The 72,089-nt window shown below is 38.0% G+C and overlaps 2 protein-coding genes and 1 pseudogene across 2 annotated transcripts; all 3 read left to right on the top strand.

The window, feature by feature from the left end:
• The first annotated feature begins 7,637 nt into the window (after positions 1 to 7,637).
• LOC104121089 (bifunctional aspartokinase/homoserine dehydrogenase, chloroplastic-like) lies at positions 7,638 to 20,071 on the top strand. Its single transcript, XM_009632984.4, has 18 exons — positions 7,638 to 7,880; positions 10,286 to 10,359; positions 10,447 to 10,821; positions 11,127 to 11,215; positions 11,322 to 11,625; positions 11,754 to 11,806; positions 11,896 to 12,110; positions 12,187 to 12,274; positions 12,352 to 12,465; positions 13,338 to 13,436; positions 13,800 to 13,994; positions 14,954 to 15,036; positions 17,059 to 17,284; positions 17,534 to 17,679; positions 17,854 to 17,989; positions 18,467 to 18,550; positions 18,662 to 18,754; positions 19,493 to 20,071. The coding sequence occupies exons 1-18, from the start codon at positions 7,732 to 7,734 to the stop codon at positions 19,736 to 19,738; spliced, it is 2,769 nt and encodes a 922-aa protein (XP_009631279.1). The 5' UTR covers positions 7,638 to 7,731; the 3' UTR covers positions 19,739 to 20,071.
• A 6,734-nt stretch (positions 20,072 to 26,805) lies between these two features.
• On the top strand, positions 26,806 to 28,454 carry LOC117273606 (uncharacterized). The gene is made up of 4 exons (XM_070198393.1): positions 26,806 to 27,402; positions 27,475 to 27,772; positions 27,881 to 28,086; positions 28,182 to 28,454. Exons 1-4 carry the CDS (start codon positions 26,806 to 26,808, stop codon positions 28,452 to 28,454), a joined length of 1,374 nt encoding a protein of 457 aa, XP_070054494.1.
• Positions 28,455 to 39,884: 11,430 nt separating this feature from the next.
• Positions 39,885 to 64,657, top strand: LOC104121090 (TMV resistance protein N-like; annotated as a pseudogene).
• The last annotated feature ends 7,432 nt before the right edge of the window (positions 64,658 to 72,089 follow it).

Raw genomic sequence — 72,089 nt, 5'->3', positions numbered from 1 at the left:
GCATTGCCTAAGCTGGAGTGGAAGGGTTCGCCTGTTAGTTCATTTAATCGAGTTATTTCTTTTATAAAGGCTCAACATATGGTTGAGAAGGGTTGTTTGGCTTATCTAGCCTATGTTCGGGATACTACTGTAGAGACTCCAGCTATTGATTCAGTGCATGTAGTTCTGGAGTTCCCCGATGTATTTCCGTCAGATCTTCCAGGTATGCCACCTGATCGTGATATTGATTTCTCTATTGACTTGGCTTCAGATACCCAACCTATATCTATCCCACCGTATCGCATGGCTCCGAAAGAATTGAAAGAATTGAAAGAACATCTTAAAGAGTTACTAGCCAAAGGATTTGTCAGACCGAGTGTATCGCCTTGGGGTGCACCAGTATTATTTGTGAAAAAGAAGGATGGAACAATGCGGATGTGTATTGATTATCGCCAATTGAACAAAGTCACTATTAAGAACAAGTACCCGTTGCCGCGTATTGATGATCTATTTGACCAGTTGCAGGATGCTAGAGTATTCTATAAGATCGACTTGAGGTCGGGGAACCATCAGTTGAAGATTCGGGATTCGGATGTTCCGAAGACTGCTTTCCGTACTAGATATGGTCATTATGAGTTTCTGGTAATGTCTTTTAGTTTAACTAATGCCCCGACAGCGTTTATGGATCTGATGAACAGGGTATTCAGGCCATATATTGACTCATTTGTCATTGTCTTCATTGATGACATTTTGATCTACTCAGGTAGTAAGGAGGAGCATGCGCAGCATATGAGAGTAGTGCTTCAGACATTGTGGGAACAAAAGCTATATGCTAAGTTCTCTAAATGTGAGTTTTGGCTAGAGTCTGTAGCATTTTTGGGACATATCGTATCGGGCGAAGGTATTAAAGTTGATCCCAAAAAGATTGAGGCAGTTCAGAATTGGCATCGTCCCACTTCAGCGACGGAGATCAGGAATTTTCTGGGTTTGGCAGGTTATTATCGTCAGTTCGTGGAAGGTTTTTCATCTATTGCAGCACCTTTGACCAATCCGATGATTGTGAGGTAAGCTTTCAGAACCTCAAGACATCATTGACTACATCACCAGTGTTAGTGTTGCCTTCCGGTTCGGGGATGTATATAGTGTATTGCGATGCTTCGCGCGTTGGCTTGGGTTGTGTATTGATGCAGGAAGGGCAAGTTATTATATATGCTTCACGTCAGCCGAAGCCCCACGAAAAGAATTATCCGGTACATGATTTGGAGTTAGCTGCGATTGTTCACGCTCTTAAGATTTGGAGGCATTATCTTTATGGGGTGTCTTGTGAAGTTTACACTGATCATCCCAGTTTGCAGCATTTGTTCAAGCAGAGGGATCTAAATTTGAGGCAGCGCAGATGGCTGGAGTTACTAAAAGATTATGATATTACTATCCTGTATCATCCGAGCAAAGCAAATGTGGTTGCAGATGCCTTGAGCAGAAAGGCAGAGAGTATGGATAGTTTGGCTTTCATTTCAGCAGAGGAAATGCCATTAGCCTCAGATATTCAATCCTTGGCTAACAGACTTGTGAGGCTGGATATTTCAGAGCCCAGCCGAGTTCTTGCATGTGTTGTGGCCCAATCTTCACTATTTGAGCAGATCAAGGCTCTCCAGTATGATGACCCACACCTGATGTTTCTTCGTGAAACGGTACTACGAGGTGGTGCCAAGGAAGTCACTATTGGTACAGATGGTGTTCTGCGACTCCAGGATCGTCTGTGCGTTCCTAATGTGGATGAACTGAGGAAAAAGATCTTGGAAGAGGCACACAGTTCTCGATATTCTATTCATCCAGGTGCTACGAAGATGTATCGTGACTTGAGGCAGCATTATTGGTGGCGACGAATGAAAAAGGACATAGTTGAGTATGTAGCTCGGTGTCTAAATTACCAGCAAGTTAAATATGAGCACTAGAGGCCAGGTGGACTACTTCAGCAGATGACCATACCAGAGTGGAAATGGGAACGAATTACTATGGATTTTATAGTTGGGTTACCGCGGACCTTGAGGAAGTTTGATGCAGTTTGGGTGATTGTTGACAGGTTGACTAAGTCGGCACATTTTATTCCTGTTGTGACTACGTATACTTCAGAGAGGTTGGCCCAGATTTATATTCAGGAGATAGTTCGGTTGCACGGTGTGCCAATTTCCATCATATCAGATAGAGGCCCTCAATTTACTTCACACTTCTGGAGAGCAGTACAGAGTGAGTTGGGGACCCGTGTAGAGCTCAGCACAGCCTTTCATCCACAGACCGATGGACAGTCAGAAAGGACAATTCAGATTTTGGAGGATATGCTCAGGGCATGTGTGATTGACTTTGGAGGTCAGTGGGATCGTTTCCTGCCTTTGGCCGAGTTTGCTTATAATAACAGTTACCAATCCAGCATCGAGATGGCTCCATTTGAGGCTTTATATGGTCGGCGATGTCGTTCACCTATCGGATAGTTTGAGCCAGGTGAGGCTAAGTTATATGGTACTGATTTGGTAAGTGATGCCTTGGAAAAGGTAAAGTTGATTCAGGAGCGATTTCGTACAGCACAGTCCAGACAAAAGAGTTACGCGGATTAGAAAGCGCGTGATATATCATTTATGGTAGGTGAAAAAGTTCTCTTGAAGGTTTCGCCGATGAAGGGAATTATGAGATTCGGGAAGAAGGGCAAGTTGAGCCCAAGGTTTATAGGCCCATTCGAGGTGTTGAAACGAGTTGGGGAGGTTGCTTATGAGCTTGCATTGCCTCCCAGCCTATCGGGAGTTCATCCGATTTTCCATGTATCTATGCTCCGGAAGTATCATGCCGACCTATCACATGTGTTAGACTTCAGCAAAGTTCAACTAGATAATAGCTTGGGTTATGAAGAGGAGCCAATTGCCATTGTTGATAAACAGGTTCGCCAGTTGAGGTCCAAGAGGATTTCTGCAGTAAAAGTCCAGTGGAGGGGCCAACCAGTCGAGGAAGCGACTTGGGAGGCCGAGGAAGACATGCGGAGCAGATATCCACACTTATTCAGCACTCCAGGTACAATTCTAAACCCGTTCGAGGACGAACGCTTGTTTAAGAGGTAGAGAATGTAATGACCCAACCGGTCATTTTAATTTTTAGAATCCCGTTCCCTAAAATAAAACTTCCTGTAGGTGCTTGTAATGATTTATGACTTGCGGGGATGGTTGGTTCGGGATTTGGAAGTGTTTGGGTGAAACCAGAACACTTGGTTCCTTAAGTTGGCCTTAAAGTGCTAAGTTTGACTTCGATCAACATTTTGTGAAAACGACCCCGGAATAGAATTTTGATGATTCCAACAGCTCCGTATGGTGATTTTGGACTTAGGAGTGTGTTCGGAATTTTATTTGGAAGTGCGTAGTTAAATTAGGCTTGAAATTACTAAAAATAAGAATTTAAGTTTGAAAGTTTGACCGATGAGTTGACTTTTTGATACCGGAGTCGGAATCCAGTTCCGAAAATTTTCATAGCTTCGTTATGTAATTTATGACTTGTGTGTAAAATTTGAGGTCAATCGGAGTTGATTCGGTAGGTTCCGATATTGAATGTAGAAGTTGAAAACTCTTAGTTTCATTAAGCTTGAATTGGGGTATGATTCATGGTTTTAGCATTGTTTGATGTGATTTAGAGGTTCGACTAAGTTCGTATGATATTTTAGGACTTGTTGGTATATTTGGTTGAGGTCCCGAGGGCCTCGGGTGAGTTTCAGATGGTTAACGGATCAAAAATTTGAGTTAAAAAGCTACTGCAATTTTTCCTCTTCTGCTGGACATTCTGGGCTGTGATCGAACCCAGATATCGAGCCAGATATCGAGCCCAGGTATCGAGCCCAGGGTTGACGAGGTACAGGCTCGAGCTAGTGTATCGAAGCCATGATCAAAGGTCCAACTCGAGGGCCATGATCGAAGGTCCAGCTCGAGGGCCATGATCGAAGGCAAGGCTCGAGGGCCAGGATCGAGACCCAAGATCGAGGGTCACAATCGAAGGCTCAAGCTCGATGCCATGATTGAGGCTATGATCGAAGGCCCAACCTTGATGCCCTGATCGAGGCCATGACCGAGGTCCAGGCTCGAGCCTGTGATCGAAGCCGCGATCGAGGCCCAGTTCGAGGACCAGTTCCGAAGGCTGCTGGGCAGTTTTATAAAAAGAGGGCATTCGTCCCATTTGCCATTTTTGACGAACTTGAGCTTGAGCAGAGACGACTTTTGACAGTTTTTCAAGGGAAAAATATTGGGGGTAAGTGATTCTAACTCGGATTTGGTCTACATATACAAGTATATCATTGTTTTCACAATTTAATTAATGTTTTGAGATTGAAATTTGGAAAAGTTTAGAAATCTCATAGAAATGAAATTTTGAGATTTCGGTATCGATTCGGAGTCGGATTTGAGTGAAACTGGTATGGTTAGACTCGTAATTGAATGGTTTATTAGATTTTCATAACTTTCGCCGGATTCCGATATGTGGGCCCCGCGGACAAATTTTTAATTAATTTCGGGATCTTTTCTTAAAAATATAGTATTTTCTTATAGAATTAATTTCTACAATATTTAGTGATTTTTATCAAATTATTTTGGCTAGATTCGAGCCAGACAGAGTTGGATAATCATGAAAAAGACCATATAGTGGATTAAATTAGAGCAAGACGAGGTAAGTTTCTTGTCTAATCTTGTGAGGGGGAAATTACCTCATAGGTGATTAAAATTAAATAATTGTTGCTAATTGTGGGGTAATTGCGGGGGCTACGTACGCACGAGGTGACGAGAGTCCGTGCGTAGCTACTGTTAATGCTAAAGTCCGGGTAGTTTAGGACTCAAAGCATGTCTTACTTGTGTAAATTGTATTCTTTGATTTATTTATATTAATTGATATCTATATGAATATATTGTGAATTGTTAGATAAAGATATTAAAGGATGAAAATCGCATAGGCTTGATTGTCTGTTTAAATCAATTAATTGTTAAAAGAAATTGTTCTCCTCCCGAATTTACCTTATAACAAATATACTCTCCTTCCGGAGGCACATAAGAAAATGTTCTCCTTTCTTGTGGAGCGGGCCGAACGCCTCGACAGGATAGATGCATCTATGGATCGCGCCGCACGTCCCTCGGCAGTGTACACGACACTCTGGATCGGATCGTACGTCCTCGGCAGAAATCATGCTTAATAATAATAATTACACGATACTTTAATAATTTATTTCAGCTTGTGAAGCTAATTAATAAATTGAAAAATCCTTGGGATTTAATGAATTATTATTCTTTCTTGTTAAAGAATTAATTGTGACTCCTGTAAATGAGGTTTAATTGATAAATTGAAAACTATTTGAATTGAAGGAATTTAATTAATATATTGAGAATTATTACATTTGAAGGAATTTGATTATTTTTTCTGATTAAATAAATTATTGTGAATTCTGTAAATCATGCTGATTTAAATATCCTAGTTTTATTTCAGTTATTATTGACCCATAGTGAATGTCAAAGTCGGCCATCTCGTCTCTACCACTTCGAGATTAGGCTTGATACTTGCTAGGTACACGTTGTTTACGTACTCATACTAACACTTGCTGCACTTTTTGTGCAGGACCTGAGACAGGTACTAGTGGAGGACCTATCATCATATACCCACGTCATCCCGAGGCATAGTGGTGAGCTGCCTTTCTGAGCCGTTCTGCAGCTACCAGTGTCTCTTCTTATATTTATATTCTGTCTATTTCATTTCAGACAGTATTTGGAGTTTTGTATAATCTACTAGATGCTCATGCACTTGTGACACCGGGTCTTGGCACACACATTGGTAGAAGTTAGTATTTTATTATTTTCTTGAAATAAAAGTTTAACCAATGTACGATTGACTTATTAGTTGGCTTGCCTAGCTGTAGTGTTGGGCGCCATCACGACTTATAGGTAAAATTGGATCGTGACAAGCTCGCAAATGTGACTGTCGCAAATGCGAGCATGAAGCTCGCAAATGTGACTGTCGCAAATGCGACCAATGTCTCGCAAATGCGAGACCTGAGCACCAGCAAAAATCTGATCTCTCCTGAACTCTCCGAAACACGTCCGAAACTCACCCGAGCCTTCACGGCTCCAAACCAAACATGCACAAAAGTGTAAAAACATCATACGAACTCGCTTGCACGGTCAAAATACCAAAATAACACCTAGAACTACGAATTGGACACCAAAACAAATGAAAATTTCAAAGAAACTTAAGAACTTTCAATTTTCAACCGGACGTTTGAATCACGTCAAATCAACTCCGTTTTACACTAAATTTTGCAGACGAGTCATAAATGCTATAATGAACTTATACCAAGTTCCGGAACCGAAATTCGAACCCGGTAACATCAAAGGCAAACTACTGTCAAACTCATGAATTCTTTAAACCTTTAAATTTTTAGTTTTCAACAAATTGCGTTAATTCAAGCTAGGGACTTTCGAATTCGATTATGGGCATACGACCGAGTCCCAAATCATGATACGGACCCACCGGGACCGTCAAAAAATGACCCAGGTCAGTTTGCTTAAAATGTTGACCGAAGTCAACTCAAAAAAAATTTTAAGGGACGATTTCACATTTTCATCAATTTTCTCATAAAAACTTTCCGAAAATAGAACGCGGACTGCGTACGCAATCGAGGAAGGCGAAACAGAACTATACGAGGTCTCGAAATACAGAAATAAAGGGTAAACCTATAAATGACCTATCGGGTCAGCACAATAGACAAAAATAAAATAAAAAAGACAATAGTCGATAGACGGAAAAGAAAAGACGGTAGTGTTTACTTAATTAGTAGAATGAACAACTTGAAAAACACAAGACAATAACTCTTTATAGCAAATTAAATTGCATCAGCAAATACCAAAATTAGTAACATAGAAGAAGAACGACTACAGTCTATAGACAAAAATAAAATAGAAAAGACAATAGTCGATAGACGGAAAAGAAAATAATGTAGTCTTTACTTATATAAAAGAAAAAGAAAAGAATAAGAGAGAGACTATGAGCCCGTTTGGATTAGCTGATTATAAATAACTTATAAGTTTGAGGTGCTGAAAAGTATTTTTAAGTTTTTAAACTGATTTTTTAAATAAGCATTTACGTGTTTGGATAGACGTGCTGAAACTAATGATAAGTAGTTGATGTGTTTAGTAGAAAAGTGCTAATAAGTTGTTCTTTTATTAAAATGACTATATTATCCTTAAAAACTTTACAAAAGATAATAAATTAAAAAGTTTTTTTATAAAGATAAAGATGAACAACGAATATGGAATGAAAAGAAAGTTAAGAAAATTTATTTTGGAAAAATATTTTGTGAATTAGAAAATATTATTAATACTAAACTAGTAAAAGCCTAGGTCAAACTATAAATGCTTATAAGGTAAAAAGTCATAAGTTGGGATGACCAACTTATTATTTATGAATATTTATCAAATATATAGATAAACAAAAAAATATTTATAAGTTAAATTAACCAACTTATAAGTTTAGCCAAAATAATTGTGTATTCAAGAGAGTATTAGCCCCCGCGATAGACATGTGATTGTGGAATCGATGGGATAACCATATCTGCCCAAAATAAGAATATAAAATAGCGTAATATAATTTGATGTAACACAGTGGTTAAACCTACTTCCCACCTTAAGCCCTTTTCTCTTCTGCTGCTACTGATACTGGGGGATACTCTTCTCAATCAACTCATCAATGGCAGTCTCATCTCCTATTTATCCATCTTATTCTTCATGCCATCATCTCTCCTCAAAAGACTCAAATTTCAACGCCAAGGGGAAGAAGCTTCCCACCATTCACAAGATCTACCCCTTTTCTCTCCTCCAACGCTCTCCTTTTCTCAAGTAAACATTCTTCGTTCCTTATAACCCATTTGAGTGTTCATTTCTCTCTATGTTTGTTCTATGCATGTTATCTTTATGGTAATTGAATCTTCAAGAATCTTGAATTTTTGTAATTCTTGGTGCTAACTTTTTGGTTTCCTTTGTGGGGTAAAGTTTGCACCTTTGAGATGAGTTACTCATATTAGCTTTTACCCAGAGCATAAAAAGTTGTTATTTTTAAAGGGTTTATGCACAGTTGCATGGGATTGAAATACAACATGCCTTTAAACTATTGGAATTATCTTATCATTTCATGCAAGTCATTCTGCTAGCTTTTGAGCACTGCTTCCTTTTGTGGTAGAAGGTCTTTTACTGAGTAGTGAAGAGGAATAGGAACTTTCTTAGACATAGTTTTAATGTGCATTGTTTGGTAGGTCCAATTAAGCTTTAAAATGAATGTCCTTTTGCGAATTATCAAAGATATTTATTTGCTATAATATTGGAAGGGGGGGGGGTTGTTGTAAAATCACTGGAAATTGAACATTTTCTATTATTGGTCCACATCTTAGATGAGTATTTTGCATTCATCTATATTGAGGCTTGTTATCAATTTAAAGAGAAAAAATTTAGCGTGTATGTGTTGGTACTTATAGGCAAACAGGGAGAAAAGGAAGAGAGAAATTTTTTAGCAGAAAACTATGGAGGAATGAAGAAATGCAGGCGTTTTGACCTAGCCACTTGAATTCCTTCTACTAGTTGATCCCTGCAATTAACCACTGAATCAGCAAATAGTTGTTGAAACGGACAAGTACGAAATGAATTCAACTGGTATAGGTCCCATATCTATGTCCATTTAAGTTTTATCCATTCAGATACAACAGTTTGATTGTAGATAATTTGCCACGGTGCGGGGTTTCTTGGACAATGTCATCACCTTAAAGACATAACATAAACAGAAAGGAGCTGACTGATGTCCGCACGATACTGTTTAGCATAGAGATGAGCATATTTGGCAACAATCAAGAGAGTAGTATTAGTCCATTCGAGGCAGTGTGTCCTAGCATATGTAAGCATGGGGTTTGACCCCGTAAGAGATGGACACTTCTTAAATAAGCCTGATGTTTGATCCCCAAAGAGATGTTTCTCCGACATCTGATGACTTCTTTGTGGAATTTAACGCTAAAAACTTTTGAAAGAGACCAAAAAGAAAGAGAAATTTATCCAATCGATGGTGATAAGGTGGACTAAACATCTACTAATGAACATGTACTTTATACACTTGAAGATGATGTATGGAGCAAATTAACAAAGACCAATTTATAATGCACCTTGTGCCCATTCATCAACACATATACTTATAAATAATGCAGTTTCACTATTAAGTTCTTTTCTTTTAGTCTCCCAAAAAGGCAAGGTACCATTGGGATCCGAAACTCGTAGAACATTATAACAAAGAGCTACTGCCATGCGTTAGTAAAGCTATACATAGACATACAGAAACCTGCATCTCTACCTGTATAAATACTTTTAATTAGATTGATTAGGTCATTTATATATCATAAGATATGAAAAAGAAAATACAGAAAATTGTGTCTAGTACTCTAGTTGCATCTTTATCATGTTCAATTTTATCTTTTATTGATTTTCCATTCCCCCTTTTTCTTCTGTAAAAAATGCCATATCTGCATGTATTACTAGCCGCCTTGATGTTACAAACAGAGCAGTAAGTAACGTCTGTAGTTGGTTGAGGCAGTCCAATTCCTGTTATCTTCCTTTGCTAATTTAAGAAGAGGTCTCTGATCCATTAGAATTGAATTTGCATCATTCGACTTCTTCCCTTCTGCCGACAGTTGTTGGACTCTTCAAAATTTAATGTCTTGCTAATGCATGACATAATGTTGTAGTGGTCCTCATGTGTAAGTAACTTTGGGCTAATGACTGTACTGGCATAAGAAAGAAATTAGTTTTTGCCATGTCTAAACTTCCAGTTCAATTTTAAAATACCAATAAAAGAAAGAAAAAAAGAAAAAGAAAAAGAAAAGAACAGAAGGAATATAAGGACCCTCCACCTCGAAACATAAGGTTGGCATTTCAAGTCATCAAAGGAACAAATTTGGCGAGGCTACTGTTGGGATCTTAGCTAGGGGGGTTTGGAGGCGTGGGGTTTCTAATATCCCCCCTTCCCCCTCTCTCCCCCCATCGAAGAGGGAAAAGAAAAGAAACAAAAAAATAATTTTGTCGCCATCGGTGACATATACTTTAAGCTAAAAGATCCTTATGACTTTGTTATTACAGGAACAAAACTTCTAATGGGCTACCTGGACACTTACTATGTTTGCCCCTTTCCTTTGAGAATTTTCTTTTCACCTCATTGTTTCCATTCTGGTAAAGTCTCACCTTGCTTTTCTTTTATAATTTCATTTCAGAGTGGATTTTAGTTCACAATGGGGAAGAAGAGAATCATCAAAGTTCAGCATAAGTGCTGCTGTGACGAGCAAAGGTCTATTTTACACTTAAATTTCTCATCATCCATGTGTGATTTTCACTAGTTTCTGATTTCCTCTTCCTTCGTCCAATATTGTGACAGAATACTCGTTGGATGGAGCACTAGAAAATACTCAGCTCCCAAAGGGCGATTGCTGGTCTGTTCATAAATTTGGTGGTACCTGTGTGGGAACATCTGAAAGAATTGGTAATGTAGCTGAGATAATAATTGCAGATCAATCAGCGAGAAAGTTGGTAGTGGTATCTGCAATGTCAAAAGTCACAGATATGATGTATGATCTGATTTACAAAGCGCAGTCTCGGGATGACTCGTACCTGACAGCACTTGATGCTGTTCTAGAGAAACATAAATTAGCAGCTGTTGATCTACTTGATGGAGATGAACTAGCTAGTTTTTCATCAAAACTGCACCATGACATCAACAACCTTAAAGCCATGCTCCGTGCAATATATATTGGTATGCTTGCGTTTCCCATTTTATTTTCCTAATGTCGGGAGGAAAAAGCCACCTGATGCTTTTTTCTCAAACTAAAAGAAAGATATTTTCAGAATACTTCAAATCCGTTCCCTCGCACCTTTGCACATTGTTAAGTGGGAGCATATCTTGGTGCATTAGTATTATGGTTTTACTTCAGTCTGGTTAGCATATTGGTTGTCGCTTCAGTGTTTTGGTTTGCTAGAACTAAATTGGTTTCTTATTGGAGTTCCTTTGATTGTGACTCCCTTCTTTGGCATTAACTAAACTGCTTACTTGTTTTGCAGCTGGTCACGCAACAGAATCTTTTTCCGATTTTGTTGTAGGGCATGGGGAGTTGTGGTCTGCTCAGCTATTGGCATCCGCTGTCAGAAAGGTCGTTCTCTCGTAGATCTCATCCAATCCTTCAAAGCTATTATGCCTTGTAGTTATGAAATTGGAATTGTCCACATTTGCTCTACTTTTTAAATTTTTATGTGCAGAATGGTGTAGAGTGTAGCTGGATGGACACAAGGGAAGTGCTTGTTGTGAACCCAACAGGTTCTAACCAAGTTGATCCAGATTATTTGAAGTCAGAGGAGAGACTTGAGAAATGGTATTCTAACAATCCATCTAAAACAATCATTGCAACTGGCTTTATAGCTAGCACGCCTCAGAATATTCCTACGACTTTGAAGAGAGATGGTAGTGACTTCTCCGCTGCTATTATGGGGGCTCTTCTAAAAGCACGTCAAGTTACAATTTGGACAGATGTTGATGGCGTGTATAGTGCAGATCCTAGAAAAGGTTTGTCCTTGCTCATTGCATGCCGTTTCCAACCTGATGCCTTTCAGGACTTTCATGAGCCAAATTTTTGTCAGGTATTTATCATTGAGCTAGGATGTTTTCCAACTAAAAAGATACTTCATTTGCAGTTAGTGAAGCAGTAATACTGAAGACGCTGTCTTATCAAGAGGCATGGGAAATGGTAAAGTCATGACATTCTGTACAGTTGCTAATTTAGTATGTCCTCTTATCTGGCACTTTCTAACAGCAAAATATCTCATCTTTCTGCAGTCCTATTTTGGTGCCAATGTCTTACATCCTCGAACAATTGTTCCAGTGATGCAATATGACATTCCAATTGTAATAAAAAATATCTTCAACCTTTCTGCACCTGGAACAATGATCTGCCGATCCTCTGGCGATGAATATGAAGATGGACAAAAAGTGGAGTCCCTTGTCAAAGGATTTGCAACAATTGACAATGTAGCCATTGTGAATGTTGAGGGGTAAGGCTGCACTTGATTCAAGAGCAGTGACGTTTACAAATTATGTATTTTACATGATGTTTATTGTTCCTTTCAGAACTGGAATGGCTGGTGTTCCTGGTACGGCTAGTGCCATTTTTAGTGCAGTAAAGGATGTCGGTGCTAATGTAATTATGATATCCCAGGTACATATATCCTCTGATTCCTGTTATACGTGTTATTGGTATGACTATATGAAATTTAATTGGCTACTATAGTACAGGCTAGTAGTGAGCATTCAGTGTGCTTTGCTGTGCCTGAGAAAGAAGTAAAAGCTGTTGCAGATGTTTTGGAGTCTAGGTTTGGTCAGGCTTTGAGTGCAGGGCGACTTTCTCAGGTATTCTGCTCTTCCTGATTGCATTTAAGATATTAAACAGTGTCGTTAATCCAACAGTAACAGAAAGCAAAAAATGGGAGGAATGTTGTGTCCAGTTCTTGGCAGTATTTTTAGCAAATGCCTTTTGCATCTATTGCACTTTGCACCTTCCATTTCCTGGTTAAAGTTTTAATTTGAGCCCTGTTACGTGATAAAGGTCCGCTAGTCCTTTTTTCTTTTAACTTGTTCATTTAGATGTTGTACGAGACCAGTTAAATGGAAAAACAGAAAGCTCACAGTGAAGATGTGGTGTGACAAAGCTTCAACAGGTCTTCTCTTGGAGTATAATGCAATTCCTTTCGCATGGGGATGGTTTTTAGATATGCATTATGTAACACTGAGAGCTCCAAGGATCAAGAGTTCTTGCTCAGGAAAAAAGGCCAAGAGAAGTTCTGATGTTGCTGTTTGCTGATTTGATCAGAAAAAGGAAGAGTATAGTCATTGTCGGATTGAACATTGTCCTGCAATATTGGGCAAGTTATGATGATAGGCAGATCAGAAATTTGTGGCATTTGATTCTGGTTTCTTCTAACTTGAAAATTTAAACATTAGCTCAATAAAGTCTAAGAATTGGTAAAGCTGTCAAATTCTAGCAGTAGCAGATGCAAATAGGAAAGAGGAAAGACTGAAACAACATTTGTGGTGCCTAATCAGCAGTGATATAAGCGCTAAATGGATTGGGGTTCTTGGGGATTGTTTTTTTGTCTTCAGATTTTATGAAGTTATCTTTTCCACTTCATTTCGTCGTTTCACTGGTTGCAATTTGATAATCAAGCTACCTGATTAAAGGCACTTCTTTTGAACAACCTGATAATACCTTTAGTTCTTCTCAGATTGCAGTAATTCCCAATTGTAGCATTTTGGCAGCTGTTGGTCAGAGAATGGCAAGCACTCCCGGAGTTAGTGCTACACTTTTCACTGCACTTGCAAAGGTTTGGCAATTTTCTACCTTTACATTTTTTAAATATCTCGTGTATTCTGTAATCCATCAACAGTAGCACAAAATAAATGTCAAGCGATAGTTGTATAATGATGACCACTATCGCTTTTTGGTGCACACATATAGCCCCTACTTGTGTAGAAGATTGGGCGTCTTTTGTAGAGAATCATGTTTTGATGTAAATTCTCTACTTTTGTGTATACTTCTTGTATGCGGGAGTTTTTTCTCCCTTTTGATTAATACAATTTACCTTATCAAAAAAATGATGACCACTATAATATGTATGATATAATTTTTTTTGATCCTGGTAATTTTCTGAATGTCATAGTCTTCAACATTTAGCATTTGAATGCAGGCTAATATCAACATCCGTGCTATAGCTCAAGGCTGCACGGAGTACAACATTACAGTAGTTGTTAAGCGAGAAGATTGTGTAAGGGCTTTACGTGCCGTGCACTCAAAATTCTATTTGTCAAGAACAATAATTGCTGTGGGCATTGTTGGACCTGGATTAATTGGAGCTACATTGCTTGACCAGTTAAAAGATCAGGTTTGTCAATTCAACTTCTCCTATTGAAGTTAAGTAGTTACTTTTTACTCTTTGGCTATCAATTCTTTTATAATATTATAATCCGTGACTGTTTCTAGAACATATTTTGATGTTCCCTTTCTTTTTTTGCTCTACACAACATCAGCTAACAAGCCAAGACTTTAATGTTTAACTTTATGTCTATATTAACTCCTGTCTGATAAGATCTTTTGTATTATAAGGATGTTTCAAATGTTATAGTTCTGTTTCAGAAACAATATTTTATGGCACTTTGGCCCTCATTTTTTTAATTGATATAATCTATTTCGGAAACCATCTTGCCAGACATAAGCCGTGGTCAACAAATTGACATTGATTGTTTTTGCTTTTATCCCCTTTTCCATTCACTTCTGGAAAAGAAAAAAGTAGGAAACAAGTGAAGAAACACGTCTCAGGATATGAAGGCCCATGGTTCCCTTTTTATTTTTAAAGGATATGAAGGCCTATGGTTTCCATGCCTATTAAACGTGTTTACTGATTGCTTACTTTCTTTCATTTGTGAAAGGTCTCTATGCAATGCTACAGTTACAATACGGAGTATTCTGGTCCATTAGTTTTGGTTGTTAGTTCATCTGGAAGTGTATCTGAACCAAAGTAATTATGTTGTTGATATCACTTGCACCTTTTGTTTGCAAAGCACAGTTGATCAGCTTTCATTGGTATACTTTTTATGACAATGTTGTTTTTCGACATTTATGGAGGACACTTCCAAAATTTGTGACTTCTCTGCTTCCTATTTTTAAGGAAACAGTTTGAGTTCCAAAATATATGATTATGAATTTCGATTCACTACTGCTGTGAATGCAGTGACTCAGATTCTTGAGGAATAATTCATTGCTTAACTTTGTGTAATTTGTGGCAATTCATTCTTCAAGGAAATTTTGGTAAATGACATTTCAACAATTCCCCTTCTTTGACAGACAGCTGTCTTAAAGGAGAAATTCAACATTGATTTACGTGTGATGGGAATAACTGGATCAAGGACAATGCTACTGAGCGTGTCGTAAGTCTTGAAAGTTGTATCTTCTTTTAGATGTTCACTGTTGTATGTTATACTTCTAAATATGGCTTTTGGCCCCTTAGAATCCCTTGTTAAAATCAGTTTTTCTCAGCTTCGATGATTGGAAACAACATTATGAATAAAAGATAAAAGCACAACACATTCAAGCTTGCTGCAAATAGCAACCTGATTGCTGAACTAATGGGACTAAGTCTATTCTTTTTTAATCAGTAAACAAGAGACATTATTAATCGGAAAAACTAAAACACCTAAATGGTGATTGGTATGTGCAAAGCGGGCAGTCCCCTACTCCCCCAAAAAATAAAAAAAGAAAGAAAAGGAAAAAAAGGAAAAAAAAAAAGAACGGGATAGCCTCTACACATAGATCCTATTCCTGTTGCGAGCTAATGAATATACATCCTGTGATGTACAACAGAAGGCTAGCATACAAATGTATCTGAATTTCATCTCTTGTACAGTAGCTGCTTTGCCCTCAGAAGGACTTGTTTCTTCATTTGAGACCACAACCAAGCAGTAATTCTTCATAGAATTTGGCATAACCCATTTTAGTTAAAAAATACTAAGGAATAGATCTTCGTTGTCCATTTTATTTTTCAAGTCGAGGGTCAAAAGTGCAGATGTTTCACCTCCTTCAAATTCTGCTTGCAAAAATTTGCTCAAAAAAGGTTTTCATGGGATTAAAGAGCTCTCTTCCACCTTCAGACCTCTAAACCTTCTTGTTTGATAGCTATATCAGTTTCTGGCCAAATCTTGAGAGTAACCACTTCGGCAAATGCCTTCTTGTTGGTAGTAGGACTAGTCCTAGCCACTTGTTTGTGCTCTTTCTCCACAAAAAATGGACCCTGCGAGCTTTGTTTGATCATCCATAGTTTTCCTTAACTCTAGGATGATAATTTGCCTTGTTCAGTAACAAAACATAAGGTATCTCCCCTATGTGTTTAAATTCTGGTAGATGGAATACTCGTAAGTCTGCTCCTTCCTCCACCATTTTCTGCAAATTCCACCTTCTATATCTGATGCTAATCTCATAGCCTGATGACTCCATAGGAGAATACTCGCTGATGTGAATGCTTGTCATTAAGTTCCTTTTCTCTTGATTCACCTGTACCATGTTTGGAACGGTCTTCCTTGATGTTAAAGGACTTAGTACCAGTAATGGACAAGAAACTTCTGCCCATGAGAAATAAAGAACTTAGATCTGCAGCTTAAAGAAACAACCTCTCAGCCCGTCCAGGGTAGGGGTAAGGCTGCGTACATCTCACCCTCCCCGGACCCCACTTGTGGGAATACACTGGGTCGTCGTTGTTGTGGTTGTAGATCTGCAGCTTAATAATTAAAGGAGCACTTTTGAGTTGTCAGAGAAAAGAGAACTAAGGTTGTCGGGATTTTAGGGAGAAGGGAGACATTCTATGTCTAACCTACTCTTTAGTTACATATGGAACTAAGTCTATTCTGTTGTAGGTTGTTGGGCTTTTAGGGAGATGGGAGACATTCTAAGTCTAACGTACTCTTGAGTTACATATGGAACTAAGTCTATTCTGTTTTTTGAATTTGATGATGTAATGGTCAATTTAAAATATGAATCCGGTTGTATGCAGTTAATCCTCCAACGGAATCTTTATTATGATTTGGCTTTGCATGACAATTTTTCAATCTTGTTTGCTGAGGTTGAAGAAATGATGGTGAAATCTTGAAACTGGTATTGTTTCAGGATTTTTTGTTTTTGAGATTTGTAGTCAATTCTGGGGGAGAAATATAGTCTTCTGATTCTCCTTCCATCTATGCTTTGACTAGAAAAAGAAAACATATACTTTTAACATAATAAATGATCTGGTGCTAAATTGGAGGGAGTTTGTTGAAGAATTAAAAAGAAAATATAAACTTAGTTTCTATCAGATGGCTGGCACTTCAAGTGCTTTTTTTTGGTTATAATGCTATACATATCGATATTTTTAAACGCTCTTCAGTAGCGTGATCCTAAGACGTTCTTGTCAATGTTGATAGGGGTATTGACTTGTCTAAATGGAGGGAGCTGCTAAGTCTAAAAGGAGAAATGGCCGACTTGAGTAAGTTTGTTCACCATGTACGTGGAAATCATTTCATCCCAAACACTGTATTGGTGGACTGCACTGCAGACGCTCGTATCGCAAGCCACTACTATGACTGGTTGCATAAAGGAATACATGTTGTCACCCCAAATAAAAAGGCTAATTCAGGACCACTAGACCAGGTAATACTTTCATATTTGATTTTCTGAATTTGCCCACTTCTGGAAATACTTAAATAGTAGTCACATCAACATGTTCTGATCATTTTTTGCTTTCATGTTCTTTCCACTCCATTCTAGTGAGGAAAAGGTGACGATATTTTGATTTTTGAAAGTGTTGTTTTTTCTCTCTTTCACTAAAATTTTTGAAATAGCTGAAAGGGAGCTTCTAATACCTGTTGTTGCATTTTTCTTTTCGTAAATTGCCTCCAGTACTTGAAGCTGAGAGCTCTACAGCGACAATCATATACACATTACTTCTATGAAGCTACTGTTGGAGCTGGTCTACCAATTATAAGCACCTTACGTGGACTTCTTGAAACTGGGGACAAGATATTGCGGATTGAGGGCATTTTTAGGTTGGTAATGTTAATATATGCGATTGTGATTTGCACTTGTTACAAACTCATTCCTAGATATTGAATAGTTACTGATGAGGTGACTCATGCCTTCGCTACCTCATGCACTATGGGAAATAAAATTTGTTAGTTTGGTTTCTTCATATTCAGTTTCATCTTCTTTCGTTTTTGCAGTGGAACTTTGAGTTACATATTTAATAACTTTGCGGGCTCAAGAGCGTTCAGCCAAGTGGTGAAGGAGGCAAAAGAGGCGGGTTATACTGAACCAGATCCAAGGGATGACCTATCTGGAACAGATGTTGCCAGAAAGGTATTGGGTGATGGTTTCACGTATCTGATTTCTTGTCATTCAAGTGTTAGCTAAAATAAGCTGATTCCTCTATTTCCATTTTTCCACAAAGTTGGTGATTGTTCAGCGGAGTTTATCATCTTGGGATTACTAGATGGCCAGAGTAAACTACTCTGATTTTAATTTTAAGAAAAATGGCCCGTGTAAAATACTCTGATTTTGCTTTTGAAAAATGGCTACAGTATAAACTTGGGTGCTACTCTCTTGCATGACGGGCTAGAATTTTATTATACAATGGCTTCCATGTTCCTTCCCCGGATCATGGAAGCCATTGTGGTGAAGGAGGTCACGGGTTCAAGCCGTGGAAACAACCTCTTGTAGAAATGCAGTGTAAGGCTACGTACAATAGACCCTTGTGGTCCGGCCCTTCCCCGGACCCCGCGCATAGCGGGAGCTTAGTGCACCGGGCTGCCTCTTTTAATGGCTTCCATGTTCCAGGTGATAATTCTTGCTAGGGAAAGTGGGCTACATCTAGAGCTTTCAGATATCCCTGTTCAGAGCCTTGTGCCTGAACCATTACGGGTGAGTGCTTAGTTTAATTATGTGCAGCATTAGTTCTTTTGATAAGTTTTGTTCGTCATTAGTTAAATAGCTGTTTTTCTCCATGAAGTAATTTTTAGTGGTCTTTTTCAGGATTGTGCATCTGCTGAGGAGTTTATGCAGCAGTTGCCACAATTTGATCAACAATTGGCTAAGCAGAGGCAAGAGGCTGAAGATGCTGGGGAAGTGAGTACTCTGGACTTAAATCTATAGAAATGAGCTCGACTGTTACGGATACTTACTGCTGTGATGGTCATCTTGTCCGAAAGAACCTACTCTCGTACTCCTTCCATCAGAATTGCAAAATTGTTTTCATATTCCTAAAGCGGGAAGCTTTCTCACACATTACATAACATCAAAAAGTATTACATGGGACTCATTTAACACCTTGCATCCAAACGTTTTTTCAATACTCTTGAAAATGCTGAAAGGTGACAATCATGTTCTAACTTTAACAAATGCACTTTTTTCCGAGGACATTTTAATATGTGTACTATGTTAAACATGGATGGTCAATTTAGGATAGAGGAGGAAACAACTTGGTATGAGAGATGCAACTCTAGGAAAGAGAAGCGTGAAATCTCATTAAAAAAAAAGGAAAATTGATGAATCATTTAGCATTTCAATCACAGAAGTAACAGATTATTCATAGCATATAGAGCTGTTCTTCATCATTGACGACTTATTTGATTCAATCTTTGGGGCAGAAACCGAGTGAAAGAGAAGTTTGTATTTTAGAAATTGTTTATTTATATGTAACATTTGATTAGGCCACACGCATCATCTCTGTGTGATTCAATCTAGTTCAGCAGCATAACAAATATTTTCTTGTCAGAAAACTGTTGGAGTAGGTCACAAGCATGCATTATATGTCTTTTCCCTCGTATTTGTGCTATTTTTATATGACAAAATTGATGTATGAAGGTTTTGAGATATGTTGGAGTCGTCGATGTTGTCAACGGAAAAGGGACTGTCGAGCTGCAAAGATACGGTAAGGAGCACCCATTTGCACAACTCTCTGGATCAGATAACATAATTGCATTCACAACTGAAAGATATGCGACGCAACCTCTAATAGTGCGTGGTCCGGGTGCCGGGGCTGAAGTGACAGCCGGTGGAGTATTCTGTGACATCCTACGACTTGCATCATATCTTGGTGCTCCATCATAATTTATTTACTCCAAGCCTTTTCTCTGAGTACCAAGTTTCAGATTTTCGATACAGTCAGCAGCCTCTACCGATATATGCGACACTGCAGCCTCCCTCTATGCTTTGCATGAATGGTGTTGCAGTTTGAGCAATAGCATGGCTCACTCTGTGACTGGGTTCTTCTCTTCTATAGGAATCATTGTAACTTGCTCATTCATGAATGCAACTCTGAGATTTGATTAAGCTGTGTTTTGGTTTGAGATGCATATATCTTGTAGTGTACTCCCTTGTTAGTGAAGTGGATTGGTGAGTGTATGTCGATGCGATTAAGCGTTCAAGCATTGTTTCTCTTGACCGTTTAGTGTTAATTACTCCATATCCGTGCTTCATTTGCTCAAATTTGTTGTGTGAACTCATTTTACGCTCGATGGACACTAAATGGTGCTTTTAGGGTTGAAAAGTGATATTGTCTCTTTTAATTAGCTTGTATATGGCCTTCCAAAGTGAATGGAGGACTGGAGTTACTCCAAATGATGTTGGGGTATTGACTCCTCTCCCCAACTTGTGAATCACCAGATACCCATTTTTTTCTATGTTCCAGTCAATATCAAATGAAAAAAAAAAAAAAAAAACACTGTAATTTACTACACACAAGAAATTTTAGCGAGTAATGGAAGAAATGTCACTAGGATAAGGCAACAAGGTATATCAATGATCACTGTTAAAAAGCAAATGGATAGAACACTGAACAGCAATCACCAGATAATCATGGCAGCATAACAAGATAGAATATAGTGAACCTCTTTATTAGGTTACTCCATATTACCTTTGTTTGAAGCAAAAGGTAATGTACTAATGTCTTTTCTTGTTAGTGTCTTGTCCATAATACTAGCTTGTTTGGCCAAGTTTCTCTCGAGACCAAAATTACTTTTTTTTTTTTCTCAACTCGAGGTATTTGACTAAGCTTTTTTGAGGGAAAAAATAATTTTGGGAGAAGCAGAAGCAGTTTTTGAGAAGCAGAAAAAAATAGCTTCCCCCTAGAAGCAGAAACAGTTTTGAATTTTCTTTCTACCAAAGATACCTTTAAAAAATATTGTATATACCAAAATAACCTTAGTTTAAACTATTAAGTAATATGTAATGACTTTTGGGGTGAATTTTCATATTTGTTAAATGATTTTTTGATATATTTAAATCATCTTGAAAGAATAAAGTGTATTTCAATTTTATTTCTACATTTTACTTAAATAAAATAAAAAATTTAATTATTGTCTATAATAAAAAATATTTTTGATTACTTATATACTTATATAATATTAATTATTTAGTAAATCTCTTTATGTCCTTATTCGTAATTTGATACTTAAATGTATTTTTTGAAAAGTTTGGCCAAACATAAATTATTGCTGAAAAGTGCTTTTTAAATTAATTAGTTAAATACAAACTCTCTCCAAAAGTAATTTTTTTCGAAAAATACTTTTGAAAAAATCACTTTTCCAAATAAGCTTATTTTTCCAGCTTAGCCAAACATGCTTATACTTCTCATATTTTGTATATGAGAATCTAACTAAGAAATGTTTCATTAAAATTATTATGTATTTCATCGTGTCCTACCATATTTGTCATGTTTCACATATGAGAATAACCTTATGTCCCTATCCGCTATTCGTGAAATTCACAGTTGCAACTTCATTGAGGAGAGCTATCAAAGTTTTGTGCATTTCTCGTAACGTATAGAAAACTTTGGTAATTTCTTTATTTTGCATCACTTTAAATTGGAAGGATGTTATGCATGAAAATGTAATAAAGGTCATAAATATGACACATTTGAAACAACAAATATCGAAAACTCTACAGTAGAATCTTATAAATTCAAAATAGAAAAGATCTAATTCTTACAAATAAAATTCTAAATTGAGAAAAGTCACATTCTGGACCCGCTTTTATCTTCACTTTCCATTTACACAAAGATAATAGATGTAAACTAGACCCCGATATTTTTGATTGGTTGCTATGTTTTAGTCACAATGAAGTCAAGTTGTTGTGCAACTGTTGTCCATGACAAAGAAACAGTTGGGATGTGCCACGGGTCTGATTTTTGTCCGCCAAAACGAGCCTGTGCGGCAGTCAGGCCACACGCCCAACTTCTGCCTTCCCACAATACTTAGTCAAAATTTTAACAACTTTGAACTTAGAATATTTTTAGGTAGTTTTCAACGTAGAAAGTCATATGAACAATTTAGGCCACAAAATTAAGTAAAGGCAACAATAAATAAACGAGAACACAAGGCACAATATACAGGAAACTCTTTTCCCAACTTTGTATTTAACTCGAGCATACAAAGAAGTTCAAACTCAAAGTATAATGCCGTGTATAAAAGACCACTCTTGATCTTCAAATTTTCTCGCAAAGAGTACTCTTAGCCTTAGGTGTTTTCACTGTTTTTACTAAGGAACTCTTTTTTAACTCTAACATGTACTCCCATACTTTTTTTTACAAGCATAAGGATGCTGCACATTTATAGATCATATGATAACTCTTTGCCTTTATACTTGTCGAGGCTTAGACATTTGTCCCACACAACCCACTATTTTAGCCTAATGTAGTTGACATCCCCCAACTACAAGGATCATGCTAAGATAATGAAAATAAGGCACCAAAAATATTTTGGTAACCACCTGCCAGATTTGAAAAAAAGCTAACTGCTGCCCATGTGCACGACATGTACCTTGTAACCGCCATTGACTTGGTCAACTGAAGCTTGCTGCCCATGTGCGTGTCTTGGCTTCAATCAGGCGCCAATGCCTTGGTCTCAAGTGCATTGCAGCCACATTAAGCCTTTGCCAATGCCCGCACACACTATCCTTTGCCACACCCCAATGTCATAATAAGTCTATCTTACGTTCATGCCTTCGTTGCATTTAGCCTACCCTTGCCCACTTCATTTTTGCCTTGCCTTAGCATCATTGCCTCATGCCTTGATTCCTTTGCCATTCCATAGTGTCACCCTCATCCCGTATCTCGATTGTCAAGCCTTACTAAGCTGCCTTGCCTCTCTCAAAGCCTTGGCCATCACTTGCCCATTTTTCCTTATGCCTGGGTGTTAGCTCGCACACCTTATCTTTGAAAAACTCTTGTTGCCTCATGACAACACTCTTTTTCTCAAGCCAAGCTCAAAGAGGTGGACCCCTAACAAACTACCCGCGCCGTTTGAAACTCGACATCCTCATCAAGGCCAACTCAATTTATGAGTCTTAAAAGGTTGACAAGCAATACCCCTTGGCCTATCTCCGATTCTGCCACAATTGCATTGACCCCAGCCACTTGGTTTTCACTAGTCATTGCCTCCAATGCAACCCTCTTATCTGCAGCAGTCATTGCATTTAACATTGCCTTCTTTGGACAGTCACTTGCTCGATACGGCCCATCACAAATGAAACAACCACTGAATTTGGTGCCCTTCTCCTTGCCTTTTGAAATTCTAGCCTCTTACTTACCCTTCCCCGTGTCTTCATTAGCATGGTTATTCTCATATTTCTTCCAATCATCTGCCTTGTCCTTCTTTCTGTTGTTGGACTTTGAAGCAAAATATTCTTCACCTAAGTGAAAATCACCCAATGCATCTGACGCTGTCACAATCTTGCAAGGTTTTGAATATTCTGCCCACACAATTCCTACCGTGCCCATTGTTGCAGCCCGCTCATGAAGTTATGCAATTTTTCTTCCTCTGACATATTGCTTTTGCTCAGTATCAAAGAACTAAATTTTTTGACGTATGCTCTCACTAATCCGGTATGCCTCAACCTTTTTAATTTATCTCTAGAAATCCAAGATGTATTGCTAGGAAGGAACTTATCCTTCAACTCTTTTTAAAGCAGCTCCCACAACTCAATCTTTAGTCTGCCCATACTTCATCTTCAGCCACACAAGTGCGCCGCCACAACTTAGTGTCTTCACTCAAATACATGCTAGTCAAGGTTACTTTCTCCTTTTCATCTTGCATATGAATAACGTGAAAGTACTGCTCCATATCCCAAAGAAAATTCTCCAATTCACGTGCACTCCTTGTACTACCAACTGCCTTAGGTTCAGAAATATTTACCTCGAGACAATCAACACCACGTTGAGGAGAATCTTCGCCCATAGTATGTCGCAACACCACCGTCCCGCTTTTCAGATCTGCATTCTCTTGACTTAGCCTTGCTAATTTTGCCTCAAGTAGGCAGGCCTTGTCACGAGGGTCTGAATTTTGCCACCTTCAGTGACATTTCCAATTAATGTCTCCAATTTCGTTAGCCTTTCCCGCAATTCATTGTTACAATCAGCCATGTTCCCAAACAAGACCATAAAATCTGCCACTGATCGCCATGCCTCTGTCACGAACCTGCTCTACTCTGATACCAGTTGTCACGAGTCTGATGTTTTCCACCAAAACCAGCATGTGCAATAGTCAAGCCTTACCACAAAACTTAGCCAAAATTTCAGCAACTTTGGACTTAGAATATTTTTAGGCAGCTTTCAACGTAGAGTCTTATGAACAATTTAGGGCATGAAATTAAGTAAAGACAACAATAAATAAACAAGAACACAAGGCACAATATACATGAAACTGTTTTCTCAACTTTGTATTTAATTCGAGCATACAAATGATGGTAGGCTATAACTATGTATTTTGGCCACTATTTGTATTCTAATTTGCTGCACTTTACTGATGTTTGAGTGCTAAATGGTAGTAAATTGCTCTGAATATTTGATTTATATTCTTGCAAGAGAAATTTCGGGCTACAATGGTTTTCGAAATCGTTTTGAGCTGATATGGAATGTTGGGGCCAAGTAAAAGATTATGGAGTACATTGGAAGCTCATTCAAGGATCAACGGAGGTTCGCGTATTTAAAAAGAAGAAATAAAACGAGAGCAGAAAATGGCCCAGGTGCGCGGCCGCGCACTGGGCCGCACAAGTCAGGCAGAAACTTTCAAATGTGTGCGGCCAGATGTGTGGTTACCTGCCCAGGTGAGCGGCCGCGCATGTCCCTCTGAGGAAACATTCTGCAGGGCTAAATTCATAATTTCAGGGGCGACTTTCTTTGACCTATATGAAGCCCAGCTCGTCTAAAAAGAGGGTATCTTGATGGGGGGAAGGAATTTGCAAGGGAGGAGAATACGGAAGCAACAGGAAATCGATATACTTGATCAAATTCACTTAATACGAAAGTTTGGGCAGAATTTGGGAATTGTAATGTCTTCCTGTTCTTTTAGTACCCTCGTTTTTTATACTTTCTTCGTTATGGAGTAAATCTCCTTAGGGTTGTTTACGGATATTGTGAATTAATCCTTGTTTTGGGTTTTACGCTATGTTAATTGCCCGACTTTAATGAAGGAGTTCTTAATTAAATTGCAAGGCTTATTGTAGTCTTACCTTAATCGAAAGAGAAGTTTACTGCTATTGGCTTTGTGTTATCTTGATGGGGTTGATTTTACATCTCTTCTAAGTAATCTAAAGAGCTTAAGGAGTTATTGATTTACCCAGTCCATGAGAATAATCGAGAGGTGTTTTCCGAAAGATCGTTCATTCACTAATTTTGTGCATACATTCATAGGGCCTATTATAGGGTTACCTAAGGGAATCAAATTCATTCGAAAGAAGAAGCTAAATCTTTGAAGTAGCCTAATCATCTGTTGAAATCGAAAGAATCAATAGAAGTTAAGAGTAAATCTAGCATAGAGTTACCCAGAACAATAGTTGATCACATATCTTGTCATCACCCTTCCTTCTCTCATTGATATTCCTTCATTTTTACTAATCATTTGGGTATCATCAGTTTCTTACAGCTGATAATCGTAGTTTATTTGTAGTCAATAATAACATAAATCAAAAGGTTGATTATCCTGGATAGTGTTAAGCTGAAGAATTAATAGAACATTATTGACACCAATCCATATGGAGATGATTCGATACTATACTATCTTTGACTAGCGAGCCCAAGTTTATACGCCGGTTTTGCGCTCGTCAAATTTTGGTGTCGTTGCCGGGGATTAGCGACTAATAGTGTTTAAATTAGTTTTCAATACTAATTCAGGAACTACAATATTTTATTTTATTTTCTTTTTTTATGCTCTTTTTATCTATGTGCAGGCAACATGGTAAGTTCAGTGGTGTATGACTCGATCCTCTTCAAAGGACCTGGTGCCATACGACCCAGAGTTGGACAAACACCTGAGGCAGCTGAAAAGAGAGAAATGAGCGAGTGGATTGTTGTTGGGTCAGCTTTTAACTCAGGATAAAATGGTAAACAATTAAGAGATAGTAGACCTAGCTACCAGAAAGGCAACTCAGCAATAAGAAGCTCGGTTAGCAGCTGAAGCGACCCGCAGAATTTCTGATGAAACGGTTGATGGAGAGCGAAGACTCAACCCCAACCGAATTATTGAGGATGCCTTTGAAAATACAGGACCTAGGCCTAGGATATCACTGGGCGATTATGCTAGACCGGTGTACAACCAATAACAATCTAGTGTGAGGCCTCCACCCATCAATGCGAACAATTTTGAACTCAAACAAGGAATCATCCAAACTATTCAGAATAACTGCATCTTCAGAGGTAAATCCAATGAAGATCCCAACAACCATCTGATGGACTTTGATGAAATAATGAACACATTTTGCTACAATGGAGCATCACATGATGCTATATACCTCAGAGCATTGCTGTTCTCGCTGAAGGATGATGCAAAGCAATGGCTGAGAAGTTTGCCTATAGGGTCAATCCATATGTGGGAGGAGATGACTGCCAAGTTTTTGGAAAAATATTTCTCGGCTGCAAAGACGGGAAGGATAAGAAAGGAGATTCATAATTTTAGCCAAGGCGAAGGGGAGACAGTGTTCGAAGCATGGGAAAGATTTAAGGAGCTGCTGCGGAGATTCCCTCATAACGGAATGGAGCAATAGATGAAACTTCAGGACTTTTGGGACGGTTTAAACCCGTCATTAAGGAGATTTCTAAATAATAAAGTTGAAGGCCCTCTGATGAAGAAATCTCCAAAAGAGATTGTTACTCTCTTGAATGAACTATCTGAAGATGCAGATCGATGGTCCACAGACCAAGGGGATCAAAAACATATGCAGGGGTGCACCAATTAGAATCGACTGTAGCAATGCAGGCCCAAATTATAGCAATGGCTAAGGACATCAAGCAATTGACTTTGGCTCAGGTGCAAACTCAACTACATGTGGGTTGTGATATCTGTGGGATGGGACACCCTACACACGAGTGTCAAGCTACAGCTGAGGAGGTCAACGCAGTGGGAAATTTTAATAGAGGGAACTACCAAGGTGGGAACAATTTTAATGCTATGGGTCAAAGACATCCGGGTTTTTCGTGGAGTTCACCAAATGGGAGCTTGAATTCATGGCAGCAAAGTAATCTCAGACCACAAGGTCAGGGACTACTAGGTTTTCAGAACCAGCAGAGGCAGCAATACCAGTCACCGCAGCAAAATCAGTCAAATATGGAAGATCTCATGAAGGCATTTATCAACAAAACAGGTGAAATATTCGAGACTCAGGGTATAGCTATCCGGAACTTAGAAAGGCAGATGGGACAGATTGCAAATTTGTTGTGTGAGAGGGCTCCTGGGACTCTTCCATCCGACACTGAAAAGAACCCGAAGAAAACAATCAAAGCAGTATCTTTGAGAAGCGGAAGAGAATTGACTAATCCAATAGTAAAGGCTAAATCGTAAGTTGTCGATAAGCAGACTGAGACACTATCAGAGGAAAAGAATGAAGAGCAAAAGAGTCAGAATAGCGGGGTGCAACAAGAAATTGAAGAAAGTAGACACATGCCAGCTCTACCTTTCCCTCAAAAAATGAAGCGGGAGAAACTTGACAAGTGTTTTGGGCGATTCTTGGAGATGCTTAAACAACTTTATATGAACATACCGTTCACAGAAGTACTCACTCAGATGCCCGCTTATGCAAAGTTCTTGAAGGAGATCCCGTCTAGCAAGAGAAAATTGGAAGAGACAACAATGGTTAAGCTGAATGCCCACTGCAGTGCTATATTGCAAAGCAAAATTCCTTAGAAGTGTGGGGACCCAGGAAGCTTCACCATACTATGCTCGTTGGGGAGTGAAAAGTTTGACAAAGCTCTCTGTGTTTCAGGTGCGTCTATTAATCTAATGCCTCTGTCTGTATTCAAGAAACTGGAAGGTGAACTTGGAGTGATCAAGTCAATACCAGTGTCCCTACAACTGGCCGACCATACCACCATTCTACCTGAGGGAATCATCAAAGATATTCTAGTGCGGGTGGACAAGTTTGTGTTCCCTGTCGATTTTATTGTGGTGGATATGGAGGTGAACAAAGAGGTATCTCTATGGAGGTGAACAAAGAGGTATCTTTAATTCTAGGGAGACTATTTATGTGTACAGGTATAGCCATCCTGGATATTTATGAGGGGCAGCTTATGCTTAGAGTGGGAACTGAGAAGTTAGTGTTACAGATAAAGAGAATGATGAAATACCCCTGTGATGAGGTATCTGCCTACTCGTGTTTCAAGCTAGATATCATTGGGAAGCTGGCTGAGAAGTACAAGTCTGATAAGCTTGTGGGGGATACTCTAGAGAGGTGTATTACCCAGTCTGTCATAGTGGATGATGAAGATCCTGAAGTAAAGAAAGAGGCTGAAGCTCTTGAAACGGAGGAGAAAATGGTTGATGAGGAGAAAATAAAATAGGAGGCTTCTAAGCCCAATGTGGAATTGAAAGTCCTCCCCATTCACTTGAAATATGCTTTTCTTGAAACTAACAACTTTCCTGTGATTATTTCGGCTGATTTGACAGGTACATAGGAGCAAAAACTGGTGGAGCTGTTGTCAAAGTACAAGAAGGCCATTGGTTGGAGCATAACTGATATTCAAGGAATCAGTCAAGCCATATGCATGCACAAAATCCTGCTGGAAGAAAATAGCAAGTCAGTGGTGCAACATCAATGCAAACTTAACAAAATTTTGGAGGAGGTAGTGCACAAGGAGATCATCAAATTGCTAGATGCAGGAGTATTGTTTCCCCATCTCTGACAGCCAGTGGACCAGTCCAGTGCAGGTTGTACCCAAAAAGGGGGGCATGACAGTGGTAAAAAATGAAGATAATGAATTAATCCCCACGATAACAGTCACAGGGTGGAGAATATGCATTGATTATAGAAGGCTGAATGAGGCAACAAGGAAAAACCACTTTCCACTCCCCTTTATTGATCAAATGCTCGAGAAGGTGGCTGGACACGGATGTTACTGCTTTGTGGATGGGTATTCAGGCTACAATCAGATACCAATTGCCCCAGAAGATGTTGAGAAAACCACTTTCACTTGCCCGTCAGGTATTTTTGCTTATAGGAGGATGCCGTTTGGGCTATGTAATGCACCTACCACTTTTCAGAGGTGCATGACATCTATATTCTCCGACTTAAATGGGAAATGTCTTGAGGTATTCATGGATGATTTCACCCTTTTCGGTGATGACTTTGAGGATTGTTTGATAAATTTAAAGCTCGTGCTTGAACGTTGTGAAGCTACTCACTTGGTTCTTAACTGGGAGAAGTGTCACTTCATGGTAAAGGAGGGAATTGTCCTGGGCCACAAGGTAACTGCGCATGGAATTGAGGTTGACAAAGCTAAAGTGGGTGTTATTGCTAGTCTCCCTCCCCCGACTTCGGTGAAGAGCATAAGAAGCTTCTTGGGACACGCTGGGTTTTATAGGAGGTTTATAAAAAACGTTTCCAGCATTACCAAGCCATTGACACAATTGCTAGCAAATGATGCCAAGTTTATTTTCAATGTGGAGTGCTTAAGAGCATTTGAGTTGATAAAAGAAAAGGCTTGTGAGTGCTCCTATTATGGTGACACCTGATTGGAGTCAGCCTTTTGAGATAATGTGTGATGCGAGTAATGTAGCTGTGGGAGCATTTCTGGGGCAACGAAGAGATAAAATGTTCAGACCCATCTATTATGCAAGCAGGAAATTGAATGATGCTCAAGTAAATTATGCCACTACTGAAAATGAGTTTTTTGCTGTGGTCTTTGCTTTTGACAAGTTTAGATCATACCTGGTGGGAAGCAAGGTAATTGTACACACTGATCACTCAGCATTGAAATACCTGTTGAGTAAAAAATAATCCAAGCCACGTCTGATGCGGTGGGTGTTGTTGCTCCAAGAGTTTGATTTTGAAATAAAAGACAAGAAGGGCATAGAAAATGAAGTCGCAGATCATCTATCTCGGCTTGAGAAGCCTCTAGTTAAAACAGTCGAAATGAGGGAAGAGTTCTCTAATGAGCATAGTTTTTCCATAGTAGTGGTTTCTGAAAGGCTGCCATGGTATGCAGATATAGCCAACTTTTTGGCTAGTGGATGGTTACCCCATGACCTCACTTGTGATCAAAGAAGAAAGCTTCAGGGTGAGGTAAAAATTTATTTTTGGGATGACCCATTCTTGTTTAAACTGTGTGCAGATGGGGTGATTAGACAATGTGTACCTGAAGGAGAAATGGCAAGCATTCTATCTCATTACCATGATGGAGCAGTTGAAGGTCACTATGGTGGAAATCACACTGCAGCAAAGGTCATGGAAGTCGGGTTCTTTTGGCCTGCTCTGTACAAAGATGCACGACCGTATGTAGATTCATGTGATAAGTGTCAGAGAGTAGGTAATATTAGCAAGAAGGATGAAATACCGCTCAACTCCATTCTGGTATGTGAAATTTTGACGTTTGGGGCATCGACTTCATGGGTCCGTTCCCAACGTCGCATTCTTATGAGTATATCCTAGTAGCCGTTGACTACGTCTCTAAATGGGTTGAAGCAATCCCTACTAGGACCAATGATGCTCGGGTGGTGTGTGAATTTCTTAGAAAAAACATTTTTACCCGCTTTGGGACACCTCGAGTGATCATCAGTGACAATGGGCCACACTTTGTGAATAAGCAGTTTGCTGCACTACTGTCTAAGTATGGGGTCACACACAAAACAGGAACACTATACCATGCCTAAACTAGTGGGCAAGTTGAAGTGGCTAATCGGGAACTAAAGCGAATTCTTGAAAAGACGGTTAGTGCTTCTCGAAAAGACTGGTCTGTCAAATTGGATGAAGTACTATAAGTGTATAGAACTACGTTCAAAACAACCATAGGGACTTCACCATTCAAATTAGTGTATGGCAAGTCGTGTCACTTACTTGTTGAGATAGAACATAAGGCTTATTGGGCAATTAAGATACTTAATCTTGATCTTAGTTTTGCAGGTGATCACAGGTTAGAGCAGATGAATGAATTGGAAGAGTTCAGACTGGATGTGTATGAAAGTGCACGGATCTTCAAGGAAATGACTAAAAAGTGGCATGATCGTCTGATTAAGCCAAAGGAGTTTCATGAAGGGGACAAAGTCTTACTATACAACAGTAGACTCAGACTATTTCCCGAAAAATTTAAGTCTAGATGGACAGGACCGTATGTGGTGAAGCATGTATCACCATATAAAGCGATTGAGATCCAGAACCAAGAGGAACGGAAAGCTTCAAAGTAAATGGGCACAGACTGAACCGTATCTTGCTGGAGGATTTGCACAGCAATCCTCGAGCATCAAAATCAACTGAGGATGTCCGGTTGAGTCAAGCTGATGACTATAACTCAGAACTACCTCGGACCTTTCTGCTAGCTAGATTTTTCTTTTCTTTTTACTGCACATTTGTGCACAACATCAAATAGATAGCAGTTAGTGTGTATTATGACGTAGTAGTTATTAATCGAAAAAAGGGCAAACGTGCGAGGCCGCGCACTGACCGCACATATGGCCGCCTACTTTAAGGACCCCACTGCCAACCGTACATGGCCACGCATCGACCGTGCACAGGGCCACACAATTTTGACCCCCCACTGCCTCACGTGCGCGGCCGCGCACCGACCGCGCACAGGTAAGTAATTTTTTTTTTCTATTCTTCTTTTTGCCTCCCCCCTTTTCTTTCTTTCCACAAACATATCTCCTATTCTACAAACCCCCATTCCGACCCCCATTCTACAAACCCCCCAATCTCAAATTTCCCCCAACCTAACCCTCCCCCCTTCTCTCTTCTCTTCTCTACATAACCCATACTTAATTGAAGTGTATTCTTCCTTCCTCTTCCCAACCCAAATTTCCTCCAGTTCCCTTCAGGTAAGTGCCATGCTTTTCCCTCTTAATTTCTTTTATTTTCTTTTTTTCTCCTTGACTTGTAGAGATTCTGTTGAGTTATACCTGTTTTGTGTTGAGGTACTAGTTAAATTTTACCATGATGGGTTGGGTATGACATTGGTGTAGTTTTGTCCAAATTGGGGGCTAAATATTTGTTGTTTGGGAGTTTGGGTGAACTAGGCACATCGGGTGTTTGTTTAAATGCTCCTATGAATTTGAGAATCTAATTTAGTGACCAAGTATGCTGGTGAAGTTTGAGTAGCCACTATTGGGTAACATATCGTGCTTTTAGCTGATGTTGGTGTTTGTTTTAGGTATGACACCATCCAAGAAACGAAGAGCCACATGTGACTCCTCCAGTGGTCAAGCTGGCTCATCCCGACTGCGAGTTTTTGCAAATGCGCGACCATTTGATAATACCAAGTTTGTATCCAGTGCCGCCCAGGATCACTTCTGTAAAAAGTCACCGAAGAAACCCATTCCGGAAAGGGGAATTGATATGGGGTCCCTCCAAAATGACTGCCCAAACATGTATCATGAATTAGTCCGGTGAGGGTTGGGGATATTTTTTGAAGAACCACACGAAGCAAATTTGATAGTTGTTCGGGAGTTTTCAAACTGCCCGAAACATGTTAACCATATCTGCACGGTTCAAAAGAAGAGTGTGGACGCATCTGTAAAGGCCATTCGGAGGGCCTACCATTTGCCACTGTTTGGGAAAAATCCTGATGCAGAAGACTATTATGACACATATAGCAGGGAACCACCTACATGGCAATTGTTCTTCAGAATAATTTGTGTGCCCAACAGGGAGGTAGTGTGGCTTACGCCGGGGCGAAAGTTTCATTCGGCATCGCTGACCTTTGAAGGGAAGTGTTGGCTCCACATCATAAATAGTCGCCTGCTGTCGTCCTCCAATACCACTGAGGTGAATGGTCCCCGGGTTGCTCTAATCTGGTATTTTCTCAATGGCCACGATTTTGATATGGCTAAGGTTATTCATGGTGAAATGTTCATTCGTTGTCATGTGCAAAGGTATGGGTTCTTCTTCCCATCCTTAATCACAAAGTTGTGCCATCGGGCACGTGTACCTGAAGACAGAGACTTGGATGGGAAAGTGAAAAGAGAACAAAAGTTCTGGACTGATAAAGTAATAATTGGGAAGGACCCTGTTGGGCCTGTTGAGGCGAACAATGATGAGTCTGATACATCAGAAGAGGGTAATGAAGTGCAAGATGATGATATGGCTGCTTCACCACCGCATGAGCAGGTTGTTGAGGGAACCTCAGTCGTCCAATTGGACACAAGAATGAGGGCATTAAAGCTGGAAATAGCGGGGATGCGTACTTCTGTCACAGACTTGGGAGGTCGAGTCGATGTCATGTCTACCCAAAATGCCAAATCTGAGCGAAATATCATGGCATGGTTGGGTGCGCTTGGCCAAGCTTGCCATCTGGACCACGACACTGTCTCCTACACGGACTGACTCTATCAGGGAGGTTTCTTCGCCATACATTTTTCTTTGTGTGACATGAGGACATGCTACAATTTAGAGTGTGGGGTGGGGATATATTGTATATATCTTGTATGTATGTATGTATGTATGTATGTATGTATGTATGTATGTATGTATGTATGTAGTAATGTATATTAATTTTAATTTCTTTGGTGAGTTGAGTACTGTTAGTTAAAAAAAAACAATTTCGACTTTTCCCGACGATGGATATCATTCGACGGGTTTCTTGTGGGATTAAAGTCGGAAGAAAAAAATAAAAATAAAAATAAATGCAAAAAGATTTTCTTGTGTAGTTAGTGTAGTAATTCCCCCTTGGTTTTTCTTTGTGCCGCGGTTATTTTTCAAGGGTTTCATTTGAACCGGGTGTAGTTAGATTAGTTTATTTTAGCAATGAAAACCCTTGTGCTATGAGTTGGAATGAAAACAAGGTCTCTTCGTTACGCCTTGAGAATAGTGAGTGCTTTAGTGTGACGCTTAGGCTCAGGTTTTTGACTCTTGTATAAGTGCCTTAAATTGTTTGTTGCTTAACTTTGCTTAACTGCTTCGACTAGAGTGTCTTGACAGTATGATCCTGAGTGAGTATGTGCCATATGTGTGTGAGTTTTTTTTTATGATTCTGTGCACTGCATTTGATGTCTAGAACTTGCCCAGTGTGTCTACAAAGCGAAATAGTAGTCTTGTTCAGTCTTGAAAGTGATATAGGTGTTTCTTTGTTGAGCCAGGGATACACTTTTACCACCTAATTATTATGTATCTTAGTTAACCCCTTTGAGCCTGTAATCCTATTTTATTGGAAACCATATTATAGGCCTTACCCTTTTGTTTGAATTGATCATCTATTTGAACCTTTCACCTCCCTTGAGCACGTAAAATTGTGACGAACTGTGTAGAAGTTAAAGTGTGGTGTGGTTGGGTTGACTTTTGAGTGAAACTATTGAAATAAGGAGAAAGGTGCAATGTTTTGAAAAAGGAAGAGTCACCTGAACTGAAAAAAAAATAAAGAGTTGTATAGTTGAGAAATAGTGGTGACTTTTGATGTAAATGTGCTTAAACAGGGGGAGTTAATGCATGTTGATATACATGTGGAGTAGGATGTGACATAAGTGTGGGGTTCAACTGGTAAAGTGTTGGTATTAAAGTGCTTAGGGAGGTGTATTCACTCTTATATCTAAATGTATCCTACCCGTCCCGTAGCCTACATTACAACCAGTAAAAGTCCTACTTGATCCTTGACTGAATGAGCTCAATTAGTAGAGTAGTACACTACGGGCAAGCCTATGGTGCATCTTTTATGGCACATGAATATCATTTCTGAGAGTGAGTGAATTCTTTCTATCTTGAGTTCCTAAGCGTTCTTGAATTTTATTGTATGAAGAACTACTTTCTTTTGTGTGAGAGGGTACTTGTTTCACGAAGGAAAGGTAAGTCTTGATCTCTATGTTGGAGTAAGTGAGTAAGTTGTGAATAATACCTGGTGTTTGTGAGTAAATTCTAAAGGTGAAGATGTTACACTATTGTTCTTAATCTATATTAAATATTCTTGGTATAATGAGTGAGTGAAGTCGCATAGTGAGGTTGCATTTATGTAAAGGTGGTTTAATTGCTCGAGGACGAGCAATGGCTCAAGTATGGGGTGTTGATGGTAGGCTATAACTATGTGTTTTGGCCACTATTTGTATTCTAATTTGCTGCACTTTACTGATGTTTGAGTGCTAAATGGTAGTAAATTGCTCTGACTAATTGATTTATATTCTCGCAGGAGAAAATTCGGGCTACAATGGTGTTCGGAATCGTTTTGAGCTAATATGGAATGTTGGGGCCAAGTAAATGATTATGGAGTACATTGGGAGCTCATTCGAGGATCAACGGAGGTTCGCGCATTTAAAAAGAAGAAATAAAACGAGAGTAGAAAATGGCCCAGGTTGCCCGGCCGCACACTGGGCCGCGCAAGTCAGACATAAACTTTCGAATGTGCGCGGCCAGATGCGCGGTCACCTGCCCAGGTGCGCGGTCGCGCACGTCCCCCCGAGGAAATATTCTGCAGGGCTAAATTCGTAATTTTAGGGGCGACATTCTTTGACCTATATGAAGCCCAACTCATCTAAAAAGAGGGTATCTTGATGGGGGGAAGGAATTTGCGAGGGAGGAGAAGACGGAAGCAACGAGAAATCGATATACTTAATCAAATTCACTCAATACGAAAGTTTGGGCGGCATTACGAAATTGTAATGTCTTCTTGTTCTCCTAGTACTCTCGTTTTGTATACTTTCTTCGTTATGGAGTAAATCTCCTTAGGGTTGTTGGCGGATGTTGTGAATTAATCCTTGTTTTGGGTTTTACTGTATGTTAATTACCCGACTTTAATGAAGGAGTTCTTAATTGAATTGCAAGGCTTATTGTAGTCTTACTTTAATCGAAAGAGACGTTTACTGCTATTGGCTTTGTGTTATCTTGATGGGGTTGATTTTACGTCTCTTTTAAGTAATCGAAATAGCTCAAGGATTTATTGATTTACCCAGTCCATGAGAATAATCGAGAGGTATTCTCCGAAAGATCGTTCATTCACTAATTTTGTGTATACATTCATAGGGCATGTTATTGGGTTACCTAAGGGAATCAAATTCATTCAGAAGAAGAATCTAAATCTTTGAAGTAGCCTAATCATCTGTTGAAATCGAAAGAATCGATAGAAGTTAAGAGTGAATCTAGCATAGAGTTACCGAGAATAATAGTTGATCACATATCTTGTCATCACCCTTCCTTCTTTCATTGATATTCCTTTATTTTTACTAATCATTTGGGTATCATCAGTTTCTTACAGATGATAATCGTAGTTTATTTGTAGTCAACAATAATATAAATCAAAAGGTTGATTATCCTGGATAGTGTTAAGCTAAAGTATTAATAGAACATTAGTGAAACCAATCCATGTGGAGACGATTCAATACTATACCATGTTTGACTAGCGAGCCCAAGTTTATACGTCGGTTTTGCACTCGTCAACAAAGAAACTCAAACTCAAAGTACAATGTCGTGTATAAAAAACTACTCTTAGTCTTAGGCATTTTTACTCTTGAAAACAGACTTATGAACTCTTTCCTAACTCTAACATATACTCCCACACATTTTTACAAGCATAAGGGTGATGCACATTTATAGATCATATGACCTCCGTTTACCTTTACACTTGTCGCTCTTAGGCTTAGACACTTGTCCCACACAATTCATTATTTTAGCCTAATGTAGTTGATATATTCCAACTACTAGGATCATGCTAAGATAATGGAAATAAGGCTCCAAAAACGTTCTAGTAACCACCTGCCAGATTTGAGCAAAAGCAACTGCTGCCCATGTGCACATCATGCTCTCACTGATACTGTATGCCTCAACCTTTTCCGTTTATCTCTAGCAATACAAGATGTATTGCTAGGAAGGAACTGATCCTTTAACTTCTTTAGAAGCCGCTCCCACGACTCAATCTTCGGTTTGCCCATACTTTCATCTTCAGCCACATGAGTGCGCCACCACAACTTAGCATCTTCACTCAAATATATGCTAGTCAAGGTTAATTTTTCCTTTTCATCTTGTACACGAATAGCATGAAAGTAATGCTCCATATCTCAAAGAAAATTCTCCAATTCACTTGCACTCCTTGCACTACCAAATGCCTTAGGTTCAGGAATTTTTACCTTGAGACGATCAACACCACATTGAGGAGCATCCTCGCCCGCAACGCGTCACAATACAATCGTCTCGCTTTTCATATCCGCATTCTCTTGACTTAACCTTGCCAATTTTGCCTCAATATAGGCAAGCTTTGTCACGAGGGTCTAAATTTCGCCACCTTCAGAAATATTTTCAATCAATATCTCCAGTTTCGTTAGCCTTTCCCGTAGTTCATTGTTACCACCGGCCATGTTCTCAAACAAGACTACGAAATCTGCAATTGATCATCGTGCCTCCGTCATGAACATACTCCGCTCTAATACCAGCTATCATATGTCTGATTTTCATCTGCCAAAACCAGCATGTGTGGTAGTCAGGCCACACACCCAACTTTAACTTTCTCACAACACTTAGCCAAAATTTCAGCAACTTTGGACTTAGAATATTTTTAGGCAGCTTTCAATGTAGTAAGTTTTATGAACAATTTAGGGCACGAAATTAAGTAAGGAAACAGTAAATAAACAAGAATACAAAGAACAATATACACAAAACTCTTTCCCAACTTTGTATTTAACTCGAGCACACAAAAAAATTCAAACTCAAAGTACAATACCGTGTACAAAAGACCACTCTTGATCTTCAGATTTTATCACACAGACTACTCTTTGGCTTAGGCGTTTTCACTCTTGAAAACGGACTTAGGAACTCTTTACTAGCTCTAACTTGTATTCCCACACGTTTTTACAAGCATAAGGGTGCTGCATGTTTATAAATCATGTGACAACCCTTTGTCTTTACACTTGCCGCTCTTAAACTTAGACACTTGTTCTACACAATCCACTATTTTAGCCTAATGTAGTTGACATCTCCCAGCTACTAGGATCATGCTAAGATAATGGAAATAAGGCTCCAAAAATATTATGGTAACCACCTGCCAAATCTGAACAAAAGCCAATTGCTGCGCATGTGCACAACATGTGCCTTGTAACCGCCATTGACTTGGTCAAGCTGAAGCTTGCTGCACATGTGCGTGCCTTGACTTGAATCAGGCGCTAATGTCTTGCTCTCAGGTGCATTGAAGCCACATCAAGCCTTTGCCAATGCTCATACACATAGCCCTTTGTCACGCCCCAATGTCATGACAAGTCTATCTTGCGCGCATGTCTTCATTGCACTTAGCCTGCCCTTGCCCACTTCGTTTTTGCCTTGCCATAGCATCATTGCCTCACGCCTTGATGCCTTTGCCATGCCATAGTGTCACCCACAATCTGCATCTCGATTGTCAAGCCTTGCCTCCTTCAAAGCCTTGGCTATTACTTGCCCGTTTTCCCTTGTGCCTTGGTGTTAGCTCGCACACCTTAGCTTTGCAACACTCCCTCGTGACAACACTCTTGTTGTCAAGCCAAGCTCAAAGATGCGGACCCCTAACAAGATGTTACCTTACTTTTACCCCAAATATTCCTAAAGTTTGCATTGTTCTTGTTTACGTATCAAACAAACCGGCTCATAATTGTATTTGTTAAAGACTGAGAAATAGTTTGCTAGATGAAAACGTTCAACCTCTGCTGAATATATAATAATAGAAGCGAACAAAATCAATCAATGGATAAATTGGTCAGTGCAACAAAATTTTGGCCATTTTTAGGATTTTAATTTCTTGTTAAGAAAAAAATAATGAATTAAGAAAGCTTTTATGCGCTATCTGTTCGATTTTATATGGTAATAGTACTACGTGAATCAAACAATCTTTTTCTTTCACTATGTTTTTCATATATTTTAATTATTAGAAATTATGATATATAAATTCAATTTTTCAAAAATAAAAAATTTAATGTTTGAATTGAGATAGAAAATTACTCCATCCGTTCCAATTTATGTGAATCTGTTTGATTGGACACGGAATATAAGAAAAAATGAAGACTTTTAGAATTTGTGGTCCTAAACAAGTCAAAAATGGGCCTAGAATATTTGTGTGGTTATAAAAGCTTCTCATTTAGGGTACAATTGTAAATTTAAGCTAAATTATTACCAAATTTAGAAATATGTTATTTTTTTTTGGAACGGACAAAAAAAGTAAATATGTTCACGTAAATTAGAATTGGAAAGATAATTTGATCTCGTATTCACCAACCTAACGAATCCTTCTTGAAACGGAGGAAGTAATTATTGGGTCAAATACATAGACGGTCTCTTAAAATTGTCACTTTTCATTTAAACACATTGATGGTTGCTAGAAATGTACAAAATAGATATTTACTTTTACACACTTTACGTATATCAAGACGACGACAACAACAACAACCCAGTAGAATTTCACTAATGGAGTCTGAGGAGGGTAGTGTGTACGCAGACTTTACCCCTACCCAAAGGAGTAGGGAGACTGTTTCCGAAAGACACTCGGCTCAAGAAAACAAAAAGATAAAACGACAAGAGGAAACAACATTAGTATCACCACAACAATTATAGAAAAAATAGGAACAGAAGAAAGAAGAGAAAACAACAAATTTTTTCCTATTTTACCCACAGTATTTATTATCATTTCAAATTATTTTCTCAAATTCAATAAAATAGGCATGAATTAATACGTGTAACATGATAAATTATGCAATTCATTTATTTATTATTTATGGAGGGGCGTGAAAAGTAAAAAAAAGTGACCGGAGAGTAAACAACATGAAGAAGAAAGCACAAATTGGACAGTTCTAAACAAAGCAGAACGCAATGCAGAGGGTACAAATTTCAATATTGCAAGGAAAGGAAATTAAATTTCCCATTAGGGAAATCAAAAGCTCTGGCAGTTCTGTAATATAAATGCTTGTGCCAGTCCTGGAGTGGGAATTTGTAAGCATTCCTCCCAACCAGAAAAAAAAAAAGAGAAGAAAATTAAGCGGCGGTTCAACGACGACGGCCATCAGTTTCTTCAATGAAAACCACAGCTGGATATTTCATGAAGCCATTTCCTGAAAATACTCAATTAATTTAAGTTACTTGCTAAGGTTTCCTGATTGCCATGTTTGTTTTCTTACTTGTGCTGTTCTCTTTGCTGAGGTGCTTCTTTTCTTGGTCGATTTTGTTTTGTTACATTTGATTTGTTAAACCAGAGGGAAATGATGGTGCTGGTGAGGATATAATGGTGATAATGGTTTTTGGAAAATATGATTTGTTCGGAGGGGAAAAAAGAACAAAAATATGAGTTGAAACCCAGTTAACGCGCCTTGGAGAGGTGAGAAATATACTGTGTTTAATTGGCACATTTTTGACATACCTAGGGTGTTTAATAGGTCCTATCTTTAGTTGAAATGTTTAGATCAAAAATCATGATAAGTTCAAGAGGGCAAGGGCCCATCTATCTATTCGATCGTCCTAATTATTAAGTAGGCAAAGCTAGGGAGAGTGATTCCCTTTTTTCTATTTCTTTGGAGCAATAATTCTATTATATCAGTTGACTAGACCCAATATCAATAATTCCATTCACTCAACCTTCATAGAAACTTCCATTTTTAAAGTTTATTTGTTCTCTCTTATATATAACTTTGTGGAAATAGCTCGCATCAATTGATTTCTCACCACAACTAAAATCTGTCGATAAATTGCTATCTTTCACATAACTGATTCAATCCATGGCATCTTCTTCTTCCCGTGGTTCTTCAAATCGTTCTCAATGGAATTATGATGTCTTTCTAAGTTTTAGAGGAGAAGATACTCGCAAAACGTTTACAAATCTCAAGGAATTATGCCTGAAGTAGTGAAGATCATGGAATGCAAGAATGAATATGGACAAACAGTCATACCTGTCTTTTATGATGTGGATCCATCACAAGTTTGAAACCAAAGGGAGAACTTTGCAGAAACCTTTGACAAACATGAATCAAAGTATAAGGATGATGTTGAGGGAATGCAGAAGGTGCAAAGATGGAGGACTGCTCTAACTGCTGCCGCAAATCTAAAAGGACATGATATCCGTGACGGGTGAGTTAAAAATACATAATTTCTTGTAATTAATAATAAAAACATAATAATTTCCTTCCAAATTAGGATGCTTCTATGAGCCAACGTGACTGCACAATATAATTTTATTAAGTGTCATTTAGATGTTAGAAATGTTCTTTAAATTTTTAGAAAAAGAATGGTGGTTGATTATATATGTTTTTGTCCGTAATAGAAGGCGTGGTTCCTATCAATTTAATTTTCAATGACATTGTTACACAGATAATATTTTGATTGGTTCCTCAAGAGTTTGATATATGTTTTAGTCCTTTCGTCATATTTCTGCTCACCAATAGCACGAAATACTTCATCTTGACTTTCTTATCTATATCAACAATCTTTCTTACATTCGTAGGACTGAATCAAAGAGTATTCAGCAGATTGTTGACCAAATTTCTACCAAATTATGCAAGACTTTATCTTCTTTGCAAGATTTTGTTGGTATAAATACTCATTTAGAGAGACTAAGATCTCTACTTGAGACAAAGACCAGTGATTCTCGGATTGTGGGGATTTGGGGTATGGACGGAGTAGGTAAGACGACAATAGCAAGAACCATTTTAGATACTCTCTCCTATCAGTTTAAAGCTGCTTGTTTCCTTGCGAATGTTAAAAAAAATGAAAAAAGACATCAACTGCATTTTTTGCAAAATATCCTTCTATCTGAATTATTAAAACACAAAGCTCATTATGTCAATAATAAGGATGATGGGACGTGCATGATTATGAGCAGACTTCGGTTTAAGAAGGTTCTAATTGTGCTTGATGATATATATCACAACGACCATTTGGATTATTTAGCAGGTGATCTTAGTTGGTTTGGTAATGGTAGCAGAGTTGTTGTAACAACAAGAGATAGTCATTTGATAGGGAAGCATGATGCATTGTATGAAGTGACTACAGTAACTGATCATGAAGCTATTCAATTGTTCAATCACCATGCTTTCAAAAATGAAGTTCCAAATGAACGTTTTGAGAAGCTCTCTTGGGAGGTAGTAAATCATGCTAAAGGCTTTCCTTTAGCCTTGAAAGTGTGGGGTTCTTTCTTGCATAAGAGAGGTATTACTGAGTGGATAAGTTCTATAGTGAAAATGAAGAATAAATCTAATATGGATATTGTTGAAAAACTCAAAATTAGTTATGATGGTTTGGAGCCGATAAAACAAGAGATGTTCCTAGATATAGCATATGTTTCTTCCGAGGGAATGAAAGAGATGACGTCATGCAAATCCTTGAGAGTCGTAATTTTAAAGCTAATATCACATTGAGTGTCTGTTACGCCTCACATTATTACATCGATGTTACGCTTTGTAGTAATTTATTACGATGATGTTACGCTCTGCAGTAATTTATTACGACGATGTTACGCTCCGCAGTAATTTATTACGATGATGTTACGCTCCGCAGTAATTTGTTACGACGATGTTACGCTCCGCAGTAATTTGTTACGATGATGTTACACCCTGTAGTATTGTACGTTGAATATGTTGTAAGATAATTGATATCAGTTCAAGGACAAGATTATTTGGAAATTATAAGTATTAGGCAATTTCAAACAAATGATGAGCAAATTCGTGAAGGTGAAAGGGTAAAGAATCAAAGAAAATGAGTTTCGTCGAAATTTGACATTTTGGGATAAAATATAGACCGAACTAAAATACTCGGTATTTATGGACTAGTACCATACAAGGTACCACATGACTAAGATAGTAAGATGTATGAGGTATGTTAAAAATGAGTAGTATTTTAAGTAGTTTGAGATAATTCTTAATTATGTGAATTATTGAATTAGCGGGGGATTAATGAGTTGATTAAGGAATTAAGTGGATGATTTTTGGATAAATCTTATAACCATTTATGTGGCAGCCCATCACTATAATTAATGACTCATGAATTATGTTGCAAAATGACAAAATTAGGTGAATTTTGGGTGGCTTAGTCATTATGCAAATGGGGCCCACAAATCTTAATTTTAAAGGACTTGCATATGTCTTTAAGTGAGACACTTACGGATGGAAAATCTAAAACAAGATTCATTTGATTCTTTGACAAAGTGAGATAAAGTAACGTGAGTTTGCTTCAGCAAGATCATACAAGAACATGTATATACATGTAACGTGAGAATTTTAGCATCTTCAACAAAATCATTTAGTAAGGGAGTTATACAGAAAGGCAAAGCCAAGAACGAAGGTGAGGGAATTTGGAAATTCATACGAGACTCCATATTATAATAGCGACGGGATTTTACGATTCTAAGGGAGTACGATGCAATCTTTCTCAAGAATATCATAGGGAATGTTTCCTACTCTAGGTATGTTAAGGCTATCCCTTCTTTTTTTTTGACATGATCCAAATGATACAAACGAAACGAGCAAAATATGCAACTTTCATAAATGACTCTATTCATAGAAATACTAGGGGTGTCTATATTCTTGATTCCCTATGTGAATTATTATTATATCCTCTATTCATGGGTCTCAGAAAAATACGTATTTGATAAAGTTTATCCGAAAGGCATATTGATTTTATGATATTCGAGAAATCTTATTAATATATTTCTTCTGCATTTCATGCACTTATACATGTACATTGACCCATGATGAAGGCGTTATATAATCGTATATTATATGTATATGGGATATGAAAAAAGGTTACATCGTTATATACGCACCACAACCTGATCAGCTGGTATACGTTGATGATTTGCCCACAGTGGCCGAGATGATATGATGGGATTCCCTCAGAGGTTTGATGATGTTATGAACGCATATACCTAAATATGGTATGATATTTATACGCATATGCACGACATTGTAAATATTAATGATGCACAGAGTTATTTAGACATACATGTCGAATCTTTTACTCTATGTTTTTTTCATGTCTATTGTTTACTGATTTTCATTCCTTACATACTCGGTACATTATTTGTACTGACGTTCCTTTTGCCTGGGAACGCTATGTTTCATTCCTGCAGGTCCCGATAGACAGGTTGATAGTTCTCCTAGTATGCTATCAACTCAGCAGAAGGTGTTTGTGCACTCCACTTGCTCCGGAATTACCTATTTGGTCACTATGATTTGAATATGTATTGATTGGTATGGCAGGGCTCTGTCCCGACCTTTATGATATTTATATACTCTTAGAGGCTTGTAGACAAATGTCATGTATACGGATATTGGTATGGCCTTATAGGCCAGTACGCCGTATTTATAAGTCGGTATATCAAGTTGGGTCACCCTATATTGAGTATTTCCTAATGTTTTATTCTACTTATCTCACGACCACCTCTCCGGCTCATTTACCTATAATAGTATGATATGAAAGATACGTTATGTTGGTACTCGGTTGAGTAAAGTATCGAGTGCCCGTCACGGTCCATCGGTTTGGGTCGTGACAAAAGTGGTATTAGAGCAGTTCTGTCCTAGGGAGTCTACAAGCCGTGTCTAGTAGAGTCTTGTTTATGGGTGTGTTGTGTACCGCACTTATAAGCATAAGGCTACAGGGCATTTAGGACTGTCATTCTTTCTTCTTACTCTAGATCGTGTGGTAGAGCTCAGTTGTAAGAACTCAATTTCCTAAACTCTATCTTATTCATAATACGATGATGCCTACATCCAGAAAGACGGTTGGTAAGAGATATAGCTGTGGAAGAGTTGAGTCAAAGGAACTCTATTTTTCCATCATGCTTATGATTGATAAATATGAGGTATTCAGCAGATCATGTGTGTAGTAAGACGTGTAAGCTTCTTGATAAGGAGCCTTAAGGCAAGAATATACCCATACGGTAAAAAGGAATAAGAGAATCGGAAGGTAGATACAAGTTTTAATAAGTAAAAGAAGCAAGGTGAAGAAGGGAATAATGTACCCAGTTAGTAAAGATGAACATTATCTACAATTCAGGAAGAGAGATATAAGCATTTTGAGTTACCTTCAACAGTAACATAGGTATGCACAATTGGCCACACCCAGATGGTGCACTCTAAAATAGTACAGCTAGATACGAGTACTACAAAGATAGGCGCTAGAAGCCTTGAAGGGATAAATATTACCTTAGTGTGGATCCCGTCACAGGTAGAGAAAGAATGTTAGGCAACCCGAAGAGCCAGTAGATGGATCAAGGGGAGATAAAAAGCAAAAGAATATCTTGTTCGAGTTTTTAGAATAAAGTGATAGATAGAGATGTTGGCAGGGAAATAAGAAGAGAGTTAATGAAGCATTATAAGTAAGATGTGATATATGGATGACAACGGTAGATCAAAAAGATGACATTATTACAGAGTTTATAGTCAAGTGAAGGAAAAGACGAGAGGTGATAGGCCTTGAGACAACAAAAGAGTATAGGCCATAAAGTCATATCCTCATTTCGAGAAATAAGTTCGTTACTCCAACGTGATTACCAAAAGGAAAAGTTAGACCCCAGAGTAATAAGAAATCAGCACGGACTGATGAACAAGATAAACTAAACATGAACTAGGGACTGGGTAATAGTCGGCATCATGAGAATATCAGAGATTGCATCCCTGCGATAATAGAATGGAGGACAGAAGAATACCCTTTAAAGGTCATTCAGGAAGACGCTTCCCTAAAGCAAGCAAGGTGAGCAAAGTTAAACTTAAGGGACTGTATGTGCCAGTTACACTAAGTGTCACCCTCGCGAGTGAGGAATTTCATTATCTTTGGTACAGAAGGATTACCGCGAGGAGAGTAAGGATCATCGATAATGTGAAAAGATGCCAAAGATGAAAAGGTAAAACATCTATATGTAGATCCTCGTAGCTCCAATTCTTAGTAGTCCCCTAAAGGGGAGAATATGGAGTGATGTGTCATTAAGTCAGAATTAAGTGGTTCTAGTAACTATGGAATGGTAAAAGAATGCGATAAAAAGGAGAAAAGGGATGAAATTGCACTGATTCAAATCCTACATATATGATACGATTCCAGAACATTATGCAAACACGATGTCAAGGAAAGGAAGTAAGGGTTCCTACCCGAGATGTTATTGATAAATAAGGAGCCAGTGCAAGACGTAAGTTAAGACAAAAGAAATAACCCAAGAGGTATTACACGGAATACATATATGAAAATGGACCAACGAGCAGTTAGTAGTTAATTCAGGAAGAGTTTAGTTATGGCTAGACAAGAGGTTACAGAAAAATCAACAGATCATGTAAGATAAACATAGTGAACCCCAACGTGGGAATTCAATCTCGCAGATACGACATTGTGGCCCTTGAGAAATATTCAGATAAGAGTTGGGTAGTTAAAGGTACCGTATGAATGTTATGAAAATAAAATATAGTCTCACTAGGAAGACAGTCAAAACTTTAGTTCAGGAGCAACCCTACAAGCACAAGAGCGTGGAAATAAGTAACTATGGATAATTATAGGCAAGGAAGAACATCAAAAATTCCGTCAAGTATACGATGTAATAAGCTCGCAGCTTTACAAGAGTCAGAGGGTCTTCTCTAAGTACTACAATGAAAGACTAGCTGAGAAAATAAGGAAGAAGGCTTCAACCTAAGCACAGCAACCTAAAGAGGAAATGGTCATGTAAAAAAAAACAGTCTCACTACAATATTGTATGCACTCCATAAGAAAGTGGCACCTACCGTGGCTAATGAATGAGAAGTAAAAATCAAAAGTAACATTCGGATCATATGAGTTGCAAGAAAACTCCGGCATGCGTGGGAACTAAGATAAGCTAAGTATGCAAGCAACAAAGGGGGAGAAAGTCCAGGAAAGGTAATATCTTACGTTTAAAGAAAGTTGAGAAGGAACGAAAGGAATTATTCGACCAATGATATAGAGTGAGTTACATTATGAATGCACTCAAGATTTTGGAGTATTATCCATGAAGTATATATGTTGACAATCATACAGCCGTAGAAGACTCCGGTATAAGTTAAAATAAAGAATTGAGTCCAGGTCATAGACAAAGGATTGAATCGTTAGAAGATTGTATCATGGATATTTCATAGCATCCATGAAAGGCTAAAGTAATAACTAATACCATGAGCCGCAGATTAGAAGATAGCTTAAGCCTACACAAAGGCTGGTCAGAATGAAGAGGAAACTAAAGAGTTACATCAACGGAAAAAATCAGGAGTCTGATTATTGGACCTAGAAAATTTTAGACATCATAATTGAGAACATTGCAGAATCACTCTTAATATCAGAGGTACATGAGAGATAATACAACAACCATATTATATAATGGCTCTACGACAAAGCCAGTTAGAAGAGTACCGGCCTCATAAAAAATCAGTATGAATCTCTCACCGGATTGTGTGTGCACCAGAGGTGCAAGTATTATAATAGAGCTTCAAGTTGTGGATGTGAATTATACCTGTGTGGAAGGGAGGTCATGAAAGAGATAGAAGATGTGATGCGAGATTTTAAGGTAAGTAAGGTAAAGGTGAACAACGTACGAGATACTCAAAGCAGGAGGTTGTGAATAGTCCATACTTCAGCTAGAAGGCCAGAAACACTGAGACTCAGTATCCAGGAATGATAACGGCATCGTCATTGGCATATTTTCTGGCCTATGGTTTCTATGTATCCAGAAGTCTAGTTAAAAGAATAAAGAAGAGTTAGAAACGATGTGATATCTCGCTTGATGTTCCAGGATGACATAAGGAAATCTATGATGCAAGTAAGTTGAAGGAAGGTTGCGAGTAGTATAAACAGATATGTGTAGGTCACAAGCCAAAGTATGGTAAAACGACAAGGTTTTAGAAAGACAGGAGTAAGGATAAGAAGGGCAAGTGAGAATGTGACAAAAATGGATAAGTCCTCGGGATTAAGCCAGTGAAAATAAGAGATATGATGGTTTCTCTAAGTTATAGAAAGCTCAGTATAGCCTGAATGAACTCAAAGGAGTCTAAGACTAGTAGCATTTAGAAAAGATGGAATGTTGTCCTGGTAGTAGAATGAGGGTGTGATTGCAATAGATAAAGGATGGCGTTTGGGCCTTCGATTGAGTAATGATTTGATTTCATGAATTGTACAGGATTAAAATACCCACATAAGGTGAATCACATTGGGATGCTATGAAATACGGTTATGAAAGCATGGTATCGCCCCAGGTGGATCAGTCTGATCATTTCAGATGTTCCCCAATGAGACGTGAGCCCTGGTGATTACATAAAAGGTCAAGTTATCAATGGTAGATTATAGATCAATATTGAGGTGAATCAATAATGAATGGATAAAAGTTACAAAGTATGAGATGAGAATAGGCCATCACTCTTAAGATGAACAGTGACGAAGAAGCATTAAAGGACTTAGATTTATACATATAGGATAAGCAACGAAAATAACCTGGAGCTTGGTAGAAGACCTCAGTAACGATAAATCGAAGTAAGAGTTATGGTACAATATGACCTACCTAGATGCGGTAAAGTCATACAAATGAATAGCCGGGTATATGAAATAAGATATAGCAATATTCGTAAGTTCAACAAAGTACAGAGCAGAGAACTTCAGTGTACTTATAGATGCCCAGAGGGACATCTTATCAAGCTCTGTATATGTTTACAAAGTGAGGCCTAGAGATTGGCTAAAAGCTGGAGAAAAAAGGAGAGAAGAGTCACATAGGCACATTTACAAGGTCAGAATCGTACATGATGCATGATATAAGGTAACAACAGTTACGGGATTGAAAGGATTCCTACCACAAGTGGTGGTGTGAGAAAGAGGCCTAAAGGGGGGAATGCCCTGGCCCTTGGATTTATTGACAGAACAATTGCCTAGATGACAAGAAAAGTACTAAAGCATTCCCAAGAACCATAGGTTATGAAAATAATAAGTGCATCAGTCAACATTCGAGGACGAATGTTCCAAATGGGGGAATGATGTTACGCCTCATATTATTATATCGATGTTATGCTCTGCAGTAATTTATTGCGATGATTTTACGCTCTGCAGTAATTTATTACGACGATGTTATGCTCCGCAGTAATTTATTATGACGATGTTACACTCCGCAGTAATTTGTTACGACGATGTTACACCCTGTAGTATTGTACGTTGAATTTGTTGTAAGATAATTGATATCAGTTCAAGGATAAGATTATTTGAAAATTATAAGTATTAGGAAATTTCAAACAAATGATGAGTAAATTCGTGAAGGTGAAAGGGTAAAGAATCAAAAAAATGAGTTTCGTCGAAATTCGACATTTTGGGATAAAATATGGACCGAGCTAAAATACCCGGTATTTATGGACTAGTACCATACAAGGTACCACATGACTATGATAGTAAGATGTATGAGGTATATTAAAAATGAGTAGTATTTTAAGTAGTTTGAGATAATTCTTAATTATGTAGATTATTGGATTAGCGGGGATTAATGAGTTGATTAAGGAATTAAGTGGATAATTTTTGGATAAACCTTATAACCATTTACGTGGCAGCCCATCACTATAATTAATGACTCATGAATTATGTTGCAAAATGACAAAGTTAGGTGAATTTTGGGTGGCTTAGTCATTATGCAAATGGGGCCCACAAATCTTAATTTTAAAGGACTTTCATATGTCTTTAAGTGAGACACTTACGGATGAAAAATCTAAAACAAGATTCATTTGACTCTTTTACAAAGTGAGATAAAGTAACGTGAGTTTACTTCAGCAAGCTCATACATGTATATACATGTAACGTGAGAATTTTAGCATCTTCAACAAATTCATTTAGTAAGGGAGTTATACAGAAAGGTAAAGCCAAGAACGAAGGTGAGGGAATTTGGAAATTCATATGAGACTCCATATTATAATAGCAACGAGATTTTACGATTCTAAGGGAGTACGATGTAATCTTTCTCAAGAATATCATATGGAATGTTTCCTACTCTAGGTATGTTAAGGCTATCCCTTCTTTCTTTTTGGCATGATCCAAATGATCCTATGTGAATTATTATTATATTCTCTATTCATGGGTCTCAGAAAAATACGTATTTGGTAAAGTTTATCCGAAGGGCATATTAATTTTATGATATTCGAGAAATCTTATTAACATATTTCTTCTGCATTTCATGCACTTATACATGTACATTGACCCATGACCAGAAGGCGTTATATATGCGTATATTATATGTATATGGGATATGGAAAAAGGTTACGGCGTTATATACGCACCACCACCTGATCAGCTGGTATACGTTGATGATTTGCCCACAGTGGCCGAGATGATATGATGGGATTCCCTCAGAGGTTTGATGATGTTATGAACGTATATACCTAAACATGGTATGATATTTATATGCATATGCATGACATTATAAATATTAATGATGCACAAAGTTATTCAGACATACATGTCGAGTCTTTTACTCCATGTTTTTCTCATATCTATTATTTACTGATTTTTATTCCTTATATACTTAGTACATTATTTGTACTGACGTTCCTTTTGCCTGGGGACGCTGTGTTTCATGCCTACAGGTCCCGATAGACAGGTTGAGAGTTCTCCTAGTATGCTATCAGCTCAGCAGAAGGTGTTTGTGCACTCCACTTGCTCCGAAATTGCCTATTTGGTCACTATGATTTGAATATGTATTGATTGGTATGGCAGGGCTCTGTCCCGACCTTTATGATATTTATATACTCTTAGAGGCTTGTAGACAAATGTCATGTATACGGATATTGGTATGGCCTTATAGGCCAGTACGCCATATTTATAAATCGGTATATCAAGTTGGGTCACCCTATATTGAGTATTTCCTAATGTTTTATTCTACTTATCTCACGACAGCCTCTCCGGCTCATTTACTTATAATAGTATGATACGAAAGATACGTTATGTTGGTACTCGATTGAGTAAAGTATCGAGTGCCTATCGCGGCCCATCGGTTTGGGTCGTGACAGTGTCCTAATTGAAAAATCTCTTGTGTTCATCTCTGAAAATAGTATCGAAATGCATGATTTAATACAAGAAATGGATACATATGTAGTGAACATGCAAAAGGATCCGGGAGAACGTAGCAGACTATGGCTCGATAAAGATTTCAAAGAAGTGATGATCAACAATTTGGTAAGTAGTCTAGAAAGGCAATAATAATCAATTTATAGTTCTTTCAAATTCCAAAGACATATAGGGTAAATTCCAATTATTTGTTCCCCTTCTTATTCTTGAACATAAAACATTTTAGATGTTTACTCTAGTACTAGAAGCAAAAGCAACATTGTCTAACGCTTCCTAATTCATCAAGTAGTCACTATAATTATCTTTGCTACTTCATTTTTGTTCTGTTATAAGCCATTAATTTAAGTAGAAACCTATTCTGTTCTATCCAATTTCGTTCTTTGACTTGACTAGCAATTTTTATGACATTTTCATACATAATAGTTCAATCAAGATTTCACTTCACCGTTGATTATTTTTTATTTTAAAAGAAAAACATGATGATTTACAGGTAATATTTCATTTACAATTTCGTTCTATCACTGGATGAAAAGTGTCACGACCCAAAATTCAACTAGCCGTGATGACACCTAATCTCTCCTACTAGGTAAGCCAAATAACAACAATCCGATTCAATCAATATTTAACTGACTCTAATACACTCCCCAAGGACTGGTAGTACAAATCATGAGCTTCTAAGATTAGAATTTACAAAACTGATGTGAAATAAAAATACGTCATCTGTATGAAATATACATTGAACAAATTAAAAATTCTAAAGCTATCATGAACAAGAGGTAGCAATGACTGGAATGCAGGTGCATCTTCAGATCCAGCTCCCGCCCCACGCAACAACATCATCATCAGAAATCTGCATGCAAGGTGCAGAAGTGTAGTATGAGTACAACCGACCCCATGTACTCAATAAGTAACACACCTAACCTTAGGTTGAAAGTAGTGATGAGCTTGTACCAAGGTCAGAGTCCACACCAATAACCAATAACATCTCATAACAATACAATTTAAAGCAGCACAAGTAATAACTCAATAATAATATGCTCACCTCGTATACAATTCCGAAAAATAAATATTTTCTTTTCAAGTATAACAGTAAAACTCAAATCCTTTTGCCAAAAATCACCGAAAATATGAGTAAGTCTGAAATATGTAATTTTCCTCAAAAATACTTTAGCGACAGATAAGAAATTTCATTATTAGAGGAATGAGGAAAAATACTTCTCTATGCCTACATATCAAGTATGCATTTCTAATGCAATGCAATACAATGATGAACTTATGCACTCACATTCTCAGAGTACTCAATCACTCAGTACTGTATATGGCCAATCCAGCCCAGAAAGATCCATCCCGAATATATACATAATAACTGACATTCAGTCACTCAGTACTGTACAGGGCCAATCCAGTCTAGGGAACTCCATCCCAAATATAAATAAATAAGGCAACTCTATATCTAGGGAACTCCACCCTGAATATAAATAAATACGACAACTCCATGCTTAGGGAACTCCATCCCGAATATAAATAAATACAGCAACTCCATGCCTAAGGAACTCCATCCCGAATATAAATAAATAAGGTAACTCCATACCTAGGGAACTCCACCCCGAATATAAATAAATACGGCAACTCCATACTTAGGGAACTCCATCCCAAATATAATATCCACTACGCTCACTGTGAGGGTATAGACTCCGGAGGGGCTCCTTCAGCCCAAGCGCTATAATAAGTCAGAACCAGGCATAAATAAATATAAACATACTGTGGCATGCAGTCCGATCCCATAATAATAAAATATATAAAGCCAATATGGTATGCTGCGGTGCGCAGCCCGATCCCATAATTATCCTCACAATTAGGCCATCGGCCTCACTCAGTCACCAATCTTTTTAGTCTCCCGGGCTCACAATATCATGAAACTAGCCCAAAATGATGATATGATGAATCAATAAACTGCAAAAGAGACTGAGAAATGATATGAAATGATGAACATGACTGAGTATGAAATTTCAATTAAAAAAAATAATTCAATAGCAATACGACCTCTGTGGGTGTCAATAATACCGCCATATAGCCTCAGCATGATTTTAAATACTTAGCTCAATTTCTCTAACACATGAAAGTACATGGAAAATACCAAGATTAATTGACTATACAATTTCACCGAATCAATTACGTCACAATTTTTACGGTGCACGCCCATACGCCCGTCACCTAGCATGTGCGTCACCTCCAAACAAATCACATAACACGTATATTTAGGGTTCATACCCTCAGCTCTAAGTTTATAGATGTTACTTACCTCAAACCGTGCAAATTCTTTATTCGAATATGCCCTTGCCTCGCAAATCGGCCTCCGAACGCCTCAAATCTAGTCACAATTAATTCGATACAGGCAACACAAATTATAGGAATTAATTCCATGTGAAAATACTAATTTTCCAACAAAATTCGAAATTCTACTCCAAAATTCTCCAGTGGGTCCTACGTCTCGGAACCCAACAAAAGTTATAAAATATGAACGCCCATTCAACTACGAGTCTAACCATACTAAATTTACCAAATTCCGACATCAACTCGACCCTCAAATCTTCAACTTAAACTTAAGGGTTTTCACAAATATTTCTAACTTAAAACACCAATTAAATGCTAAAAATAGCAATAGATTCGGGTAATTTGACCAAAATTGAGTTAAGAACACTTACCTTGTTGTTTTCCTTGAAAATCTCCCGACCAAGGGTTTGTTCTTCGCGTTCGCGACCATCCTCTCGCGTTCGCGATGAATAAATTCCTCAACGACCATTTCCAAATACTTTCCAGACAACCTCTAGTATAATGGTCATAACCATTTGTACAAAACTCCAAATGGCAAACGGTTTAACTTTCTGAAAATTATACATCAAGTTCTACAACTTTCATGTTTTGCTCATCTCCCAATTCCTTATAGATTTCGAGATATAGGCTTCCAAAGTCATCCCTATGCAGCAAAAATTTCTTCTTCGCTATTTCCAAACTCTTCCCAGACAGCCTCTAGTTTATCTACCATAACCTTTTGTACATAACTACACATGCGAAATTGTTTGCTTTTCTGAAAATTAGACATAAAGGGCTACAACATTTGTTTTTGGATCATTTCCAAATTCCGTATACATTGCAAGATATAAGCTTCCAAAATCGGGTGACAGACAGTAGGAATTCCTTCTTCGCGAATGTGAGAGTCTCTTCACGAATGCAAAGAACAAATCCTAGGAGCCAAATCTTTCTTCGCGAACGCGAGAGGCTCTCGCGAACGCGAAGAACAATACCAGACATCAGAAAACCAGCATCCAAAGTAGCCCAAAATGATCTGATAATACCCGAAACATACCCGAAACACACCCGAGGCCCCAACCAAATATACCAACAAGTCCTAAAACACGATACGAACTTAGTCGGGGCCTCAAATTACATCAAACAATGCTAAAACCATGAATCGCACCCTAATTCAAGCCTAATGAAAACAAACAAATTCCTACTTCTACATTCGATGCCGAAACCTATCGAATCAAGTTCGATTGACTTTAGTTTTTGCATACAAGTCATAAATAACATAACAGACCTATGAAAATTTTCAGAACTGGATTCCGACCCCGATATCAAAAAGTTAACTCCCCGGTCAAGCTTCCAAACTTAAATTTTCTCCTTTCGCCATTTCAAGCCTAATTTAACTACGAACTTCCAAATAATTTTTCGGACACACTCCTAAGTCCAAAATCACCATACGGAGCTATTGGAATCATCAAAACTCAATTCCGATGTCGTTTGCACAAAAGTCAAACTCCGGACAAGCTTTTTTATTTAAGCTTCCAACATGAAATTCATTCTTTCGAACTAATTTTGAAACACCTAAAAATCAAAACCAACGATTCACACACGTCATAATACATCATATGAAGCTATTCAAGACTTCAAATAATCGAAAGGAGCGTAATTATTCAAAATGACAAGTCAGGTCATTACATTCTCCCCCACTTAAACATACGTTTGTCCTCGAACGTGCCAAGAGTTGTTCTTAATCCCTTAAATCATTGTTCCACCTTACCACGCACATACCTGGGGGTGATCCCACGTCACTCTATTCTGTATAGGCCCTGCAACACAACAGTCATTAATTTAACCTTAGCCCATAGACCTTGCAATTCAATTTCCAACATTCAGAATTTCTTTTCAAGACCCGAATCTCACATCTACATACTGTATAAGTCTGAACAAACTGTATCAAGCCATAGCCATAACTCAAGATATAATCACATGATATATCACACAACTCGCATACTCGTAGCAATAATTTCTAATCACCATAGCTGCTTAAAAACTAGTTCGATACCGGTGATAAACCTCATATCAAATAAAACCTCATTCAAAAACCTCCGTACACTGTCGATAATGAAAGAAACACTCAAAAACTCATAACCACTCATCAGATCAACTAGTCATGGAGCTCTCTTTCCCAACTAGAACCATAATCACTTTCTAAGCCGACTTTCGATATTATCCTCCCAAATATACCGTAATAAAATCCGATAGTACTCATTCTAGGTCCAATGACCTTATATTATCAAACACAACTATTCCACAAATATGCCATACCAATATAACTCGAGCCCCAAACCGCGCAATCTGTGCACCTAAAAATGGAAAAATGTCTCAAAGAAGAGAACTATTTTGCAAGTCAACAAGCACCACCACAACCACAACGCTATGAGCTAATCCTACATAGTAGAACCAAGACACACAAATCAAATAACGGTAACCAGCTCTCCCAGATCTCACATTAACATCAACCGCACGGATAACTCACGTTCTATGGTATCAATATCTGGACCCGCACGGACAACTCACATGCCAATAATATCAGTATATAGATTCGCACGGACAACTCACGTGCCAATAACATAATCCGCCTGGCATGGTCATAGGCCTCCAGTCCAAGCATATCATACAAGAGCAATCAGATAAGTACACATGTATACGATAAATGAAATAAGATTCACATGCTCCTGGACTGGTATAAATAACACGCCATAGAGTAGGCATGCACAAAGTGTGCTATCACAACTCAAATTGGCAAGTTAACGCAAAAATAGTAACTACCCAGTTTATTCAGGGAATTAGGCTCTTTATAACCTCAAGTATAGCCCAGATAGTTCTCAACAAGGTACGAATATGAGAAATATTATAACTTTACGCTTAACAGTCAACTCTAGGCATATCATGTCCTAAGCATTCTTCCGAGTATAAATACTTGCCCCGATGCCCGCACATGGGCTCAAACCTCACATATATACGCACCCGTAGCGCGTAGCTATCACAAATAATTAACGCAACTAGTGCCTCCACTGAGTTTAAATAAAATGCTCACCTCAAACATGCCGCAACCCTGAAACAATATGCTTTTGAGAACTCCCAGTCTCCAAATTCATAAAACACATGAATCACCGTAACTAGTCCCAACTTCATCACTCGAATGACTAACACATATTTCATGCACGATCATCCCACGAGGAATACTTTGATAAGTCTTCCGTGCCACATAGCAAAAATTCGAATATCAGCAGTCTACCAACCATATGAGTACTGTAATACCGATGGACATCCATAAGTCAAAACACAATGTGCCTTCTGAAATGCACATCGTTCTCAAGAATTACCAAGCAATTATAACATTCATCTAAATATCTGAAACTGACCATTTTGTCCAAAATTCGTGACCTTCCCTTCAAGACTGAACTACCATCTTGTATATGTAAATCTTAACCCCGCACAACACACCACATCTATCATGCCATCATGTGAAAAGCACGAGAATCTCATTATCAACTCTGAATCACCAGCAAATTACATACCCGGTCAGTTAAAAACCTTCCTCTTTCTTCCTTCCAGGAGGAAATCACAATACACAACACGTCCCCCTACACCGATAGAAAATATCCAGTTCAAACCATGGTAGTAACCATCAAGAACACTTTGAAATCTATTTTCACATAACCAAGCTATCATAATTGAATTCCTCTAACTCGACCAAGCCACACAGGTTGCCAAATCCGAGAGTATTGCCATAAAACACCCGTAAAGCCTCACCTCATCATAAGAACCAAAAGAACCGAGCATACCATTACCATACTGATCCAGCCTGTTACCTATTTGTCCTATTTTCTCCGAGTTTCTTCTGAATTACCCTCAAGTTGACACTTCTCCTTGTCAGGACACCACGATCCTTACTCAAAGCACACCACCAGAGATCCTAGCATAAACCACACTGCCCTAAGGCCCGTAAGCTACTGTATTCCCTTTTAAGCACCACAAAACTACCACAACCGAGATATCCACTCTGAAAAGACCTTATGTTAATTTAAAATTATTCTTTTTACCTTTCTTATACTGAAATGTAGAATCCATAGTCATACAAAATTACTGCAAGTCTCGGCACCATCCAGTATAAATAACCGATTCTGGCGATATACAAATTCCATTTTTTTTTAATTGACACATATACATTTTGAATCCATTAGAACCCTTTCGAAAGTCATCCACTCTGCTCAAATCTAAATTACACCGCCCAAACGGGCCGAAAGACACGTGCTCTATTAGCACAATAACACCCCAAAGAAGTAACACTGTCGTAATACCACCAATCAAATTCATACTCTGTGCGCACTACATACTTCGCAAATAACAACTTACTCATCATATGGTTTTCATATACTCATAAAGTGCAATATAACCATATCTAGGAATTTCCTTACTCGAGTCATCCTCGATCTCAACCTTTGTAAGTTATAACTAACTCACAAGTATGTCTCAGACCAAAACAAATTTAACATATAATCATGAAATTGAATTGTCAATAGCAGGCTCCCCCACTTAGTTCAAAGCCATAGATTAAAACACTCGATAAATCAAAATAACCATACTCTATTACTGCCATAATACCGCAGTCAGTTCAACGAAAATTCTTCTCAAGCTCATGCAACACCAACCATAAAACACCTCAATCATCCGCTAAGCTTGCATTCATTCTCTTGACAGTCAAGTCAACTTTCTCAACTAGATTCAAATTCAAATCTCGACACATACACCTTGCTGGTAGAGCTCTCCACTCAACATTATAAGGATCACACTTCCGTAAATTACTACGCAGGAGATAACCCACATGCTTAGCCTCAAATTGGCATCTTGCTATACCCTTTTTCGATCACAATTACTACGCAATCACTTAATCTTTCTGAGTCCAAACTCATTAACAAGACATGAGAATTTAATTTGTCTCACAATTCAACAATGTGAAAGATCCTTCAACACACTCATAACTCGAGACTATACATCAAGTCAAAATGGAAATCAAGCACCCAATGGCCCTTTTTTCTCATCATATTCAAACCATCTGAACGCATCCTGCAGTCGCATCATACTCATCATCAGTCATTCCACCGCTCATCGAGCCACAAATTCCACTCATAGGGATACTACCGGACATATGAGTCCAAACACACAAGTTATCACAACCGAAACTACCGAGCTTAAGCTGTGGTCTAACCCTGGCCTCGAGTCATCCAGACTGGCCCATCACCAAAACACAGAATAATTATCTCGAACCTCGTTCATGGAATCACAAGCCGGCGATGCACAACTGATACCAAGCGCTCACATGCGCACACAAATGCGTGGTAGAAATTTAAATAGTTATGTTTCAAGCTGAATCAATTCCGCACGATAAGGAAAGAAAGATGGGAAATTATCCTAAATTCCCAGTAGCCTCTCGAAGATAGGTATGAACGTCATCATACCGATCTGCAAGACTCTACTAGATACTTGCTCATGACTTATAGAACCTATGAACCTAGAGGTGTGATACAATTTTATCACGACCCAAAATCCAACTAGCTGTGATGACACCTAACCTCACCCGCTAGGTAAGCCAGATAACAACAATCCGATTCAATTAATATTTAACTGACTCTAATACACTCCCCAAGGACTGATAGTACAAATCATGAGCTTCTAAGATTAAAATTTACAAAACTGATGTGAAATAAAAATACGTCATCTGTATGAAATATACATGAACATATTAAAAATTCTAAAGCTATCATGAACAAGAGGTAGCAATGACTGGAATGCAGGTGCATCTTCAGATCCAGCTCCCGCCCCACGCAACAGCATCATCATCAGAAATCTGCACGCAAGGTGCAGAAGTGTAGTATGAGTACAACTGACCCCATGTACTCAATAAGTAACAAACCTAACCTTAGGTTGAAAGTAGTGACGAGATTATACCAAGGTTAGAGTCCACACCAATAACCAATAACATCTCATAGCAATACAATTTAAAGCAGCACAAGTAATAACTCAATAATAATATGCTCACCTCGTATACAATTCCGGAAAATAAAAAAATTCTTTTCAAGTATAACAGTAAAACTCAAATCCTTTTGCCAAAAATCACCGAAAATATGAGTAAATCTGAAATATATAATTTTCCTCAAAAATACTTTAGCGACAGATAAGAAATTTCATTATCAGAGGCATGAGGAAAAATACTTCTCTATGCCTACATATCAAGTATGCATGTCTAATGCAATGCAGCACAATGATAAACTCATGTACTCACATTCTCAGAGTACTCAATCACTCAGTACTGTATATGGCCAATCCAGCCCAGGAAAGATCCATCCCGAATATATATATATAATAACTGACATTCAGTCACTCAGTACTGTACAGGGCCAATCCAGCCCAGGGAACTCCATCCCAAATATAAATAAATAAGGCAACTCCATACCTAGGGAACTCCACCCAGAATATAAATAAATACGGCAACTCCATGCCTAGGGAACTCCATCCCGAATATAAATAAATACGGTAACTCCATGCCTAGTGAACTCCATCCCGGATATAAATAAATAAGGCAACTTCATGCCGAGGGAACTCCATCTCAAAAGTGAATATATATGGAAACTCCATACCCAGGGAACTCCATCCCAAATATAATATCCACTATGCTCACTGTGGGGGTGTAGACTCCGGAGGGGCTCCTTCAGCCCAAGCGCTATAACAAGCCAGAACCAGGCATAAATAAATATAAACATGCTGTGGCATGCAGCCCGATCCCATAATAATAAAATATATAAAGCCAATATGGCCTACTGCGAACGCGCAGCCCGATCCCATAATTATCCTCACAATTAGGCCCTCGGCCTCATTCAATCACCAATCTTTCTAGTCTCTCGGGTTCACAATGTCATGAAACTAGCCCAAAATGATGATATGATGAATCAATCAACTACAAAAGAGACTGAGAGATGATATGAAATGAATGAACATGACTGAGTATGAAATTCCAATTAAAAAAAATAATTCAACAGCAATATGACCTCTGTGGGTGTTAATAATACCGGCATATAGCCTCAGCATGATTTTTAACATGATTCTTAGCTCAATTTCTCTAACACATGAAAGTACATGGAAAATGCCAAGATTATTTGACTACACAATTTTACGGAATCAATTACCTCACAATTTTTATGGTGCACGCCCACACGCCCGTCACCTAGCATGTGCGTCACCTCCAAACAAATCACATAACACGTATATTTAGGGTTCATACCCTCGGCTCTAAGTTTATAGATGTTACTTACCTCAACCGTGCAAATTCTTTATTCCAATATGCCCTTGCCTCGTGAATCGGCATCCGAATGACTCGAATCTAGTCAAAATTAATTCGATACAGGTAACACAAATTATAGGAATTAATTCCATGTGAAAATACTAATTTTCCAACAAAATTCAAAATTCTACTCCAAAAATCTTCAGTGGGTCCTACGTCTCGAAACCCGATAAAAGTTATAAAATATGAACGCCCATTCAACTACGAGTCCAACCATACTAAATTTACCAAATTCCGATATCAACTCGACCCTCAAATCTTCAACTTAAACTTAAGGGTTTTCACAAATATTTCCAACTGAAAACACCAATTAAATGCTAAAAATAGCAATAGATTCGGGTAATTTGACCAAAATTGAGTTAAGAACATTTACCCTATTGTTTTACTTGAAAATCTCCCAACCAAGGGTTTGTTCTTCGCGTTCGCGACCATCCTCTCGCGTTCGCGATGAATAAATTCCTCAACGGCCATTTCCAAACACTTTCCAGATAGTCTCTCGTATAATAGTCATAACCATTTGTACAAAACTCCAAATGACAAACGGTTTAACTTTCTGAAAATTATACATCAAGTTTTACAACTTTCATGTTTCGCTCATCTCCCAATTCCTTATAGATTTCGAGATATAGGCTTCCAAAGTCAGCCTTGTGCAGCAGAAATTTCTTCTTCGCAATTTCCAAACTCTTCCCAGACAGCCTATAGTATATCTACCACAACCTTTTGTACATAATGACAAATGTGAAATGGTTTGCTTTTCTAAAAACTAGACACAAAGAGCTACAACATTCATTTTTGGATCATTTCCAAATTCCTTATACATTGCAAGATATAAGCTTTCAAAATCGGGTGACGGACAATAGGAATTCCTTCTTCGCGAACGCGAGAGTCTCTTCGCGAATGCGAAGAACAAAACCTAGGAGCCAAATCCTTCTTCGCGAACGCGAGAGGCTCTCGCGAACGCGAAGAACAATACCAGACATCAGAAAACCAGCATCCAAAGTAGCCCAAAATGATCCGATAACACCCGAAACATACCCGAAATACACCCCAGGCCCCAACCAAATATACCAACAAGTCCTAAAACACGATACGTACTTAGTCGAGGCCTCAAATCATATCAAACAATGCTAAAACCACGAATCGCACCCTAATTCAAGCCTAATGAAAACTAACAAATTCCAACTTCTACATTCGATGCCGAAACCTATTGAATCATGTCCGATTGACCTCGAATTTTGCACACAAGTCATAAATAACATAACGGACCTATAAAAATTTTCAAAACTAGATTCCGACCCCGATATCAAAAAGTTAACTCCCCGGTCAAATTTTCAAAATTTCCTCCTTTCGCTATTTCAAGCCTAATTTAACTACGGACTTCCAAATAATTTTCCGGACACACTCCTAAGTCCAAAATCAGCATACGGAGCTATTGGAATCATCAAAACTCAATTCCGGAGTCGTTTGCACAAAGGTCAAACTCTGGTCAAGCCTTTTCATTTAAGCTTGCAACATGAAATTCATTCTTTCGAACTAATCCTGAAATACCTAAAAATCAAAACCAATGATTCACACACGTCATAATATATCATATGAAGCTATTTAAGAGTTCAAATAGTTGAAAGGAGCGTAAATGTTCAAAACGGCAAGTCTGGTCGTTACAAAAAGCATTTAGACTTCACTTTAAAGCACTTAGAAGACATTATCACAAAACAGAATTATGGAATTAATTACACACAGTTTTTCTGTTAAGCAACATATCTCTTAAAAGATCTAACAAATATGGTACCTTAATATTTTTAATGGTGCTCTTCTAGAACTCTGAGTGCAATAATAAAACAAAAAACATGACAATCTCATTTTTAAAATGAGCTCCTTTGATTCCTAAATGAAAATTTTAAACTTGATTTGATATGGCAGAGAAATTCAAAGGAAAAGTAAAATATATTGGCACATGTGAGGAAATTATATCTTTTATGAACTGCATTAGAAATTTACTTTTTAGTCTAATAATCATGTTAACCAGGGGACCAAGGCAATGGAAGCAATCTGGATTAAGGAGTATCAGATCCCTCCACAATTCCAAAGCTTTAGCAAAGAGGCGCTGAAAAATATGAAAAGGCTTAGGTTATTATGCATAAATTATGTATGGGGACGTACTGACTGCTATGATGGCTCCATCGAATACTTGTCGAACAACTTGCGTTCGTTGTTTTGGAATTGTTACCCTTGGGAGTCATTACCAGTTAATTTTGAACCCACAAGGCCTGTTGATCTTCAACTCTCATGCAGTCGTTGCGTCAGTTGTGGACGGAAAAAAAAGGTACAATAGCTGAATTATATTTTTTTCTTTCTTTCCCAACTATTGCTCACTTTTAGTGATGAGCAAATATTATTGTTTGGTAAAGTGGGACAAAAGGAATACTTGTTTACAAAACTAGTTCATTTTGTATAACTATTTTTAGGAATTGTAACATTATCTTCAATCCTTCTAACATTTCCTAATTGTATATAAATGGATTGGTAATACGAACTTTGGGTTAAACTTACCATCAACCCGCACACAAGGGTGTGGCCTAGTGATCAATGAAGTGGGGTGAGAACCATAAGGTCTTAAGTTCAAATCCAAGCGGAGACAAAGAACACTAGGTGATTTCTTCCCATCTGTCCAAGCCTTGGTGGATAGACTTATCTGATACCTGTTGTTGGTGTGAGGTAGCAGATATCTCGTGGAATTAGTTGAGGTGTGCACAAGCTGGCTCATACCCTTGGGTTAAACTTACCATCAGCCTAATCTGCCGTCACTCTAATTTATTTTTTGGTATTTATTTTCCATGTCGTTATTACTTAATTGCTAGTTTTAACTAGCTCTTTGTATTTGTCTCATTCTAGGTTGTGAACAGGATTTGAGGTATTTAAGAAAGCTAGTTCTCAGCGGCTCTGCAAGCTTGGTACGAACACCAGATTTCATACGGATGCCAAATTTGGAGTATTTGAATCTGTCATTTTGTAGTAACCTTGAATAGGTTCATCATTCCCTGAGATTTTCTAGAAAACTCGTCTGGTTAGATTTGGGTTGGTGTCAACGCCTTGAGAGGTTTTCATATGTTGACGTCAGATCTCTTGAATATCTAGGTATCCTTCATATTGCTCTAGTTTAGAGAAATTTCCAGAGATCCTCGGAAGAATAAAAGTGGAGTTAAAGATTGACATGCGGTACTCTGGGATAAGGGAACTACCATCATCTATTATTCAGTACCAAACTCATATTACCAAGCTAGATTTGAGTGGTTTAAAAGACCTTGTTACTCTTTCAAGCAGCATTTTTATGTTGAAGAGTTTGAAATTTCTCTCTGTTTTGGGTTGCAAAAAAACTTGAAAGCTTGCCAGAAGAGATAGGGGATTTAGAACTCTTAGAGAAGCTTGATGCCCAATATACTCTAATTTCACGACCTCCATCTTCCATTGTATACTTAAACAAACTTAAATCCTTGAGTTTTGCAAAAGAAAAATCAGAAGAAGGTGCCGAAAATGAAGTTCCAGCGGTGGCTGAAGGGTTACGCGCTTTGGAAATTCTGAATCTCAGTTACTGCAATCTAATAGGTGGACAATTTCTGGAAGACATTGGATGCTTATCCTCCTTGGCAGAGTTGTATCTTACCTGAAATAATTTTGTGCATTTGCCTTAAAGCTTAGCCCAACTTAGCGCTCTTCGATTGTTGGACTTAGCAGATTGCAAGAAGCTTAAAGAGCTGCCAGAACTTCCACCAAATATAGGTACATTGCATGCAGATTATCACGTGACTCTGAAAATTATTCAAAATTTAGCAACAAAGTACTTGCTATTACAGCTGGTGGTATTCACATCCAGTGCAGCTCAAGGATATGCGTGTTGCGGAAGCCAAATGTATATAGTGTGAATGAGTCACAACTACTATACCAAAAATTATGACAACCACTAAATAATAAACAAGACAATAAGATAACAATAAAAGAACACCGAAATTTACGAGGTTCGGCCAATTTTGCCTACTTCCTCGGACACAATCAATATTTTTATTTCACTCCAAAATTACAAGTAAAATAATACTAAAGAGAGAAGATACAAATGCCTTAAGAAGATAAAAAAGGCAAATGAGAGGTGTGTTTAAATCCTAAACATTAGGCCTCCTTTTATAGGGTGAAATTCCCATTCAAAATTGTCATCCACCGATGTGGGACTTTTGACAATTTCAACAAATCTCCACCTTGGCAAAATTCCACATCTTCAATTTTCTCTCAATAACAAATTTTGGTTGTGTCTTCATCTTCAATCTTTAGTGTTCAACAATGTTGATCAAATCCAAACAATATTGAAACTTGACCGCAGTCACCACTTTTGTCAGCATATCAGCAGGATTCTCCGTAGTATGAATTTTTTTCACCGTGACTCCACCTTCTTCTATGATTTCTCGTACGAAATGATACCGAACATCAATGTGCTTCGTCCTTGCATGATAAACTTGGTTCTTCGCTAATTGAATAGCACTTTGACTATCACAAAAAATTGTAATATTTTTTTGTTCAATACCAAGCTCCTTTAGCAACCCCTGAAGCCAAATTGCCTCCTTCACAGCCTCTGTAATAGCCATGTACTTTGCCTCTGTTGTAGACAAAGCAACTGTTGACTGCAAAGTAGACTTCCAACTAACTGGTGCCTTTGCAAAAGTAAACACATAACCAGTAGTTGACATTCGTTTATCCAGATCACCCGCAAAATCTGAGTCACAATATCCAACTACAGACCGATTGTCTTCCTGCTCAAAAACTAACCCAACATCTACAGTGCTATGAATATACCGTAGAATCCATTTCACAGCTTGCCAATGCTCCTTTCCTGGATTATGCATATATCTGCTAATAACTCCAACGGCTTGTGAAATGTCAGGTCTCGTACAAACCATTGCATACATCAAGCTACCAACAACATTTGCGTATGGTACCCTTGACATATACTCCTGTTCAGTTTCATCCTTTGGCGACATAGTAGTACTTAGCTTAAAATGGGGAGCAAGTGGCGTACTAATTGGCTTAGTCTTCTTATCTATGCCAAAACGCTTTAGTACTCTCTTCAAATATTCTTTCTGAGATAAACAGAGTTTCTTTGTACGTCTATCTCTTATTATCTCCATGCCAAGAATTTTCTTTGCCTCACCCAGATCCTTCATCTCGAACTCCTCCTTCAGTTGAATCTTCAACTTATCAATTTCTTCCGAATTCTTGGAAGTTATCAACATATCATCAACATATAGGAGAAGATATACAAAGGAACCATCATTAAGTTTGCGCAAATACACACAATGATCGTATTTGCTTCTCTTGTACCCTTGCCGCAACATAAACTTGTCAAATCGCTTGTACCATTGTCTAGAAGATTGTTTCAATCCGTACAACGATTTTTCAAGTTTGCATACTATATTTTCTTTTCCAGCAACTTTGAATCCTTCTGGCTGAGTCATGTAGATTTCCTCCTCCAAGTTTCCATGTAAAAACGCAGTTTTTACATCCATCTGAACTAGTTCCAAATCCAACTGTGCTACCAAAGCCAACATAATTCTAATGGAGGAATGTTTTACAACTGGAGAAAATACTTCATTGTAATCAATTCCCTCCTTTTGAGCATATCCTTTGGCCACCAATCTTGCTTTGTAGCGAACATCTTCTTGGTTAGGAAATCCTTCTTTCTTTGCAAATACCCATTTGCACCCAATTGCTTTCTTTCCCTTCGGGAGATTGGCCAATTTCCATGTATGATTCTGATGAAGGGACTGCATTTCTTCATTCATGGCAATCCTCCACTTATCTTCTTCTGAACTTTGGATTGCGTCTTTATAAGTGGTAGGAACACCATCAGCTACAATTGAGGTTGCACAAGCAACCGTCTCTATGAGACGAACATGTTTCGTTATTGTCCTTTTTGGCCTGCTGGTTGCTATTGATTCAAGTTGTTGTCGAGGTTCCTGAGTTGGAATCTCCCTCTCTACTGGCTCTTCTTCCAGAGGGTAATCTTCATGAGTTTCCTCCTCTGCTTCTTGTGTAGGAAAAATAAATTTTCCCTCAAACTCCACCTGCTTTGATGCACCACCAGTTTGTTTGACATCTTCAACTGTCACCTTATCTGTTATGGCAGATTCATCAAAGGTAACATCTCTGCTGAATATAATATTCCTTGTCTCTGGACACCATAAGCGGTATCCTTTGACTCCAGAAGTAATCCCCATAAATATAGCCTTCTTTGCTCTCGGATCCAATTTTGACTCTTTCACATGATAGTATGCAATTGAGCCAAACATGTGCAAAGAGTCATAATCTACAGCAGGTTTTCCATACCATTTTTCAAATGGTGTCTTGCCATCAATAGCAGCAGATGGTAGACGATTAATGAGGTGGCATGCATATGTAATTGCCTCAGCCCAAAATTCTTCGCCCAAGCCAGCATTGGACAACATACACCGTACCTTCTCCAGTAAAGTTCGGTTCATACGTTCTGCCACTCCATTCTATTGTGGTGTATGTCTGACAGTGAAGTGTCGGACGATGCCATCATTTTCACAGACCTTATTGAAATGATCATTTTTGTATTCACCTCCATTGTCTGTGCGAATACACTTGATCCTCCTGCCTGTTTGATTCTCCACCATCGTTTTCCATTTGAGAAAAATTCCCAACACTTCATCTTTCCTCTTCATTGTATACACCCACACTCTTCGGGAAAAATCATCAACAAAGGTTACAAAATAGTGCTTCCCACCCAATGAAGGTGTTTTGGAAGCACCCCAAACATCAGAGTGTACATAATCCAAAATGCCTTTAGTATTATGGATCGCTATACCAAATTTAACCCTTGTCTGTTTCCCTTTGACACAATGCTCGCAAAACTCCAAGTTGCAAGTCTTTACGCCTTTTAACAATCCTTGATTCGATAGAGCTTTCAAGGATTTCCCTCCAGCATGTCCCAAGCGCATGTGCCATAGCCTGGTTGCTTCTGCCTCTTTGTCATCACTGGATGTCACGGTTGCTGTCCCAATAACTGTACTACCACGATAGCAGTACATGTTATTGTTCTTCCGATTGGCCTTCATTACCACTAGGGTACCAGAGCATATTCTCATCACTCCATTTTCTGCAATGATTTTGAACCCTTTTGATTCTAGGGCTCCCACAGAGATGAGATTCTTCTTCAAACCCGGTACATATCGAACATCTATTAATGTTCTGATCATTCCATCATGGCTTCTTAATCTTATTGAACCAATGCCATATGAGGTAAGAGGGCTGTTATCCGCTGTGTGGATGACTCCATATTCTCCTTCTTGAAAATTCACGAACCAGTCCTTGTTGGGACACATATGATAGCTACAAGCCGAGTCCATCAACCATATGTCTGATGATGTTGATAACTCTGTTGTAACTAATGAGAAGTCTGAATCATCACAATCAGCTACATTTGAATCCATAATGGCCTTTCCATTGTTATTTCTGGCCTTATTCTTCAACTTCGGACAGTCTTTCTTCCAGTGCCCCTTTTCTCGACAAAAGGCACATTCATCTTTGCTGGGTCTAGATCTCGACTTGGATCTTCCCTTCTTAGTCCTCGTTTGATTTTGAGGACGACCCCTCACAATTAGTGCTTCTCCTTCTCCGCCCTTCTGTTTTTCTCCCTTTCTTTGTTCATAGCTGTACAAAGCCGAACAAACTTCTCTGAGAGAAATTTCGTCATTTTCATGGAGTAGAGTAGTTTCAAGGTGCTCGTACTCATTAGGAAGTGACCCCAACAACATCAAGGCCAAGTCACCATCATCAAAAGTTGCATCCATATTTTGCAAATCTGTGACCAACTTATTGAAACTGGTAATATGTTCATTCATTGTGGTACCAGGAACATAGATGAAGCGAAACAGTCTCTTCTTCATGTACAATTTATTTTGACTGTTTTTCTTCAAAAATTTATCCTCCAGTGCTTTCCATAATTTACTTGCAGAAGTTTCCTTTGTGTATGGATATTTCTGCTCTCTAGCAAGGTAGGATCGAATGGTACCGCAAGCAACACGATTGATAATTTTCCAATCTTCTTCTCCAATAACATCTGGCTTCTTTTCTTCAATGGCAAGATCTAGCCCTTGTTGAAAAAGAACATCTAGAACCTCGCCTTGCCACATCCCAAAATGTCCTGACCCGTCAAAAATTTCTACCGCAAATTTCGCATTTGACACAATTCTTGTCATAAGCGAAGATGCCAACGATGACGTATTATTGACACTTGATGTAGATTCTTCTTGTTTACTGTCTCCCATTTTGACACAAATATTATTTAGTAGCTGACGACACAAATCAAGATTATTTCCTTTCTGGTGTGGAAGATCAGACTAAGCTGCAACCACAGAGCATACTCAGACAGAACCTTGACTCAGTTACCAAGATAGATCTTTTCTGATGTGGAAGATCAGACTATGCTGCAACCACAGAGCATACTTAGACAGTACCTTGGCTCTGATACCAATTGTTGCGGAAGCCAAATGTATATAGTGTGAATGAGTCACAACTACTATACCAAAAATTATGACAACCACTAAATAATAAACAAGACAATAAGACAACAATAAAAGAACACCAGAATTTACGAGGTTCGGCCAATTTTGCCTACTTCCTCGGACACAATCAATATTTTATTCCACTCCAAAATTACAAGTGAAATAATACTAAAGAGAGAAGATACAAATGCCTTAAGAAGATAAAAGGCAAATGAGAGGTGTATTTAAATCCTAAACATTAGGCCTCCTTTTATAGGGTGAAATTCTCATTCAAAATTGTTATCCACCGATGTGGGACTTTTGACAATTTTAAAAATGCGGGGCTAAGGCCAAAGTTTAATATAGGGCCTAAATTTTTAAAAGATAGTTATAACATATATTTTATTTGAAATATATTCTTCTAACTTTTTGAAATACAAATTTGTTAATAATCTTTTTTATAATCGATTTTCTCTAATTATCTTTATTCAATTGATAATATAGATAGCTCATTTAATTTTTCTTGAGATATTGTTGATATTAGATACTCCAATATTTTATAGAACAATAGAAGTATAGAATTATTGGAAGCTTAAAAGTATTGTTGAACAGTGAAACTAATGAAATCTTGTAGAAAGAAAGTGAGTAATGAAATATTAGAGAAAGAAATTGAGTAAGAATATTAAAGAGAAAGACAGAAAATATATCGGGGTTTCTGAAATATAAAGAGAGTGGAGAAAAGAAAGATTGACTTGGACATATTAAGAAAGGAAGAGTGAATTTTTGTATACATTATCTAATGAAGGAGTAAAACTGAAACGTTGCGAAAACTATTCATCTATTCATTTTTAAATATGTCAAATTATTACTTTATTTACATATCTAAAGAGCTCTATTTCCTTTTATATTAAAAACTCTAATTTTGTATTAAAAAGTACTAAATATTATTTTTTAAATACCTATAAACCTATTTTTTTTTAAAAAAATGGGATTCCCCAAATTTGGGGGCCTAAGTCACATACTTTATCCGTCATCACGTTAGAGCCGGCCCTGTTCACATCTGAGTATGATGTTGAGTCTGATGAGTTGGATGATTCAATCAATGATTTGTTTGCAGAGACCCTGTTACAGTGTATGTCTTCCCTGCAGCATGCCTTCTCTGCCTCAGAAACATCACAAAAAATCTTCTTTATTATGACATAATGACACTTGAAACCGCATATAAACAAAACTTTTTTGTCACTATGCATGACTTTTAAGGAACAATAATAATTTCATACTCATTAGAGTTTTAATTTTTTTTTTCCAAAAAAAAGATAACTGCCTGCTTTGTTAGGGTTTTTGTCCTGATTTTTTTATCATATTTTAGTTTTATTTTTCTCTTAAAGAAAAATCAAAGTATTAGCATAATTGCTTTTCTTACTTTTACTGATAGAAAAATATAATTCTCTTCCATTTTTGGTTATTTTTTGTCTTGGAGGACATGTTTTGACCATCTATAAATTGAATACATCTTTCTCACAACTAGAACATAACAATAACATCCACAATATATTCCTTATGAGAGTCTTGTTTAGGGTGAGATTTTCTCTCAATAGTTTTATTTTTATATTGATTTTCTCATATGTAGGTCAATTGAGCAAATTATATTAAATTATTATGCCTAATTTAATATATGTTTGTTTCGTCATCTCATTTATCGTTCAAGGTTTGCAACTATTAACTTGCATATGATCCTTGTTATTTTCGACCCAACATGCTTGCTATTCTAAGACCCCACTTTTGCTTTCATCCATGAGTAGATAAATCCAATTCCACTTAAAACTTGGTCTGGTACAAAAGTAAATGCGAATAAATATGACATAAAAGATTATCAGACGGAGGAAAATTAAAGGAGGAAAACTTTTTCTGCACCAAGTAAACTGCAGTTGCACAAACCGATTACAATTGGAGTCAAGTGTTCGTCATCAAATGGTCATCGTGTAGCTTTTGTTGGTGATAAAGAAACTTCTGTCATATTACCTTACTTTTACCCATTATTTTTCCCTATCCAATGTTCTCCTGCATATCTTAACTGGTATCAGTTAAATAAATTGCTGTCTAATTTTTAATATTTCCTCTGTTTCAATTTATATGTTTTAACCTTTCATATGACATATTTGACACTATAAAATTCAAGGACATAAAATTTTATGTCTAGTCAAACTAAAACACATAAAATAAAGTGGAAGGAGTATTAAAACATGGAAACTTTAAGGGGTACACAAACTAAATTATCTCGGGACTATAGTCCTGAGATTATAATTCCTAGACTAAATTATCCTATCTGAGATGTGGAATAAAATAATCTCAAGTTTGATATGATAAGGTAAAATATACAGAATTAAGTCTGAAATTAAATTTATCTATGTTTAATTGATGATATAAATTTATCTGTCGTCAATTCCATACCTTATCCCACCTGCCTGCCAAACTGACCCCTAGTTAGTAGAGGAGATATATGGGTATTACTTAGGTAGACAAAGCTTTTACGATGCACCTTTTTACTTTATTCTTTGGAAAGAGGGTGGAGGGTGGGTCTTTGAAGCCTCGGGCTTAATGAGTATCAGGCTTCATGTAGTTCTAGAGTTAAGACTTTGAGGAAGTGTTGCTTGTAGGAATTGCCCGAATATCGTATTATGATAATACTGTGAGATGGAGGATTTGGCACTCATGATAGCTTGAATTTGCGGCTTGACTTAAAAGATTTGAAGAATTAGAGTTCTGCTGATCGTTTTGACTTTGAACTCGGATCCTTGACCCA

The sequence above is a fragment of the Nicotiana tomentosiformis genome, chromosome 3, assembly GCF_000390325.3.
Source record: "Nicotiana tomentosiformis chromosome 3, ASM39032v3, whole genome shotgun sequence".
NCBI lineage: Eukaryota > Viridiplantae > Streptophyta > Magnoliopsida > Solanales > Solanaceae > Nicotiana > Nicotiana tomentosiformis.
The sequence above is the reverse complement of the archived record's forward strand: the minus strand, read 5'-3'. Positions and strand labels throughout refer to the sequence as shown.

What these genes read in the sequence shown, in the direction of transcription:
- LOC104121089 (XM_009632984.4), top strand. Translation starts at nt 7,732, where the DNA reads ATGGCAGTCTCATCTCCTATTTATCCATCTTATTCTTCATGCCATCAT. An exon ending in ATCAAGAGGCATGGGAAATG is followed by an intron (nt 11,807 to 11,895) that starts GTAAAGTCATGA and finishes ATCTTTCTGCAG; the next exon opens with TCCTATTTTGGTGCCAATGT. An exon ending in TTGTGCCTGAACCATTACGG is followed by an intron (nt 18,551 to 18,661) that starts GTGAGTGCTTAG and finishes GGTCTTTTTCAG; the next exon opens with GATTGTGCATCTGCTGAGGA.
- LOC117273606 (XM_070198393.1), top strand. Translation starts at nt 26,806, where the DNA reads ATGGTCCACAGACCAAGGGGATCAAAAACATATGCAGGGGTGCACCAA. An exon ending in CGAAGAAAACAATCAAAGCA is followed by an intron (nt 27,403 to 27,474) that starts GTATCTTTGAGA and finishes GTCGATAAGCAG; the next exon opens with ACTGAGACACTATCAGAGGA. An exon ending in TAAGCTGAATGCCCACTGCA is followed by an intron (nt 27,773 to 27,880) that starts GTGCTATATTGC and finishes TCTGTGTTTCAG; the next exon opens with GTGCGTCTATTAATCTAATG.